The sequence below is a fragment of the Stegostoma tigrinum genome, chromosome 29, assembly GCF_030684315.1.
Source record: "Stegostoma tigrinum isolate sSteTig4 chromosome 29, sSteTig4.hap1, whole genome shotgun sequence".
Taxonomy (NCBI): domain Eukaryota; kingdom Metazoa; phylum Chordata; class Chondrichthyes; order Orectolobiformes; family Stegostomatidae; genus Stegostoma; species Stegostoma tigrinum.
The window spans coordinates 42370118-42425956 of NC_081382.1; the positions used below are offsets into that span (position 1 = coordinate 42370118).

General features: G+C 43.0%; 2 protein-coding genes across 6 annotated transcripts; one reads left to right on the top strand and one right to left on the bottom strand.

The window, feature by feature from the left end:
• Nucleotides 1-384: 384 nt before the first annotated feature.
• Nucleotides 385-25297, top strand: spout1 (SPOUT domain containing methyltransferase 1). Of its 2 annotated transcripts, none has more exons than XM_048559155.2 (12): nt 385-451; nt 4248-4290; nt 7610-7723; nt 9500-9659; nt 10920-11009; nt 13104-13153; nt 14981-15111; nt 15494-15566; nt 17162-17260; nt 17384-17486; nt 22513-22660; nt 24485-25297. In XM_048559155.2, exons 1-12 carry the CDS (start codon nt 428-430, stop codon nt 24557-24559), a joined length of 1110 nt encoding a protein of 369 aa, XP_048415112.1. In that variant the 5' UTR covers nt 385-427; the 3' UTR covers nt 24560-25297. The 2 variants fall into 2 exon arrangements, with proteins under 2 accessions (XP_048415112.1, XP_048415113.1); XM_048559156.2 differs by having other exon boundaries at nt 425-451; nt 4190-4290.
• On the bottom strand, nt 23681-45933 carry LOC125465528 (bile salt-activated lipase-like). Of its 4 annotated transcripts, none has more exons than XM_048559153.2 (11): nt 45834-45933; nt 44766-44913; nt 39154-39273; nt 37764-37961; nt 36898-37028; nt 35812-35919; nt 34240-34357; nt 32345-32534; nt 30354-30557; nt 29152-29349; nt 23681-23719 (listed from the first exon to the last, which is right to left on the bottom strand). In XM_048559153.2, the coding sequence occupies exons 1-11, from the start codon at nt 45900-45902 to the stop codon at nt 23707-23709; spliced, it is 1497 nt and encodes a 498-aa protein (XP_048415110.1). In that variant the 5' UTR covers nt 45903-45933; the 3' UTR covers nt 23681-23706. The 4 variants fall into 4 exon arrangements, with proteins under 4 accessions (XP_048415110.1, XP_048415108.1, XP_048415109.1 ...); XM_048559151.2 differs by lacking the exons at nt 23681-23719; nt 45834-45933 and adding exons at nt 26322-26607; nt 45177-45238; XM_048559152.2 differs by lacking the exons at nt 23681-23719; nt 45834-45933 and adding exons at nt 26322-26607; nt 45018-45129.
• Between the last annotated feature and the right edge of the window lie 9906 nt (nt 45934-55839).

The following is a 55839-nucleotide window of genomic DNA, read 5'->3' on the forward strand; positions in this document are numbered from 1 at the left end:
GTGGGGGATGTGGGTATTTATAGGGAGATGGGTATTTACTGGGATGTGGGGGATGTGGGTATTTATAGGGAGATGGGTATTTACTGGGATGTGGGTATTTACAGGGAGATGGGTATTTACTGGGACATGGGGATGTGGGTACTTATAGGGATGTGGGTATTTACTGGGATGTGGGGGATGTGGGTATTTATAGGGATGTGGGTATTTACTGGGATGTGGGGGATGTGGGTATTTACTGGGACATAGGGATGTGGGTATTTATAGGGAGATGGGTATTTACTGGGATGCGGGGGAAAGTTGATTTCCAGGGACAGCGCCACCAGCTGGTTCTAATTGTTACAGCGGATGGACCAATAGGAGCGGAGTTTGTGGCTTTTTTTCCAGCGGCCAATGGGAGCCGGCGTTACTACTGAGTCCTGATGCTAAGATGGCGGCGAGGGGGAATCGTCGGGTGAGTGTGGCCTCCGTCCCGGCCCCGGGTGCCAGGCGAGGCCATGCACTTTCTGTCGCGTCCTACTCCGGGGCGGGGATCACCTTGAACCCGCTGTGGGAAAGAGCGCGGTGCCTGTGGGGCCTTTAAGGCAGCATTGAGTCAGCTGTGGTAGATATTTAGTAACTAACCTGGTCAGTGATCTTATTCCACCCTGAAGCCTGGCCGCCTGGCTCAGAGATAGGGGCGTTACCATGCACTACAAGCCCCTCTCTCTCAGCCACATTAAAGACAAGGCCCCTTCAAGGGTTAAACAGAAAAGACTTTCCAGTCGATCTTCAGATGTTGTGACACCCTTCTGTAGTCGGAGGGGTTTGAACCCAGGCCTCCTGGCTCAGAGGTGTGAACACTGCCGCTGACATAACAGCCCTAAGGTAAAGTTGCCATAGTCTTTCTGAACCACAGGGATATTTTCTCCTCTGAGAAAGAGAGAGAGAGGAATGCTTGATGGTATTTTGACCTAATGGTCCCCCTGCCTTAGATGAGGGGAGAGGTTAAGAAGGAGAGTCCTTCCTGCTGACCTCAGCCAGAGCAGGGCTTGAACCCATGGTGTTGGTATCACTCTACATTGCAAACCAGTCATCCAGACAACTGAGTGCTGGGAAAAGTTTCATTTCTGGGAGACCTTCCCTCCACACAGCAGCAGAGAGATGTCCAGTTTGACTGAAAATAGAAAAATGAGAGGCATAGGTTTTTATAGCAGTTGGAATAGCCCCTGAGTTTTTGAGGTTCTGGTTTCAAGTCACACTTCATTACAACACTAAGGGAATGCAGCACTGTTGTTGCGGCTCAATTGTGGATAACACCTTAAGTCTGGAACCTGTTTGCCTGCTTGGGTGGATGGAATATTCTGACTATTTTGAAGAGCAGGGTTTTGTTCTGGCCTGACCAATGTTTATCTCTCAATTAACAGCCCTAAAAGCAAAGTGCTGGAGAATCTCGGCAGGTCTGGTAGCGTCAGTGGAGAAATAAATAACCCTATTCTGTGCGGTACTGAGAGAATGCTGCACTGTTATCTTCTACTTAAGTTGTTAAACAGGATCCTGTTCACTCCTTCCCATGCATGTATAATGTCATTTGTGTGAATTCAGGCACTCCACAACCAACATTACCAGTTTGCTGTTTGCACAGGTCAAGGTCCAACACAAGTTGGCAGTGAATTTTCTTGTGTTGTAACAGTGACTGTACTTCAAAAGCATACTCTGAAACTGGGAAAAATATAAATATAACTTTGTTTCTTTCCTTTGACTTTAAAATATGTTATCCTATTCTTACACTTACTTTTTTTCTTCCTTTCATATAATCACTATTTATTAACCTGGAAAATATTTTTGCATGTATCTGCATATCATTTTTTTTTCCCCCACTCTGATCTCTTGTCCCTACCTGGATATTTATGATTGAGGTCATCCAGTGTGACTTCATCTGCCTCAATTTCCTTGCCCCTCTTTTGCATTCTAACTTGTCTGTCTCTGAACTTGAGCACTCTCTTCAGTTGGCTCTGATCCTAAAATTGTCGTCAAAAATGTTGACAACAGGAGGCTGTTGTAAGCTGGCAACCAACTCCAACTTTGCAGAACCCAAGCACCATCTCTGATACTTTCCACTATCTCCTCACCCCATACCATGCCCCCAGTACCAAATATCAAGCAATCATCTCAATGACTATCATTGATCTTCTCTTGCCTGCAGTTATTGCAGGCTTTGGTTTTACTGTCTTGTTTCCCTTTCTGTCCTCTCTGGCAGCAGTTGTCCATTTTTCCCCAAATTGCCTCCTCTAAATATGTATTTTGTTTCCTTTACTTATTCTGTTACCACTCCCTTTGTCACCGAATCATTCCTGTCCACTTCTCTATTGCAGTCCTTCCTTTTTGATCCCTCTGCTCTTTTGCTGACAATCTATTAAGTTTGTAACTTTTCTGACTTGATGAAAGGCCTTCAATCTGAAGCATTCACATGTCTCTCTTTACAGATACTGCCAGCCAGCCACACATTTCCAGCATTTTCAATTGTGAATATTGTTTATTTTAAACATGTTAGAGACTTGGTTAACAATGTGAATGGCAGGATTCCATCTGAATTCTTATACAGTTAAACCAATTGTTCACTAACACGGTAATAAGTAAATGTGCAGAATTGACTGAGAGGTCATTGAAGCTCTGATGTGGTCACTTTTTTATTGCTGTCAATAACCCTTACAATTGAAGTTTGGCCTTGTGTTATAGAGCGATACAGCACAGAAATAAACCCATCAGTCCAACCATGCCAAACATGATCCCAAACTAAACTGGCTCCACCTGCCTGCTCCTGGCCCATATCCTACAAACCTTTCCTATTTATGTGTCCATCTAAATGTCTTTTAAGTGTTTCAACTGTACCCACATCCACCACTTCCTCAAAGTTTTTATTGCATATGCAAACCACCCTGGATATGAGTTTGCTCGCTGACCTGGAAGGTTCGTTTTCAGACGTTTCGTCACCATTCTAGGTAACATCATCAGTGAGCCTCCGATGAAGCACAAACCTTCCAGCTCAGCGAGCAAACTCACATCCAGAACCTCAACCTGAGCTACAAATCTTCTCAAAACTCGCTAGCAAACCACCCTTTGCGTAAAATATTTGTCTCCTTTGTCTTTTTCAAAATCTCTCTCCTCTCACCTTAAAAATGAGCCCCCTAAGTCTTGAAATCCCCCATCCTAGGGAAAAGACAACTGCCACTAACTCTATCTATACCTCATTATTTTGTAAACTGCTATAAGGTCATCTCTCAACCTCCTATGCTCCAGTCTTTTAAAAAAAAAAGTGCCAGTCGTTCTTGATAGCTGAACCCTTCCATACCCGGCACATCCTGATAAATCTCTTCTGGACCCTGTCCAGCTTCATAATATCCTTCCTATAACTGGGTGACCAGAACTGGACACAGTATTCTGGAACAGGCTTCACCAATGTCCTGTACAACCTCCGCATGACTTCCCCTCTCCTATACTCAAAGGACTCACCAATGAAGGCAAGCCTGCCGAATGCCTTTTTAACTACCGAGTCTGTATGTGACACAAACTTCAAAGAATTGTATCTGCATGCCATGTCCCTCTGTTCTACAACACTGCCTGAGGGTCTACCATTAATTATATAAATCCTACCCTCATTCGTTGTACCTAAATGCAATACCTTGCATTTATCCAGATTGAACTCCCAATCTGCCATTTTTCAGCCCATTAACCCATGTGATCAAGATCTATCTGTACTCTTAGAAAATCTTCCTCCCTATCTATTATGTGCCCAATTTTGGTGTTGTCTGAAAATTTATTAACCATGCCTTCTTTATTTCCTTCCAAATCATTTATATAAATGATAAACAAAAGAAGACCCAGAACCCAATGGAACACCTCTGGTCACAGGCCTACAATCCAAAAAGCAACCCTCCACTATTACTCTGTCTCCTCCTGTTTAAGCCAATAATGAATCCACTTATTTACATATTTAATTTTTTTTGGCTTGGTATTTTTAAGAAAAGTTACTTTTGAGTGCCTTTAATTGTCTATTCACTGCTTTTCTTTAATACAGTATGTGTGACAAATAGTGAAATTTATTCTTTGGAATAAGCTAAAAAATTTACACCTTAAGAATGCACATGTATCCTTCTCTGATACATCATGTAAATTCCGTAAATTGCACTCTTAAATTTCTTTGACGTTTCAGTGTTCAACGTTCATTGTTCAAAGTTGTAAAAGTCACCTGACTTAATCCTCTTTTTAAGGATGGGATGACCAGAACTGACTGGAGGAAATCAAAAGAAGCCAGTGAGTGTTTAATTTTTCTGTTATATTTTACATTCTACTGGTCCTGCCTTCATTCTAGTTTTAACTGATGTTTCCCTCTTGTGTTTTGATTTGCCTATGTCCAGCCATCCACTTGTAGCTGTGAATAGAATGGATTCTGCCATTGATTTCCTGCTGTACAGCAATATACCCCACCTTCCCTTTCTTCATAGGCATTCCCTTGAGACTGAGAGAGAACTTTCTTCCACCCTGGAGCTCAGGATCATGAGATGGCTAACCCTCCTATGTTGGATACACACACCCTGCCACAGATAGGGCAGCTCTGTTTGAAGATGGGTGGGATGTCAGGATTTTCACACATTTTCTCCACTGTTTGCACTTGGCCTCCATTGTGCTCTGATCAGAGATGTTCAAAGTGGTTGGCACTTCCACAGATGCTGCTGCTTCTCCAGTTTGGGCAGTTCTGAGCAACTGATTCCCAAGAGTTTGTGGGAATGTTGCATTTTCTCCCAGAGGTTTTGAATGTGGCCTTGAAGCGTTTCCTCTGCACTCCAATAAATCCCTGACCATGAAGGAGGCCTTAAGAAGAGACCGATTAAATTTTTAGTGTAGAAGTGGGAGACAAAATGTCTGAAGGAACAACCTTTTCAAACTGCTTTTGCACATGTCCTCCTGATGCTGGGTGATGTAGATGAGCAATCCTGTCTGGAAGTTACTGTTTGCGTAATTAGATACAGGGTACGATACAGTTAACTATTAACCAGAAAATATTGGTGGAGTGGACGCTAATTTGTAAAGATGGTGAAGGCGTAATGTCATTGTAGAAAAGCACAATACTACAGATAGAAAGGATCTGAATAAAATAGAGTATGCTAGAAATACTGAGCAGTTAAAAAGAAACAAGAAACGTGTGTAAGGTTTTGGGAAACTGAAATCAGAGAAGGCCCTTGAGGAATATGAAGAAGGCATGAAAGAATTTAAATTAAATTAGGAATTTTGGGGGCGCTAAAAAGGGCAATGAAAAGAAAATCCTGAGGTGTTTTATTTATATTTTAGGAGCAAGAAGGTAGCTGGGGAAAGGATGGGTTCACTCATTTTTGGTTTGATTTATTATTGTCACATACTGAGATACAGTGGAAAGTATCGTTTTTGCATGTTAACCAGACTAATCATATCTTACATAAGTATATCACGGTAATAGAACAGAATGCAGAATATAGTACAATAGCTACAGAGAAGGTGTGGAGAAAGATCAACCCTAATATGAAGGGTCAGTTCATAAATCTGGTAACAGCAGGGAAGAAGCTGTCCTTAAACTGTTGGTGCATGCTTTCAAAGTTTCATATCTTCTGCCTGATGGAAGAGAATATAACTGGGGTGGGAGGGGCTTCTAATGTTGGCTGCCTTCCTGAGGCAGTGGGGAGTATAGATGGAGTCGGTGGGTGGAAGGCTGGTTTTCATGATGGACTGGGCTGTGTTCACAAGGACAAAGGAGGGAATTTACGTGGAGCCAGAGAAAGTGTGTGAGGTACTTTGGTGAGTACAACGCAAAGTACTCACCAAAGAGAAGGGCTTGGATGACAGTAAGATTAGGGAGGGATAAGTTGATACTAAAAAGGAGGCAGTTGTTGGATATCTTGAAAAAACATTTAGTTGGTTCAGTTCCCAATGCTCGAGGGGGGTCTAAGCCAGGATACTGAGAGGGGAAAGGAAGGAGATTGCTGTGTCCTTGATAGAAATCTTTGTACCCTCTTTAACCTCGAGAGATTCCAGAAGACTAGAGAATAGCTGATGGTTTTTTTTTGTTTAAGCATGGCAGCTGGAATAATCTAGGAATTTATAGACTGGTGAGCTTTGCGTTAATGTTTGGGAAATTGGAGAAGATTTCTGAGGGACAGGACTTACTCACATTTGGAACAGAATGGACTTATTAGAGATAGTTAGCATGGCTTTGTGTGGAGGTCGTCTGAAATTTTGATTGAGGTTTTTGAGGAACTAACAAAGATGATGGACGAGGATAGACAGTGGCTGTTGTCTACATGGACTTTTGGTAGAGCTTTCAACAAGATCTCTTATGAAATGCTGGTCCAGGAGATTAAGTTTCATAGGATGTGGTGAGTTGGTAAGTTGAGCAAAAAAATTGACTTGGTCAAAGGAAACCTGGTGGTTGTGGAGGAGTGTTTTCCTGACTGGAGGTCTGTGACCAGTGCTGGGACCTCTGTTGTTTTGTAATACATATAAATGATTTGGATGAAAATGTGGAGGCCCGATTAGTAAGTTCGCGGATGACATGAAAATTGGTGGAATTGTGGATGATGAAGTTTATCAAAGGATACAGCAGGATATAAATTAGTTGGAAAGTTGGGCAGAGAAGTGGCAGATGGAGTTAAATCAAAACAGGTGTGAGCTGATGCATTTGGGAGGTTATGTACAAGAGGAAAGTATACAGAGGGATCTTGGACTGCAAGTCCATAGCTCCCTGAAAATGGCAACAGAAATTGATAAAGACCTTTATCAGTCAGGGTATTGAGTATGAAAGTTGTAAAGTTGTGTTGCAGCTGTATAAAACTTTAGTTAGGCCACTTTTGGAGTATTGTTTGTGTGCAGTTTGGTCGTCATGACACTATAGGATGGATGTGCAGGCTTTGGAGAGGATGCAAGGGAGGTTTACCAGGGTTTTGCCGAGTGTATGACCTAAAAGGGGAGGTTGAAGAAACTTGAATCGTTTTTGCTAATGTTGGAAACTGATGGGCGACCTGGTAGAAGTATATAAAATTATGAGGCATGGATGGGGTGGACAATCAGTCTTTTTCACAGGGTGGAAATGTCAAAAACTAGAGGGCAAAAGTTAAAGGTAAGAGGGGAAAGTTTAAAGGAGATGTTTGAGGCACATTTTGTACACTGGGTGCATAGGTGACTGGAACTGGCTTCTGGGGAAGTGGTAAAAGCAGATACAATAGCAGTGTTTTAAGAGGCATTTAGACAGACATGAACAAGCAGGGAGTAGAGGGTTGCAGATCATGTTCAGTCAGATAGGATTAGTTTAGAATGGCAGCATGGCTGGCATAAACAAGGTGGGCTGAAAGGTCTGTTACTGTTCTGTTCTGTGTTCTCGGACAGGCTCATCTGCATTTTCCATAACCACCTGTTTTTATGTTTTTGGAATTGGTGAAAAAACCATGCAATTTCTCTGCAACTTGAAGCATGTTCCAATAGAATTTATATGCAAACATTGAAAGAGAGACAGACAAGTTCCAACCTTGAATTATATGATGAATTGGACCATGCAGCCAGTGGTGTAAAATGATATGTTAATTCTACTTTCTCTTCTTGCCGCCAGGAAAGCAGAAGATAAAGCAACTGAAAGAATTTAAACTCTTGAAGAAACTTGAGAAACAGAAGGCAGAGGAAGAGGAAGCACAGAGAGTTTTGGAGGAAAAAACAGAGCAGAAAGGTTATTGTGTAAAATGTCACAAAACTGGCTCGTATTTTGCATTATTCTTTCCTTACTAGGTTAGAATTTCTGTTTCTTAGACTATATCCAAGCTGAGTGGGTGGGCAGTGAACCTAAATGTACACACTGCCCAAAGAGATGCCTACATCTTGAGGTTCAGCTCAGAGAGAAATCAGCATGGTTTGGTGTCTCATTTTCCAGTGCTTTCTGCTGCTACAGCATCACTAGTATTTATACGGATAATGTAATCATTAAAGGCCACCATAATGTGGTTTAGAAAGACCATATTTCATAGCGGAAATAGGCCTTTTGGCCTGTAATGTCTGCTGTGCTGTTCAGAGAGATCATAGCTGATCTGATCATCTTCAACTCCCACTATCCTGCCTTCTTCCCAACATTCTTGATTCCCTTACTGATTAAAAATCTGTCTCTCCCTACTTTGGAAAATATTTAATGATCCAGCTTCTTCGGCCATCTGCAACATAGAATTCCACAGATTCATTACCATCTGAGAGAAGAAATTCCTCCTCATCTCTGTTTTATTCTAGAGATTACTACCTCTTGTACTAGACTGTTCCACAGGAAGAAATAACCTTTCTGCACCTACCTGGTCAAGTCCTCTGCGAATATTTGTATGTTTCACTGAAGTCATCCCTCATTCTTCTAAACTCCAATGAGTACAGGTCCAAGCTACCCAGCTCTGTTCATACAACAATCACTCCATAGCAGAGTCAACCGAGTGACCTTCTCTGGACTGTCTCTAATGCTAGTTCATTTCCTTAGGTAAGGGGCCCAAAACTATTCAGTGTTTCAGGTCAAGTTGTTCGTTTTTAAGCTGCTGATTGATGCTGCTTGATGTTTTGAGAAGGCCAGGAACATGTTCTGTCACTTAGTGGGTGGATCTTGTTTTCAGCATAATAACAGAAAATACCTACGGTAGAGACAGTAAGACCCTGTTTCCCTGTCCTTGTCTTTCAAGCAGTTGTTAAAGATTCTTGGCCACTTTGAGAGGTGAGCGAGGACTTCCACTGTTGTCCTGGTTAATTTCCCTTCCTCAGCACCACCACCATGTGGCATGGCTTTCTGCATTGCTGTTCGAAGTGTCTTTGTTTGTGGCAAACCAGTTGCTACCCGTGCTTACTTTACTCAAGTACGCTTTCAAAGTTTAAAAACTGAAAGAACTGCGGGATGCTGAAAACCAACAGAAGTTGCTGGAAAAGCTGAGCAGCTCCGGCAGTACTTGTGAAGAGAAACCAGTAACGTTTCGGGTCCAGTGACCCTTCACAGATGCTGCCAGACCTGCTCAGCTTTTCCAGCAACTTCTGTTTTTGTTGCATTTTCAAAATAATTATCTTTTGAGTGCAAGAGACTCAGAATGCTATATCTTCTCAAAATTACTAGTATCTGCAAGTTTTAATTCTTAGGTTTAGAGTAACATTGATGATATTCACAGTTAGTTATTTGATTGGGCTTTGACCCGTTTCCCAGACAGCATGAGGTACAGGCAGAGCAGTTGTAAGGTACCAGCCTTATTTATGCAGTAGTACTGTATTAATGTGCACCAAAAAAAAATACACAAGTTCAAAAATTATTTTAAAATATTATCTCTAGTCACCTTTCCTTATATTTAAAATAAACTAATATTAGTAACTTAAAGTTTGCACCTTGGTGCCACAGAGGATTGCACAATACCCTAGCTCGCTGACATGAATTGTTAAATGGTTCTGCATGGTGGTCCATTTTGCAAGCACTGATCTCGTTGTTTATCCTTTCCAGGTCGCCAGTATACTGTTAGTGTGGCATTACCAGGGTCAGTACTAGACAATGCCCAATCTCCAGAGCTCAGGACGTACTTAGCTGGTCAGATAGCACGTGCCTGCACTGTGTTCTGTGTGGATGAAATTGTCGTCTTTGGTGAACAGGGAGAAGATGAAAAGTAAGACCATTCACTGGTGTTAGTTACTAGACAAATCTGGCGTTTCCTTTTATCGAATACTTAAGTTTCTTGCAGGACTAAATGTTCCAAAGTTCTGAATTTGACCTGCACTACCTAGATGCTCTGGCGCAGAAGTGAGCTTCAGTTCTGTTTCTAGCAGACTTGGGAGAATGGCGCTGATAGTCCTGGTTGTTTCACCCCTCCTCATATAAACATTAACAAAGAAGAGCAGGAGGCAATTCGGTCCTTCTGCTGTTCCGTTAGCCCTGTACCTCAACTTTGCATCCTGTACCTGTCCTTGACTCAATTCATTCCAAACAAAATTATAACACCATCTCTGTTTTGAAAGATTCAGTTGTCCCAGCTTCCACAGCCTTTTGGAGGAGTGAATTTCTAATTTCTGTGTGTGTAGCACGGATTCAGAGTTTTCGCTGCTGTCCAAGGACAGGAACTTGACAGAGTAATGACTCCCTAAGGCAAAAACAAATCCCAATTTCAAAATGGGAGATTCATAATTTTTGGACACTTTAGACTGGCCCACAGTTGAAACATTGTCATGACATTCAATTTATTGAGTCCTATCAGGATCTTATGTTTCTGTAAGATCACCCTTTGTTCTTTGGTCTTGTATCCATTGAAATTTCAGAGCCCTACTGCATTTATAACACTGACATTTTCATCTCTGGAATCTGCTGAGTGAACCTTCTCCTCACATAGTACCCCAAATATAGTCTCATTAGGCCCTCCAGAACTGCAGCAACGCTCACCTTCTCTTAAACTTAATACCCTTTGAAAGAGTGCTCCTTAAGCCATGAGAAAGAGAAATTAATTTTACTCCTCACTTTAAACTCCTGTACTGGTGGACATTGTGTTTTGTGTCAATTCTATGTAACCCTTTTAATAGTTTAAACAACTCAATCAGACTGTCTATACTTGACAAGGTCCCCTTGGAGTCTCCCACGTGTTGTGGCAATGGGGGTGAGTGAGGAAGAGTTGTCTGGGACAGAGCTTCTGTTGGGATACTTGGCAAAAAGGAATGCCATGGGAGGGATGAATTTACTGGGTAGGTTCCCCTGGACTAAAGATGTTTTAGGTGGGTTGCAATCCAAAACCGCTTCCAAAAATATTGGAAGTTTTCACACCTTTGCCACTGGGAGCCATTTTTAATAATAACTTGCATTTATATAGTGCCTTTACCAAATGATAGTCATTTGGATGGACTGTAGAAACTTGAAATGTGTTTTGTCTGTGTGACTACAGGAGCGTAGAAGGAGAATTTCGAGGAATCGGGAGAAAAGGACATGCCAGTGTGCAGCTCGCACGGATTCTGCAGTACCTTGAATGCCCACAGTGAGTCAGTTTGTAGCCGAAATGAAGCTTTGGTTTTCTTAAAAACCGTCTAGGTCCTCTCGTAGAGTCACAGAGATATACAACACGGAAACAGACCTTTCAATCCAGCACACCCATGCCAACCAGATATCTGATATAAATCTAGTCCATTTTGGCCCATATCTCTCTCAAACCCACCCTATTCATATCCCCATCCAGAAGCTTTTTAAATGTTGTAATTGTACCAGCCTCCCCTTTCTCTGGCAGTCCGTTCCATATACACACCATCCTCTGTGTGAAAAGTTGCCCTTAGGTCCCTTTTGTATCTTTTCCTCTCTCACCTTAAACCTGTAGTTTTGGATTCCCCCCACCCCAGAGAAAAGACCCTGCTTATTTACCCTATCAATGTCCCTTGTGATTTTATGAACCTCTATAACGTCACCATTCAGACTCTTTTTCCAAAAAAAGCCCCAGTCTATTCATCGACTCACTGTAGCTGAAACCCTCCAACCCTGACATCATCCTTGTAAATCTTTCCTGAACCCTTTCTAGTTTCACAACATCCTTTCTATAGAAGGGAGACCAGAATTGCTCGTTACACCCCAAAAATGGCCAAACCAATGTCCTGTTCAGCCACAAATTGACCTCCCAACTCCTATCCTCAGTTCATTAACCAATGAAGGCAAGCATACCTAATACCTTCAGTATCCTATCTACCTGGGACTCCACTTTCAAGGAACTATGAACCTGCAGCCCAAGGTCTCTTTGTTCAGTAACACACCCCAAGACCTCACCATTAAGTGTATAAGCCCTGCCCTGATGTGCCTTTATCTAAATTAAACTCCATCTGCCACTCCTTGACCCATTGGCCCATCTGGTCAAGATCCTGCTGTACTGAGGTGACCTTTGGTGTCCACTACACCTCCATTTTTAGTGTCATCTGCAAACGTACTAACCATACCTCCTGTGTTCACATCCAAATCATTTATATCAATGATGAAAAGCAGTGACCCAGCACAGACCCTTGTGGCACCCAGCTGGTCACAGGCCTCCAGTCTGAAAAGCAGCCCTCTACCACCACCCTGTGTCTTCTCCCTTTTGAGCAAGTTCTGTATCCAAATAGTCATGTTACAAATCTTAGAAGCTGAATCAGGTAGTAACTAATACAGCTGGAGGAGGAGCTATACAGGGATGAGGAGTCTGAAAGGATGTAGAGAGACAGATAGTTAAGAATTAGAATTGATTTTATCAACTCATATACTCAGGTACAGGAGTGCAGTGAAAAGTACAAAGTTGCCATTCTCGGATACCTTCTTGGTTATGCACTTGATTGCAAAACTGAAATCTTTAAAAAAACCCAGCAGAAATAAAGGAAGCAAAGCCAAGAAGTATGAGAACTGTCCAGATATTAGTCTTATTTCCAGGTAGACACCTGGGCCTGGAATCTCAGGAGGAGCTGTGTGTTTGCTGCCACTGATGCTACCGGTATCACAGCTGGGTCCTGTAACATGCTCCAGTAGGGCCCATAACCGGTGCCTCACCAAAGAAAAAGGGAGAAAAAAGAAGGAAAAGCAAAAAGAAAGAAATAAGAGAACAGCAGACTGAACCGAATGAGCCCAGGAGCTTGATGGCAGCACTGCCATTCTGCCATCTAGATCTTTAGGGAATACTAATACTAAAGAAGCATTTCCAGAGCCAGGAGCCCAAACAGCTGCTTGGAGTTGCCTGAAAAGTGTCCAAAGAAATGACTGTCCAAATCCTGTTCTTTATATGGCAATAGGACCATTTTTCTTAGTGGATCCCCCTATTGTAGCACCTTGCTCACTGTCAAAAACCAACCTTTCTTTGCCATTCAGTGAACTTAACATGGGTTCCCATTGGGTAAAACACTGTACTAGGAGTGCACATTTGGAGAATCCAGTCTTATCCCAGTGTTGCTGCTTAGCTTGTGTTGCTGCTAGTTTGATTTACTTGCAAAAAACACAGAACCAGTGGTTTGATTTATATATTTTTAAAAAAAAACCTGAGAGCTGATTTCTAATAAAGATGATCATTTTCTGCATCTCTCTGATTAAGACTCAACTGTAGAGTGATCTTTCCATTGTATGTAACCAGGTACCTAAGGAAATCCTTTTTTCCAAAACACCAGGATCTGCAGTTTGCAGGTAAGCTGGTCTGGAAAAGTAGACGCACAAATAACATGAGACTTGTAGACTTCAAAATATTTATTGTTCTGACTAATGTTCAAAGTGATTATCATAAACAAGGTGATGTGTAATAACATTCTTTAACACAGTGACCTGATGTTATGGGCCAGTGGAGGCAGATGCATTATTAATTTGTAAGAAGGGAATTGGATAAATTCTTGAAGGAAAGGATTTATGGGGCTGTGGAAAACTGGAGAGTGGAGCTAATTGGATAGCTTTCTCAAAGAACCAACACACAAATGGAATGGGTACACCGGCCTTTTTCGGTGCTGCTTAACTTGACCTCAACGGAGCTATTCATAATTGTACTTTAGATGTCAACTGGTTACAAAAATTCAGTGCCGTTTGTTTTGTTCCTCTACCAGCATCTAATGACAGAGTTGGATGTCAGAACTGTGTCTTTCTGCTTAACTGTGAGGTTTACTGTTAAGATGAGTAGCAGTGATCAAGCTGTGCAACTGGAGGGTTTAAGAGGCACAAGTCAGGCCTGTTTCTGATCCAGTATCTCCGTCTGAACTTGGATGCCTTGCTTTACTTGAAGTGAATGGAGATAGTTAAAAGCAATAACAGGCAAGTAGCAATTTAGAATATAGATTGACTTGAGCCCACAGCTGCAGGAATGTAAAGTGAAAGATTAGTTTTCTCTGCTGCTGCTGCTACATCTTCCTGCTGTGAAGATGCTGTGGCTTTAAGAGGTGTATTTTGTCCTGCTTTTGTTTTTGAGAAGTTTTAAGGCAGAGGTGCCAACCAGTCTACCAGAGCCACCAGGGTAATCAACTTGTGAGACTTTGGGTTTTTTGTTTGGTATTGGAACAATAGAAGCAGCATGGATGGGTGTGGCCAGCTCTTGTCCCAGGATTTCTTGTTTTTAGTTTATTTTAGTTTTGAGATTCAGCAGTTGCTGTAGTGGGCTTGGAAAAAATGGAAGGTATTTTTTCCCCTCTCTATTACAGCCGAAAGTTCTGTTCCTAGGTTGCATATGAGACAAAATCTGTTTTTCTGAGTTTGCCTTTTTGCCATAGGGTGTGTTAATGGGATTTTGCTATGTTGGAAAGTTAATTAGTAATAATTACTGTATCAGCTTTGGCTTGCTGTTAGTGTTCTCTCCTCTGAACTAAAACATTGTCAGCTCAATCCTGACACTAGAGTTTGAGCATATAATTCAGGATGATGTTTCATTGTAGGTCTGAGGGAGTGCAGCACCATCGAGGTGTGTCTTTTTAATCAGATACCCCCTCAGGTGGAAGTATAAGATCCCATGACACTGTTCCAAAAGGAATGAAGTTCTACCCATGCTCTGTTTTACGTTCCCTCTGTTATTCCTGCCACCGTGTGGATCTTCAAGGTCTATAATGTGGCAGTGACTTCCGGAATCAGATATTGCTGTGTCTGCACCCAATTGCTGTACTTGGTTCCTCCAAGTGCTGTGGAACATTGGTCAACACAGTGCTCTCAAAGGCACCTTAGTTGGTCTTTTATTGCTTTGCTGTTTGCAAATTGACTTGTCACATTGCCTGTGTAACAACAGAAGTGCTTTGGTACAGTCTGAATACTTCATTAATATGCTCAACATGGAATCTGGAAGAAATCTCCTTATGTCGAGATCGGTCAGACTGTGAGCTTGTTACCACAGGGACTGTTCAGGGCAAACATCATAGATGCATTCTGAGGGGGAGGCTAGAGGAGAGCATGAAGGGCAGAAGGACGTGTTGATTGGGTTAAGATGAAGAGTGTTATGGTGCATAAACCCACTGGGGCGAATGGCCTGTGTTTGTGTTGTTTTAGGCCTCCTGAATCCACTGGACAGTCCACACCACATGAGGATCGATGAGAAATCTGAGTACCGTGAGGGAGTGGTAGTTGAACGGCCCAGTAAACCTCAGAAAGGATCATTTGTAAACTGTGGCATGAGAAAGGTTTGTGCAGAACAATCCAGGCCTGTTACAAAGGCAGGCTTGGAATTTGAATTCTTGAAAATCTTCCAGCAAAAACTTTGTTGCTTGCTTTTTAGTTCTCACCCACGGCATATGCCTATCATGCTGTCAGGGTGTGATTGATAGGAGAGTTGTGTGTGTCCCTGAACTGCATGTAAATCAGTCACAGTTCTATCGTTCTATGAAAGCACATGCTATTATAGATTTATAACAGTATCACTTAGCTCCGTGCGTTCATTGAATGGGCTGTCAAATTTATCCAACTCCATCTATCATACAAATCGCTCTCTTTCATACGTTTTACTAAGTGTAACTCTTCCACCTCCCTCTTGTTACTCACTTCTGTTTTATTATTTGAAATTAGGATGTACAGATTGACCGACAGCTTCAACCTGGTTTGCGGGTTACAGTCCGACTGCACAAGAATGAAAACCCAGGTAAAATAACGAATCAGAATCCATTAGTTCAGTTCCTGGTGAAAATAGTTTCTAAAGTAATGATGGGAAGAGTCTGATTTTTGTGGCATTTGATCTCTATAGGGATCTGCAGTAGCAGAAGAATCACTCTGCCTTTCCCAGACCATTAAATTGTAGTGAGGTGCAAAAAGGAATCACAGAGGAGTCTTAAGTTTTTTTTTGTTTTTTGGGATTTGAGAACGATTTAAGGCCACTATTTGTTTCCTGTACCTAACTGCCTTGGAAAAAATGTGGGTGGATTGCCTCCTTGAACCATTACAACCCTTGGGGTGTAGGTGAGCCAAAGTGATGATCGGAGGGGAGTTTCAGGAATGAAACCGACCGATAAGGAAGGAATGGCAACTCTGGATGATCTGTGTCTTGGAGGAGAACTTGCAGGTGGGTGGTGGTGTTTCCCTATATCTGCTGCCCTTGTCCTTCTGGATGGTAATGGCCACAAGTCTGCAAGGGAATGGATTTTTTTTTAAACATAATGAGAAAGCCAGCATATAATGGAGAGGAGGTTTTTCTACAACAATATGAAAGGTGCTCCAAAGATTCAATCATGAAGAGAGATTACGTGAAGTAAATAAGTCACCTCTGGAATATCGAGGTTGACTCTGGGTTTCTGGGATTTTGAAAGGAGTCGACTAAGATAGAGAAAATTATGTTCTGCTGGTGAGAGGACGGGATAATGGCATATGACCTTACAAGCAGAGAAGGCCATTCAGGAGAGAAATTAGGAAGTACTTTCTCTCCTAAGGCAGTGGGGTAGTTGGGGGAGGCTAGAGGGATGAAATGAAATCCTCCAAAAAGCAGTAGATGCTGGTTCAGTTAATGATTTTAAATCCAAAGTTGATAAATTTTTGCTAGGTAAGGATTTGAAAAGGGTACGAAAGCTCCATGTGGGCAGGAGAGAGTGGTAATGTCGCTAGACTATTAAGTCAGGAGTACAGGCTAATACTGCAGAGGACATGGATTCACATCACAGCATAGCAACTAGGTAACTAATAGAGTATCGTCAATTGTTGGAACACCCTATCTCGCTTCACTACAGCCCTTATGGGAAGGACATCTGCTTTCACACTTGGTCTACATGCCTTATCTATTTGGTTTAACTGCCTCCTGAAATGCCATTTAGCTCAAGGTCACTTAGGGCTATACAACCAATACTGGCCTGCCAGTATTACCCTCTTCCCATGCATGAATAAAGAAAAAGAAGGCAGATGAACAGGATTGATGTACAGTCAGCCATCATCTCTTAAAATAATGGAACCGTCTGGAGGGATAGATTGGCCTCAATCTTATACTAAATCAGTTTACCATTGGCTTATTTTAGATTTGGTGCAAATTGAGACCATTCAGCTCAAATTCAGTTATTTATCTCCCTCTGAGAGAATTTGTTCAGTTTTGATTTCCTGGAAACTGTTAAACTTTTTGAGTTTGCCTGTGGCAGTTGAATAAAATTAGGTTCTGCCAGTAACCTAAAGTGTATCCCTTTGCTTCGCTTCACTACTTCAGCAAAACAGAGTGCTGCTAACGCTGCCCATAATCCTAATAATGTTTTGTCCTTTCAGAAAGTAAAGCATTGAAGGGTACGGTTGTCCCGCCACATGCACCACGGACAGAATCTGGCCTGTACTGGGGTTACACAGTGCGACTTGCTTCATGCCTCAGTGAGTTCCAAATCACCCTCTGGCTGTTGTAGCACGACTTCAATTAAAAGATTAGGGTAAAGTTTAAATGGGCATATTAAAAATCTGTTTTCAAACCTAAACCTCACTGTCTGTGTATTGCAGGTGCTGTGTTCACAGAGTGCCCATTCAAGGATGGCTACGATCTCTCAATTGGCACATCTGAACGAGGGTCAAATGTTGACAATGTTACACTTCCAACATTCAAGTAAGGCTTATCTTCAGTGTCACTTCTCTGAAGATAATTGCTTTATAATCTCAATTACCCCTCAAGCTTTACACACATTCAGTTAGAGATTTTTCAGTGAGCTTCTTGATCACCAGTCATGCCCAAACTAATTACCAGTTACTGAAGAAAGTCACTTTGTGATCATGTTTTTGTTATCATTAAGTTAAACTCAGAACAGAAAACAAACTTTCTCAATTCCATTAGTTGTGCTTTTTCCTTGACTAGATCCCCCATCCCACTGTAGACTGGTGAGCCTTACATCAGTAGTGTCTAAGCTGTTGGAGGGGATTCTGAGACTTAGGATTTACACACATTTGAAGAGGCAAGGACTGATCAGGGACAGTCAGTATGGCTTTGTGTTGGAAATCATATCTCACAAATTTGATTGAGTTTTTTGAGGATGTGTCCAAATGGATAAATGAGGGCTGAGCAGTCGACATTGCCTGCATGGACTTCAGTAAAGCCTTTGACAAGGTTCTGCGTGGTAGACTGGTCAGTAAAGTCAGATCACATGGGAGTCAAGGAGAGCTTGCTAATTGGCTGTAAGATTGGCATGATAGTAGGAGACAGAGGCTGGTGGTGGAGGGATGCTTTTCGATTGGAAGCCTGTAATCGGTGGTGTTCTGCTTAAATCAGTGCTGGGTCCACCAGTTTTTGTCATTTTTACAGATGATTTAGATGACAGTTTAAGAGGCATGGTTAGTAAGGTTGGGGATGACACCAAAATTGGTGCAATAGTTGACAGTGAAGAAAGTTATTTAAAATTACAAAGAGATCTTGACTAATTAGGTCAGTGGGCTGAGGAGTGGCCAGTGGAGTTTAGTTGGTACAAATGCAACGTACTATAAAAGATTTAAAAGATGGTTCGTATGTGGAATGACCTGCCAGAGGAAGTGATAGAATGCAGATAGAATTACATTTAAAAGACGTTTGGACAGGTTCATGAATAGGAAAGGTTTAGGGGGATATGGGCCAAACACAAGCAAGTGTGACTAGTTTTAGTTTGGGAAACTTGGTCAGCATGGACGAGTTGGACCAAAGGGTCTGTTTCCAGGCTGTGTGACTCTATAAACATTCTTTGAGATGTCTTGTCATAAGCATCTTATCAACCCATTCATCTCACTCCTGATGCTTCACATTATTTAGAGGAAAAACCAATTGCTGATATCCGAAACTGACTGAACCTTCCCAATTTGATGCAATAACAATTAAATTTTCTCTCCGTTCCTCAGCCTCTATATTAGACTTGGGTTACTAGCTTCCTCTTTTTAAGACTGCAATTACTTCCAATCCAAAATAAATGCAGTGGCCCAGCTTCCACTATTTTCTGAGGAAAAAGAATTCTGGGCTAACACCCCTGAGTGGAGAGAAAATTATCCTGATCGCTCTTGAAAGCCAGATCTCTTGTGCTTAAAATTGTGTCCCCTAGGACTTTTCTTCCCCACGAGAGAAAACATCCTTTCAGCACTCACTCTGTCAAGCCCTCTCAGAAACTTATAAGTTTCAATAATATCATCCTTCATTCTGCTAAATGAAAATATCTATTAGCCCAACATCCTATTGCCAACCAACAGCAGCAGTATGCTTTGTGCTTTGTTGGTATGGTCCCCACATCCTTAATTATGAGTAATGCTGTTGGAGGTTCATCATTTTATAAAACTGGGTAACCTCCATATTTCAGGAAGATTTCCGTTTCCATTCTAAAACAGTTCCTAGTATTTTGTTTAAACTCCTCACGTAACTACATTGCTTTCAGGGTGGAGATCACAGTCCACCCATTTGGCCTGATGTTTGTAAATCATGGCGTAGTCAAAATATAGAAACTAGCGAGTTTTGAGAAGATTTGCAGCTCAGGTTGAGGTTCTGGATGTGAGTTTGCTCGCTGAGCTGGAAGGTTAGTTTTCAGACATTTCGTCACCATTCTAGGTAACATCATCAGTGAGCCTCCGACGAAGCGCTGGTGTTACGTCCCGCTTTTTGTTTATCTGGTTAGGTTTCCTTGGGTTGGTGATGTCATTTCCTGCATTGGTGATGTCATTTCCTGTTCTTTTTCTCAGGGGATGGTAGATTGGCTCCAAGTCAATGTGTTTGTTGATGGAATTCCGGTTGGAATGCCATGCTTCTAGGAATTCTCGTGCATGTCTCTGTTTGGCTTGTCCTAGGATGGATGTGTTGTCCCAATCAAAGTGGTGTCCTTCCACATCTGTATGTAAGGATACTAGTGATAGTGGGTCATGTCGTTTTGTGGCTAGTTGATGTTCATGTATTCTGGTGGCTAGCTTTTTGCCTGTTTGTCCAATGTAGTGTTTGTCACAGTTCTTGCGAGGTATTTTGTAGATGACGTTGTTGTCTGTATGGGGTCTTTTAAGTTCATTAGCTGCTGTTTTAGTGTGTTGGTGGGTTTGTGGGCTACCCTGATGCCAAGGGGTCCGAGTAGTCTGGCAGTCATTTCGGAAATGTCTTTGATGTAGGGGAGAGTGGTTATGGTTTCTGAGCCCGTTTTGTCTGTTTGTTTGGGTTTGTTGCTGAGAAATCGGCGGACTGTGTTCATTGGGTACCCGTTCTTTTTGAATACGCTGTATAGGTGACTTTCTTCTGCTCTTCGCAGTTCCTCTGTGCTGCAGTGTGTGGTGGCTCGTTGGAATAATGTTCTAATGCAGCTTCGTTTGTGGGTGTTGGGATGGTTGCTCCTCTAGTTCAGTATTTGGTCTCTGTGTTGTTTTCCTGTAGACGCTGGTTTGAAGTTCCCCATTGGCTGTTCGCTCTACTGTGACATCTAGGAATGGCAGTTTGCTTTTGTTTTCCTCCTCTTTTGTGAATGTTATGCCAGTAAGGGTATTATTGATGGTCTTGAAGGTTTCCTCTAATTTGTTTTGTTCAGTGATGACAAAGGTGTCGTCCACATAGCGGACCCAAAGTTTGGGTTGGATGATTGGCAGAGCTGTTTGTTCGAGTCTCTGCATTACTGCCTCTGCTAAGAACCCTGATATCGGAGATCCCATGGGTGTACCGTTCGTTTGTCTGTAGGTTTTGTTATTGAAAGTGAAGTGGATGGTGAGGCATAGGTCCACTAGCTTGATGTTGTCCTTGCTGATGAGGTTGGTGGTGTCTGGTGTATGTGTCTTCTGTTCTTCTAATAGTGTAGTCAGTGTTTCTTTCGCCAGGTTGATGTTGATGGATGTGAACAGGGCTGTTACGTCAAAGGAGACCATTATTTCATCCTCTTCTATCTTGGTGTCTTTGGTGTTCAGGAATTCTTGGGTGGAGTGAATGGAGTGGTGGGAGTCTTCTACTAGGTGTTTTAGGACCAAATACTGAACTACAGGAGCAACCATCCCAACACCCACAAACGAAGCTGCATTAGAACATTATTCCAACGAGCCACCACACGCTGCAGCACAGAGGAACTACGCAGAGCAGAAGAAAATCACCTATACAGCGTATTCAAAAAGAATGGGTACCCTATAAACACAGTCCGCCGACTCCTCAGCAATAAACCCAAACAAACAGACAAAACGGGCTCAGAAACCATAACCACTCTCCCCTACATCAAAGACATTTCCGAAATGACTGCCAGACTACTCGGACCTCTTGGCATCAGGGTAGCCCACAAACCCACCAACACACTAAAACAGCAGCTAATGAACTTAAAAGACCCCATACAGACAACAAATAAAACGAACGTCATCTACAAAATACCTTGCAAGAACTTGTGACAAACACTACATTGGACAAACAGGCAGAAAGCTAGCCACCAGGATACATGAACATCAACTAGCCACAAAACGACATGACCCACTATCACTCGTATCCTTACATACAGATGAGGAAGGACACCACTTTGATTGGGACAACACATCCATCCTAGGACAAGCCAAACAGAGACATGCACGAGAATTCCTAGAAGCATGGCATTCCAACCGGAATTCCATCAACAAACACATTGATATGGAGCCAATCTACCACCCTCTGAGAAAAAGAGCCGGAAATGATATCACCAACGCAGGAAATGACATCACCAACCCAAGGAAACTAAACAGATAAATAGAAAGCGGGACATAACACCAGCGCTTCGTCGGAGGCTCACTGATGTTGTTACCTAGAATGGTGACGAAATGTCTGAAAACTAACCTTCCAGCTCAGCGAGCAAACTCACATCCAAAATATAGAAACATACAAATCACCTGTTCCCACTTTTCCACCATATCCTTTGATCTCATTAGTCCGAAATGCTATATCCAACCCCACCTTGAAATCATACAATGTTTTGGCCTTGACTGCTTTCTGTGATAACAAATTCTGCAGACCCCTTTGAGTGAAGAAATTTCTTACTCTTTTTTTCATCCCTTTTCCAAGCTACAGTGCCTTAAATTTACAATTCTCGTTCTTGTGTCCAAGTTTGTCCATGGTCTCTCCTCCCTACCTTTGCAACCACCCCAGACCTGACAGCCCTCTGAAATTGCTGTGTTCTTTAGTTTTGCCCTTTCGTACCCCCTTGATTTTTGCCATTCCCCTTAGGTGGCTTTGCCTTCGACCATCTCAGTGCCCAATTGTAGTGTTCTCTCCCTAGCCTTCTCTGTCTCCCAAAACTTGAGTGCTCTCTCTTCCTTCTAATGCTCCTTAAAACCTGTTGGTCATCTTCCTAATATCTCTCCTTGTAATTCATTGCAAAATCTTTAGTGAGCAACTTTCCAATGAAACATATTGCGATGTTTGGTAATGTTAAAGGTGTCACATATATGTGATTAACTTTTAGACGGCACCCATTCTAGAATTTCTGTTTCCATTACTTCTCTTCCAATCTTGTGCATAAAGTAAAATTCAATGCCAGCGCAGTGACCTGCTGGTTAATGTTTTCTGTTAAATTGCAGTAACTGTTATAATGTGAGATTTTGAAGGGTTGCTCACTTTCACCATCAGTAATTTAATAACACTGTGTTGTTGCTTCTTCACAGCATGTGCAAAATGAATAAAATGCTGTAACCTTTTTTCCTTCCTGCTTTAGGAATTTGTTGGTGGTGTTTGGTGGTCTTCAAGGACTTGAGGCCAGTGTAGATGTTGATCAAAACCTCAGTTTTACAGATCCCAGTGTCCTTTTTCACCACTATTTGAACACCTGCCCTGGTCAGGGCAGCCGTACCATCCGCACTGAGGTATGTAACAAAGACGATGTCTTGTCCTAAATCCTTGTCCTAAATTAGTACGTAAAAACATGTAAGGAGGTGCAGACCTTCAGATTTGAAGGCCATTGACCCAGCAGCTAAACCAACAACTTTCCCAGTCGCCTTTCCCTTTCTTCAAGCCTTATGTACTCATAAGCACGATGGTCCAGACGTGGCTGTAAAGTAAAATCCAAAAGAACTATGGATGCTGTAAATCAGGAACAAAAACAGAAGTTGCTGGAAAAGCTCAGCAGGTCTGGCAGTGTCAGAACTGGACCTGAAACATTAACTCTGATTTTTACTCCACAGACGTTGTCAGACCTGCTGAACTTTTCCAGCAACTCCTGTGAGTGTATGGTACTTCACAGTACCTATCAACATGACAGTCATATTTGCATTGAGAGATTACTGGCCTTTAATACATTTGGTACAGTTTACTCTTGTATTTTTCTGTGACTTGTAGTGCTTTGGCAATGCCCTGAATCACTGATTAAATTCAAACCTGATCCTTGCATCTTGGTCAGCACACTGCAATAATCATTCATGTAATCCTCTTGTGTTCTTTCTTTCCTCATTATAGATGTGAACAATTATGCAAAAGACAGTACTGTACATTGGGCACTGTTTGACAGTTGCCTCCTGCAGTAATAGGCATTTAGATTTACTAAACACAGAACACCTGGAGAATCTCAGCAGATCTGGCATAGTCTGTGGAGAGAGAAAAACAAAGTTAATGTTTCAAGTCTGTTATAACTGTTGTTCAGTCTGAAGTTTCTCCAGCTTCTGTGTTCAAGATTTCCAGCATCTGCAATATTTTGCCATTTATTTAGGTTTCTTAGGCTGGTGTCTTATTGTCCATTTGGCTGTGTTTGAGGCCTGCGTATCACCGTCAGAATCCCATCTCAAATCTCATGAGAACCCCGTCAAATGGTGACAGGAAAAACTAACTTCATAGAACAGCCACACAGACCTTAAACACAAACTCTGGTATTTATCTTGAATCTGTTGGTGCCTGGGCTGGTCCGGTGCTTCCATGATCAATTTTTGCCCCTGAAATTCAGGTAAATCTGTGAATTTATGGTGTTTAAAAACATTGTGATTTCATAAAAGGTACGATTTTGTTTTCAATAAGAGCCAAAAATGCTGGAGAAACTCAGCCAGTCTGATGGCATCTTTGGAGACAAAGCAGAGTCAATGTTTCGGGTCCTGTGACCTTTCTTCAAAACTAGTATTTACTGAGCTAATTGTACTGATCAGATAATGGACTTTTTAAGAATCTTGATTTAATTTGTTTCATTGATTTTTCAGTTGAAAGAATCTCTGATCCACAGTTGAGCAACTGATTAGGTTGAATCTTACCAATTTTTCTGTAGGAAAGGGCCCATTATTCCCTTCACTCAGACCAGCATCTCTCCTTGGGTCAATATCACCTAAATTTATAATCCAGAAACCTAATTCAAAACTCTAGAGACATGAGATCAAATACCCCCACAGCAGTTAGTGCGTAAAACATCTCAGTTTCAGGTCACCATTACTATCATCAATTGTTACAAAAAACGCATTAGTTCACTCACATCTTTAAGGGAAGGAAATCTGCCATCCTTACTTGGTCTGGACTTTATTTGCTTCTGGACCACAGCGATGTAGTTGAGTTATCAATGGCTGTCTGAAATGACTGCAAAGCAATTAGTGATGGGTAACAAATGTTGGCCTTGCCTGTGGCGCCAACATCTCATGAAAGAATATATTTTAGTAAAAGACTTATTCTTTTGGTGGTTGTGGTTTACAGTGGTTGGTGTTTTTGTCATCTTCCAGGAAGCTATTCTCATTACCCTCTCTGCATTGCGACCAAAGATTGACCTGGCAGTCAGAAATTCTGCTTCAAGTTGAAAGTGTAAATATTTTGCAGTGAGCCACCCCTGCAATCCGCTGATGTTGTGAAGGACCAAGATTCATGTCCCTGGCTGACACCAGAGCCAGATTGCAGATGTCCAACCCTGGTTTGTGATGCAGTGGGAGAGTGCATTTGTTGAGATTCTGCAGTGTATTCCTGCAACATGTGCTTTCCAGCACTGAAACTGTGGTGAAGATTTAATCATAACTTGATTCATCCTCAAGCCATGCATCAATTCGATGAGGACATGGGTAAATGATGGATACTGCTGGCTTCAATCTGACACAAATATCACTTCAGTCATTTTCAGATAGGCCTACATTGACTGGGGTAACACATCAAACATGTTTGCTGATTGCAGCCCGTCTGCGTGTTTGACCGGAACTGTTCCTCGGTACTTTTATTGGTATCACCACAGAATTACAATTCAGGTGCATAGGCTGGTTATTGACTTAAGAATTAAGAGCAGGATTAAGATGCTTGGCCTCTGAAGCCTACACTGCCATCAATAAATTCATGGCTCTGATTAGTCCACATTCCTACCAATAATCTTTCGTTTTCTCTACCTTTAAAAATATTCAAGGACTCTGCTTCCACTACCTTTTTTGAGGAAGAGAGTTCTAACAACTTGCGCCCTTCTGTCAGACAGTAATTCTCTGGATCCCTGGCTTAAATAGGCAACCCCTCATTTTGAAAGATGTGTTATTGATGAATCATGCCATTTATGTGTTGAATAAAGATTTATTTTTAAAACTGTTTGTTAAGTCGTATGTGAAGCTGGTGCACACGTTTTGCAGGCCTTTGTAAGTAACTTAATGATTACGTTCAATGCACTCATTGAGGGTTTTATACAGTAGAATTTAATTTGGGGCGGTTGTGATTATTAATCCTTCAACTCAGAAACTGAGAGTAGCCAATGAAAGTTTGCTACTCTGAAGACTCCCAGCCTTGTTACAGCTAGACATGCTGATCATCTTTAATTTTCATGGATCCTTAGCAGGCACATGTTTCATTTTATGGCACAGATGGCCAGCTGCTGAAACTGACATATTTATTCTGATTTAGAGGCAGTCGCTGAAGTTACAGTTAAGAAATAAAAGCATAAAGAGAATGGGGTCAGGTCCCTGATGTTCGACTTTCAAAGTTCCTGGTTCTAGGTTTAGGAGTTCAGAAGGGGTATCCTATCTCTAGGTGTAAGTATCACTTTAAATTGTGTATACTGAATCCACTTCTATTAATGTCAGCCTTCAGTACAGCCCCTTGTTTTAATGCACACCATGGATCCCTGGAGATTTCAACTGATCCATCAAGAATTTCTTTGGCTGCTTGGTCATTGAGATGAATTTCAGCCTTGGTGGGGGTCATATTGGAGTCTGACTCTAGGCAAAACCAGCAAGACTCCACTTTCGGGGTGTAACATGAGACACTGGTAATGTCACTTGATTACTTGTCCAGAGGCCACAGGTTGAAGTGCCACTGTTACAGCTTGTGGAATTTTCTTTTTTGCCAGACTAAGGTTTGAAAAGGATATTGAACATTCTGTATTGTGGACAGATGTTAGCGTAGTGGTACTTTGACTGGATTAGTAATCCAGAGGCCCAGGCCATGGTTTCAAAGCCTAGCACAACAGCTTGTGCAATTTAGATTTGGCAATAAAATCTTGAATTGGAAGCTAGTCTCTGTAATGGGAACCATGTGAGTACAGTAACGAAAACTCTGATTCTACGTGTATGTTAACACCAATTCCATCATGAAGGCAGTCAACTCAACTCAACCAAACAGGCCAAGGTAAACGTCCACAAGAACAGCACACTTTAAAGGTTTATTTCAGAGTAACATACTGATTAAACCTGTCCGTGCAGGGTTAAGGTGTCACTGCTATATAGCAGTATAGGTCTGGTTCCAGAAGTTGACTGTATCATAGCGAAGCCTTTGCTTTACAGAGCTCATGTCGATGTCCTTGTTAATTTCCAGATATTGGGTGTACAGCGATGTATAAGGGATCCAAGGTGTGGGTACGTCCAAGCCGCCCCTATTAGGATCACTGCAAGAGAAAGCAGAATCAGTCATTGCTGGTTATGCTCTCTTTGAATTGCTGTGTATTTAAACAGCACCTTGTTGCAGCTCCAAAGCACAGATTGTTTTATATGGTTGTGTGGGCAAGTGCACTTACCATTCTGGGAACAGTAAGATGCCACACTTGCTGTTTATGGTGGAAGATGGAGTATTGGATATAGGAATGCCCTTTATTTGGTGGCCAAATGAAGGTACAAATTTTATAACCTTTTTCCAGTGCTTTAGTTGGCATTAAATGTCTGATCTGAAGACAAATCCAAAAGTGCAGCATTCCTTCCATACTGTAATTGACATGTTCACCTGAAGTCGTGCAGCCACAACCTTCTGACTCAAGCTGAAGAAAAAGCAATTTGGACAAACTTGGACCCAAATTAGGAAGGATGGTCTTCTTGGACTGGCCCCCATCAGGCTCTCAATGGCCAGTGACTGGATGCCTAGTGCCTATCCTCACTACTGTCAATGGTGTATCAGACAAGACTTGTAAAACAAGGAATAGAAACAAGAGGACATCATTTTAAAATAAAAATACTCCGTGAGCTGTGAGCATTGTTGGGAATGCCAGCACTTGTTGTCCTTGAAGGTGATAGTGTGCCTCTGTGTTGAAATGGTGTGGACGAGGTAGTGTGGATATGCCAACAGTGTTATTGGGAAAGTTCCAGGTATTTGACCCAGCAACAGGGAAGGAAGCGAAATAGTTCCAAGTCAGGATGATGTGCAATAAAGGGCAGAACTTACAGGGAGCAGTGTTTTCATTCAGCGGCTGCCCTTGTCCATCTCAATTGTAAAGGGTGCAGGTTTGGAAGGTGTTACTAAAGAAGCCTTATTGATGGTACACACATGCCACTGTGATGTGAGCACAACAATCCAAACTACCACTCCCAGTTTAGAAACGGTCTTTCAGATTAGACAGTAAATTGAGGCCCCATCAATGGCCTAAATTTGATGTAAAAGATCCCATGGCTAAGAGCAGGGTTGTTTCCAGCTCTACACCTTGTTATCTCAGATTCTCCAGCGTCTGCAGTTCCTACTATCTCTGATAAAATTTTAACCCCACTGCAAAGCTTCTTCTAAGGAGCTTTCCTGCTCCTCTGCTGCTTGGCCTGCTGTGTTCATCCAGCTCTACACCTTGTTATCTATGTTTCCCTCTGTGTCTTGGACCAATATCCATTAAACACTTTAAGAACATTTGTGCATGCTGAAAGTCACATACGTTCACTCAGCAATGATGTTCTTCATAGACAAATGGAATTTGTCCTTCCAGTGCATCTTTCTGAGTTACGAAGACTGCCAATCTTTGCTGCATTCCCATTGCAATGTACTCAGGTTAGTGCCTACGTGCTAGATGTAACTACTTAAACCTTGGAGCAGGAGTAGGCCATTCTGCCCCATGTGCCTACTTGACCATTCAATACAACCATGGCTGATCTTATCTCGGCCTCAACTTGACTTTTCTGCTTACTCTCTATAATCCTTCAAGCCATTATTAATTAAAATACTGTCTATCTCTTACTTAAGATTACTAGTGTCCTAGAATCCACTGCACTCTAAGATAGTGAATTCTAGATTCATTAGCCTTCGAGAGAAGTAATTCCTCCTCATAACAAAGTGTGGAGCTGGATGAACACAGCAGGCCAAGCAGCATCTTAGGAGCACAAAAGCTGATGTTTCAAGCCTAGACCCAAAACGTCAGCTTTCCTGCTCCTGAGATGCTGCTTGGCCTGCTGTGTTCATCCAGCTCCACACTTTGTTATCTCGGATTCTCCAGCAGCTGCAGTTCTCATTATCTCTGATTCCTCCTCATCCTTGTTTTAGATCTGCTGGCCTTATCCTAAAACTATGATCTCTCCTTCTAGAGATCAGCTTGACAATGAATAGTTCTTGCTTCATCTCTATGCCTACCATAGCCATTGCACCATCTTCTCAGTGTGGATTAAACTAATGTCCTTTTTCATTTATTCATGGGATGTGGGAGTCACTGGCCAGCCCAGAATTTATTGCCCTGAGGGCTAAACAATGAAGAGTCAGCCACATTGCTGTGGATTTGGAGTCATGTGTAGGCCAAGGTAGCAGTTTCTTACCCTAAAGGACATTTGTTTGTCCTGATAATCAACACTGGATTTATGCTCTCAACTGGACCTCTTAATTCCAGAATTAGATTGAATTCAAATGCCACCACCTACCATGACAGAATTTAAACTCAGGTCGCCAGGATATTACCTGGGTTTCTGGATTAATATTCTAGCGATTATACCATTAGGCCATCAGATTCTCTTTCTAAATTTGGTTTCTGTACCTGATCCTGATGAGACTTCAAATGTTCAAATTCTATGTGGCAATTACTCCCAAATCAAAACAATCTGGCCATAGTTTGTATTTGGGATCTTGCTGTGCATAAATTGGCTGCTGCATCTCCCATATTGTAACCTTTAAAAATACTTCACCAGCTGTCAGGTGGTTTGGGATATCCTGAGGCTGAGAACGGAAGGGCTGTTTGTTTATTCTACTTCCTTACCCTGTGTGAGCAAAGTTGGTCCAGTAGGCGATTACATTTCTCGAGACTTCTCTTTCCCTTGGCCGGTACCCAAGCGGAGTGGAGAATGGTTTCCCAAAGACATATTGGAGGTCTTCAGCATGATCAGCTCCCATCCATTTGGGGTATATGGGAGCCCGAGAGGGGTAAGAAAACAGGTAGCTGTACGTCCCAGCTCCCCTGTGAGAAAATGATGATATAAACAAAAAAAAATGCAACATTACAAAGGACTTACATAGAAACAAGCATGCATGGCCCACTTATCTCTGCTGTTGTTTATGCTTCTCATAAGTTTCCTTCCAACTTGATCATCTCAATCCCCCTCCTGTCCCTCTCTCCTTCATCTACTGATTTCGCATTCCCCAGATGAACAACTGATGCGGAGGTTACAAGTTTTTAACCACTCCCATCGCATATTTTCTGATGTAAATTATGGGGATGCATCCAGCAATGGCCAGATGCTTCTTGGACAATGAGGAAAATATTGAAGAGACGGCCCTTGCTTTGTCTGTGCTCTGTATACAGCAACACTGCTAAGGAACTAGAATTCATCAAACTTTGTGTCTTCTGCTGAATGGTCCAGAAGGACCACAGGCAAGACAGGAACAAGCAAGGACCTGCTCTTTAAAAGAATTTAGAGTAACCTAAAAACATTTTTTAAAAAAGTGTGGTGTTACTGGACCAAAGTATTCAGTAGATCATATGGTTGTATAGTGTAAATGTCACCAATCTAGTAATCCAGACACCCTCACTTACATTCTGGGAACATGAGTTTGAATTCCACCACAGCAGATGGTGAAATTTGAATTCAAAGCTAGCCTAATGACAATTGTGTAACCATTGCCAAACGTTGTAAAAACCTATCTGGCTCACTAATGTCTTTGAATGAATGGCATCTGCCATGCTTACCTGATCTGACCTACATGTAACTCCAGACCTACAGCTATGAGGTTGACTCTTAATTGCCCTCTGAAATAGCCCCAGCAAGCCACTCAGTTCAAGTGCAACCTAGGATGGGCAACATCCAATTTTTGCTTGGTTACAGGGACAAAAGCTATGCGTAGATCCTGTGCTCCCTCACAAATGGGGATTATTAGACTGCACCACTTCCTACCAAATGGCTCATAACTTGCTTGGCCACATTAGATGTGATACTGGATGGAAATGCCTATCAGCTGACTTACTGAGCATGTTGATAGTGAAGATCCAGAGCTAGTTGTGTGGGCACCAAGAACAAGACATCTGTCTCCAGGTTCACCACTGTCCTTTTGATGAGCTCTTGACTCGGATCAGCAGGCCAGTCCTTGGTGTAATGTTCATAAGTTAAGTTGGCAGCTTTAACACCTTTGTCAATGGTCAGACCTCGAATAAGATGATACAAGTCGCTCCTGAAAATATCAACAAACGTCCAGGCTCACAAGAATCTTGTACAGGTACTTATCTTCCCAGCCTGTGCAACTAAATTAGTCATTTTCTAGAGTTGTGTTAGCAATCGTAGGAGACGTTTCTATTCAAAAAATCAAAAGTCTGGAACAAGAGCATAATCTTGGAGAAATTCAGCAGTGGACTGGTGGAGAGAGAAACTGAGTTAGTGTTTTGCACCCTGTTGTTTTTATCAAAATATTGTGCATGTGGTCCATGACACCATCTACATCCAACTAGTCAATCCCTCTCTATGTTCTTTGGTTCCAGTAGACGTGTGTAACAAATTTATTTGACTAGTGTTTCAGAACATAATGTCACCCAGGTTAGTGCTTGTTTTCTTTTAAACTAATATTTTAACTGCAGTATTGTTGAAAAGGAAACATGTTGTTGAAGCTTCTTCTTGAAGCAGAACAATTCACAACATCCACCAACGTAAAGGTAAACATTCATATTGTGTGAAAGAAGAATGTTGATTCATTGTCAAGTGGATTCAGATTGGTAAAGGTATTGCTATGGAGAATGCAACAGTTAGGTGATGACTGACAATTAACTGACAGTCTTTAACTTCCACCAATTCGGAATTTTATCCCTGGTTGTTTGTCTCAGGTGAACCACAATCATCAAACTACAATGACATTCCAGACATGGCTCTTACCCCTCCCAAGAGATGCGGTTGTGTTCTCTTTGTTTCTTTACTAGAAACAGCCCAAAGTTGGCAGCTGGAAAGAACCAGGATGTAAATGCATGTTCAAGCTTCACACTATAGCAACTTCTTATAGAGCCAAGAAGAGTTTCCTATTGAAGACAGCTGAGAATATTCTTTTCTGGGTCATTGGTTTGTGGAATTCCCTTCTCTAGAGAATAGTGGAGGCTGGATCATTAAAAATAATTCAGCCTTATAAGTATTCAATCAACAAGGAAGTTGAAGAATACACAGGGTAGACAGGATAGTAAAGTTGAGATTCACAAACTTATCAAATTATGGAGCAGGCTTGAGGGGCCAAATGGTCTATTCTTGTTTCTAATTAATTTGTTTTTATGTTTATATGGCCATTGGACCCCGATGAGTCTATAAAAACAGAAAGAACCATAGATGATGTAAATCAGGAACAAAAACAGGAATTGCTGGAAAAGCTCAGCAGATCTGGCAGCATCTGTGAAGAAAAAGTCAGAGTTGATGTTTTGGGTCCGGTTCTGAGGACGGGTCACTGGACCCGAAACATTAACTCTGATTTTTTCTTCACTGATGCTGCCAGATCTGCTGAGCTTTTCCAGCAACTTCTGTTTTTGTTCCCAATGAGTCTATGGTGGATCTTGGTTGAGAATCCAGCCAACTGAGCTAACCAGCTTCCCAAGGATTCTGGGCTCCTGCAGCAACATGCACATTTCCATGCGTACTGTAGTTTGGAGCTAAGCATGGTGATGGTGTAGGTTTCAATTTCTCTCTGTCACATGGGTGAACAGGAGTCTCTCCCACTCTTACCACCTGCAACTGGCAAATGGTGATAGGATTTAGAAGCAGCTACTCAACCTATTTGGCCATGAGATGAACATAACTTTCCCTGGCCATCAAGTCTTGGAGTGGGACCTGAACCCAGAGCTTCTGGATCAGAGGTATGGACAATACCCACAAGATCTCCCCAACACCTAACCAGTTTGGGAGCATTCTGAGAATTAATTGTTTGTAACAGTATTAATTAACAGTAACAGCATTTGAAAGTAACACAGTTAAAGAAATCAAGTTCCTTACGGATAGGTCTTTCCTAGCCCAGCCTGATTGATTGAAGGAACATCCAAGCCAGCGAAAATATGTCCATCCATATTGTTAACCCCAGCAATGTAACCGACACCAGCAACATTGTGATAGAGCTTCCTTGGTTCATCAGGAAGGAAGTCCCCATCAATGACTGGAGACCATATCAGATAGGACACAAGTGGAGCTGTAAGAGTGGAAAGAAAAGGAATCAATCCATTCTCTCTGTCTTTGGCACAAAATCGTAAAGTGAACACATTCTGCACTTAATGGAGAACTGGTATTTTTCAGACATTGTTTTCAGTCCTTATGACTTGTTTCAAAAAGTGCTACATTGGTTGTCAGAGGAAACCTAATCACATTCTGCCTTAAGATAAGCAAAGCAACACCTCAGAACATTTGAGATAATGGGAACTGCAGATGCTGGAGATTCCAAGATAATAAAATGTGAGGCTGGATGAACACAGCAGGCCAAGCAGCATCTCAGGAGCACAAAAGCTGACGTTTTGGGAAGGGTCTAGGCCCGAAACGTCAGCTTTTGTGCTCCTGAGATGCTGCTTGGCCTGCTGTGTTCATCCAGCCTCACATTTTATTACCTCAGAACATTTTACTGGTCAGTGGAAACAAACTAAAACTGACTGACTAAGCAGGGGGGAAGACAAGCAGGTTGAGGGGATACAGGTCAAAGCAATCTTTTACCTATTGAATAATGAAAATGTGCAACTTGCTATTGTAAGATAGTAAGATAGAGGTGAATAGAATGGATAAACTAGAACATACACAAGTAAGAAAACAGTGGCAACATTGATAGATCGAGAAGTAGTAGATTGAGACAAGGCTTTGTTAAAATGTAAACTGGCAGAGACCAGTTGGGTCACATGTCTTGTTCCTGCTCTGTTAAAGTGTATAAATCAAACTAATCCGAGGGAAATTTGCAGACAATGTTGCCATAACTGGCAACTTCCAGAGGAGTGAGGTAATTCTTCCACTGCAGGAATTCTAAGGGACTGCTCAATTATAATGGGTAGATTGAAACTGGCCAAGAGAAGATCTCATTGAGTGATCAATCTCACTGTTCTTTCCAATCTCTTTAGGCCATGAGGAACCCTCAACATAAGTCATGCTGGGGCCTTTAACATTGCTGGACATGCTAGAATGAGGCCAGTATATTCAGTATATATTTATACTTATCCATTTTATTCACCTCAGTTGTTCCACTATTTCATGATAGTGAGTTGCACATTTTTATTCAGTATATTCACAGTTTATTTTCAAGCAGCTTCTACTTTCAGTCAGTCTTGTTCTCCATTTTAATGACCCAGACTGATTGTGTATAAACAGGCTGTGCACACCGACACAACATTGCTTAGGAGAGATAGTGTGGGACAGTCTGTCTACCTGTTCTGACAGAGACAACTTTTCTTCAAATGTTGGACATGAATCACTTGCCCACATCGGTGGGCTGTCTTGCTTGACTCGAACAAAATGACCTCCACTTGCATTTATGAATTCTAATTTGGTGTCTGGTGAATGCTTCCCTGTCATTTAAAAACACCCTGCCCATCTGTGACTGTCCTAATTGCCTGAGGAGAATGTACACTCTGTGCGGAGTGCTCGGGATCAAGGATCTCTCAGTGGGTGCCAGGTACTTATTGATGACTGAGGCAGGTTAATGAATTGCTTCTACATCTCGGCCTTGGGAGAAACAGCTTCACCACCCAGCCGGCAAAACTCATTTCCACCTCAAACTGTCCTCTTTTATGAATGTGGTGAAAACATTTTGCTTTTAGGATCCAAAGGTTTAAAAGGGAGTGTGTTTCCAAATCATTTTTATGTAAGTATGTTCGAACATTCTGGAACAGAAACATTGACGTTATCCTTATGTATCTTACCTTCCAAGTTGATAAGCTTCAAGGGAATAGCCAGAGTGACAGCTTTGGGGTCAGTGATCTTCAAACAGGCCACCATGATAGCAGGGTCATCTATGGGACAGCCAACCTTCTGAGCAAGCTGGAAAGTATCAGATTGGCCATTAGTGTGTTCAATCAATATCAGTGTCACTCTCATTAGCCTATCGTCATCTCGGGCAATCCATTGCCCTCAACAAACTGACCCACATCCAGCACCATCTATTCAGGCAGAGAATGTAACTCAGAGACAACCTCAGAAGCTGTGGACTCCTGTGAGTTGTTTTCATTTTCAGCACCATTCGTCTGGGGAGGTTGTGCAAGATTTGCGCTTTGTGTGGAGTTGTGGGAATTTCTGTGACGTTGGGCACCCAGTAACAGCACTCATAACCATGACATGCCCCATGGTGTGGGATAAGTTTAGATCTTAGTCTGAGAAGATGAATGGAAACCTTCCCAATTTACAGCACCATCCAAACCCACCGGCCAGTTGGACACCTCTTTTTGTGGGGCCGATTATTGTCAGAAACCATCTGCTGCTTGAAAGGACAGATATACAAGAACAATCCTGGGGTGATTCTCCAGATATCTACCCTCTTTCATTAAGAAGCTCTCAGGATCTGAAACCAGGTCCTTTTCCCCAAGTCCAGTCACATCAAGAGTCTCCCTTAGGAAAACCACAAACACAAGGCCAAGTTTGCCTTCACCATAGCAAACAAATGTGATATTTTATCATTGGATCTGGAGAGGCAAATAGTCAATCAACTTGCATCAATTAACTGTGGATTTAGATTCATATCTGGATCCCTCTGTGCAGCATTGGTTTTGTTATTAAAGAAAGGATGCAAATGCATTGAAAGCATTTCAGAGAAGATTTACTTGGCTATTACCTACAATAGGTGGGTTGTCTTATGAGAAAAAGATGGTCATGCTAGACTTCAAGTTGAGTAAACTTCTCTCTGAACTGCTTCCAAGGCACGTGAAACCCTCGGAGTTTAAAAGAGTAAAAGGCAAGACAGGGTTCTTGGTGGGTTGGATATGGAGACAATGTTTCCTGTTCTTGGGAGAATTTAGAATTAGGGGTCACCCATTTAAGATGGAGATGAGTAAAAACATTTTATCTTAGGGTGGTGAGTCTTTGGACCTCCCTCAGAAGGCAGCAGAAGTGGGTGCCTTCAGCCTTTTTAAGTCGGAGATAGATAAACTCTTGACGAACAAGGACATGAAAAGTTACAGTGGATAGGTGGGAATTAGCGTTCTCCCTAAGCTAACATTTGCAGAGGGCCTGTGCAGGCTGAATGGCATATGGGCACATTGACCTCTTTGTCAGAACTGAGTGACACATACAAACCTCAGAGGTCCATGTAGAAGGAAACTGAATTAGATGGAGTGTAGATGGGAATGTGGAGTAATCAGGTCACCCATGGTCTTACTGAATGACAGAGCAGGCTCAAGGAGCTGAGTGGCCTACTTCTGCTTATTATTTACAGATTTGTATCTACTCAATTCTTAACTACTGACTTATTGAGTGATCTCTGTTTGTGTAACTGGACTAACCTGCTGGGCCCAGTGCATGGGATTTCTCTGAACTGCCCAGCCACAAATCGCTACCCCACTCTGTGAAATAGCTCGCTTTATTAGTCCTTTGTTGTATGGTGTCAAAGTCTGTGAAAGAAAGTAGAAACATCATCAGAAACATATACTTGGTTAAGCACGTAGAATACATTAATTGAAGGTTTTTTTTTAAATCTGGAAGAGAATTTGGAGTTTGTCCTTGCAATGTGCACACAGGATCCAAGTTAAGCCTTTCTGACATAGTACAGGAGCTACAATACAGCTTTAAAGCATTACAGTAGCAATGTGAGATTTCTTGTTTATTGTATTTTCATATCTAAGCCACAAGCTTGTGTTTTCAAGTTTCAATCCAGGATCTGAGTGTAAAAATGTAGGCTGATACAGGGAGCGCTGCCCTGTCAAAGATGCACACCTTTCAAATTAAATGTTAAACCAAGGTCCACAACTGCTGTCTCAAGTGGTTGCAAAAAATCTGATGGGACTATTTGGAAGAAAACCAGGGGAGTTACCCCTGATATCCCGGCTAACGTTTTTCCTTCACTTTACGTAACATTTCTGCAAATTCATACTATTGCTGCCTGTGTAACAGGGTGCTGTGTTTACTACATTATAACTGTGACTACACTTCACATGCATTTCAATAATGGTGAAGGATTCAGAAAGTTGTAAACGGATGATTAAAAATGCAAGTTTTACCTTTCAGTATTTTGGGGGTGTGGGTATCACTGGCTGGTGCTCTTAGAACAGTTAAGAGCCAACCACATTTCCACAGGTCTGGAGTCACACACCTTGGTGAATTAGTTTTCAATCTTAGCTGTGAATGTCATAGCAATTCAACCATGTGAATCATCACAGATCCTATCATTAACTTCAGCCAGGATAATGATGATGTAAAGAGATCCTAACTAATGTTATTTCCCCTCTCTAGCACAGGGTCACTGGACTTAAATTGTAACAATCTCACTGCTACTCCACTTCAGTCAAACTACCAATGGAGACCGCAACTGAATATGTGACCTGCACTAACTTACCGCATCACCCATTCATGTCATTTCATACTCAAGTTACCTGCAAGGAGACACTCGCTCCTCCTGCTGATTCTCCAAAGAGGGTGATATTATCTGGGTCCCCACCAAAGGCTGCGATATTCCTCTTCACCCAACTGATGGCCATGTGCTGGTCCCATAGAGCTTGGTTCCCTGTTTATGACAATAAATGGCATCAATCAATAACACAGCCCACAGAAAGTCCGCATTATTAGATTAGATTCCCTACAGGGTGGAAACAGGCCCTTCGGCCCAACCAGTCCACACTGTCCCTTGAAGCATCCCACCCAGACCCCTATAACCCACACACCCCTGAACACTACAGGAAATTTAGCATGGCCAATCCACCTAGCCTGCACATCTTTGGACTGTGGGAGGAAGCCGGAGCATCCGGAGGGAGCCCATGCAGACACAGGGAGAATGTGCAAACTCCACACAGACAGTCACCTGAGGCTGGAATCGAACCCGGGTCCCTGGCGCTGTGAGGCTGCAGTGCTAACCGCTGAGCCACCGTGCCACCCATGATGGGGAGAGAACCCAGTATGGCATGGAGAATGATATTGCACGGATGCTGTTCTTCACAAAGCAAATGATGGAACAGTGTAAATCAACCAGCAATGTCTGAAGATTCAGAAAGCATGGTATAACCTCTTAATCCCCTGAACTTGCTGGCCAGCCTGCACACTAACAAAGTGCACTTGTTCATCGAAGAATCGAAGATGATATGAGCTGTGGCCGAGCAGGTTTGAAGAGCAAATCAAAAGCAGAATGACAACTATCACCTGTAACTAAGTACCCTTTATTCAGTCACTTCCTGAACAATTTCTATTAATTCATTGTATCAAAACCATTTACTGTCGCCTTCAATCCAGGGAATTGTACACTGACCTGGGGCATTGGTATCCCCCGTGCTCAGGAAGCCCAGTGGGCCAAGCCGATAGTTGAAAGATACAACAATCACTTTCCCACGCGTAGCAATCTCCCGCCCATCATACAGGTAGTTTTTCAGGAAGTTGGCTCCATGTCCTGCTCCCATCAGGAAGCCTCCTCCAAAGATCCAGACCATGACAGGCAGGTTAGTGGACACTAGGGAGGGCAGGAAGGAGACCATCATTTATTCATTGTCAGCAAAATACCTCAGGTGCCAGAAAGCTGAAATAAAAACAGAACAGGCTGGAGATGCTCAGCATCTGTGGAGACAGAAACAGAGTTACCCTTTCAAGATGATGACCTCTTATCAGTCAAAACATCATCAATCTGAAACATCAACTCTGTTTCACTCCCCACAAATCTTCCCAGTCACGCTGTGTGTTTCCTGCGCTTTCAGTTTTACTTTTAGTTATTCATTAAATCGGAATGATCAGATTAAAACCAATGTAACAACAGACAATTAAAAACATTTAGATTACAAGCACTGGTGTTTGCAAATAAACTCAAAGGTTGAAATTATTTGCACTCTGAAAATCTTTTCACTGACTTTTATGTTCATTAGGATGAGAAATATTAGTGGCACACAGTCTTACATAAGCCTCTATCAATATCATATACTCTCAGGATAAGTAGAACATGGGGTTAGATACAGAGTAAGTCCCTCTGTACATAGTCCCCATCAAATGGATAGGGACAGGTTGGGGTTATACACAGAGTAAAGCTTCCCCTACGCTGCCTGCCCTCTGCCAACCAATTAAAAACTCCCAGGACAGGTACAGCATAGGGTTAGATACAGAGTAAAGCCCTTCTACTACTGAACCCATCAAACACTCCTTGGACTACAGGATTAGACATAAACTAGAAGTTGAATAGGGGTTGTGACACAGTAGCTTCAGAATCTTCAGAATTAAGCTTTTTGTATCAGTGAGACATTTAGGGATTCAGCTGATGAGAGGCCACTAGATACCTAGAAATTGTTGCAAAATACGTACGCTCTTTTCAAATATGGGGGGAGAAATTTGTAATGTGAGAGGAGTAACTGTGGGAGATTTATGACTAGATTAGAGACACAATGTTGCGATGGTGTAGAAGGTCCTTAACTCTTACCATGGAATCCAGTACATGACAATTGATAAGTATCATCCTGAACAGCAGGAACTGTAAAAGGCAACTTATCTTAACAGTGTAATTTGTATTTTCAAGTAAAACATTGAAACAAAGTATGCATTTTTGAAAGGAACAGAAAAAAAACATAGGGAAGCATATTCCTAAAATTGATGCAAGTGGTGACATTACTCAGCTGGGTATGATTTAAAGGTGCATTTTATTTTGGAGTTTTTAATTTTACCTTTGCTGCCATGAGGGACCCAGATGTTCAGGTAGAGACAATCCTCGCTCCCAAAGACTTCCTTTTGTGACAGGGTTGTCTGCAAACATCTGGGTTTAAAATCTTTGGCCTTCAGTACATCTGGTAATGGACATAAGGACCAGGCGTTAGTACAAATAAAAATAGATTTGTATTTATGTAGCACTTTTTAGGAGCCTCAAGACATTTGTAGGCAGTACCTAACTAGCAGACGAAGACTGTACGCAATAGCAGGTTGGATCAAGGAATGCGGGAAAGGTTACAGACGTGAAACACTAACTTTGTTTCCCTCTACATAGTTATTACTACACCTGCTGACTGTCTACACCATTTTCTAGTTTGACTTTGGGTTTATAGAGTTATGTTTATGGTTGGAGCAGGACTGATTTAATTGGGGTGAAAATTGTTGGGCAGGTCAGAATTGAGTCATTGACAAAATTCTTGCTGATAGTAGGGACAGCAGAACTGCCCTTTGAGGGAGAGATTTGTACGACTGGATCTGTATTCACCAGAGTTTAGAAGGAAAAGCGGGGGGATCTGATTGAAACATATAAAATTCTAAGGGGACTGAGACTTGAGGCAGGAGCAGTCTAGAACCAAGGACACAGTCTCAGAGGGATATGGGGTGGACCATTGAGGACTGAGATGAGGAAACATTTCTTCACTCAGAGGGTGGTCAACCTGTGGAATTCTCTCTCCCAGGAGGCTGTGGAGACCAGGCCACTGAATATATTCAAGGAAGAGATAGATTTTCTTTTAGATATTAAAGGCATCAAAGGATTTTGGGGAGAAAGTGGAATGATGGCATTGAGATGGAGGATTAACCTTGATCATATTGAATGGCAGGACAGGATTGAAGGCTACCTTACTACTCCTATGCCTATTTCCTATATTTCACTTAAATACCGTTTACAGGGAGAGACTTTTTTTTCTGATTTACACTTTGTGAAGTATCTTGGGATGCCTTACTCTGTTAAAGATGCAATAGAGATACAAATGATTGTAGATTTATCTTGCTGCTTACCAATCTGCTACAAGGTCAGCTTAGGAAATGTTTTGTTCTTATTTATGTAGGGTTGTTATGAGGTGAAATTCTGGACCAACAGCGTGAAGCTAGACAGAATGTGAACAACTAGAACAGCAATTTGTATTCATTGAGCCCTTTTAGAATATTAAAGTGGTACACCAGAGGACCATTGTCCAGTGAAATCAGACACCAACCCACAGATGATGATGTTAGGGCAGTTGGCTAACAGCTTGGTTGAAGAATATAAGGAGGACAATTAAACCATTCAAAGTTCCGAGCCTATTCTGCCCTTCAGGGCTAATTATTTAACACCATGTTCTTGCAATGTCCCTGTATTCTTTGATGTTTTAATATATCAAGAAATCTATTGATCTTTGTCTTGGGCACACTCAATGACAGAGCCTCCACAGCCCTCTGGGGAAGATAATTCCTGAGATTCACCATCACTGAGTGAAGAAATCCCTCTTTATCTCAGTCCCATATGGCCTACCTATATTGTGAGATTGTTTCCTCTGGTTTCAGACCACTCACCATCTCCAGCCCCACCTCTTCCACAGCCAGGAGAAACATCCTTCCTGCATCTACCCTTCAAGTTCTGTGAGAATTTTTTATGTTTGACTTAGATTACTTCTTTCTAAACTCAAGAGAACAAAGAAGGGCCACTGGCCCAAAATGTTAACTCTGTTACTCTCTCTCTCCAGAGATGCTGCTAGACCAGCTGACTTTCTCCAGCAATTTCTGGTTTTAGTTCTGATTTGCAGCCAAATTTGTGGCACACAAATACCAGGCTATGCCCATCTCCAATAAGAGACAATCTAACCACTGCCTCTTGACAGTCAATGGTGTTCCCATCACTGAATCCTCCACTATCAACATCCTTGGAATTACCATTGACCAAAAGCTCAACTGGACTCACCACATTAACACAGTGGCTACAAGAGCAGGTCAGAAGCCGGGAATACTGTGGTGAGTAACTCACCTCCTGACTCCTCAAAGCCTGTCCACCGTATACAAGGCACAAGTCGGGAGTGTGATGGAATACTCCCCACTTGCCTGGATGGGGGAAGCCCCAACAAAACTCAAGAAACTTGATACCATCCAGGACAAGCAGCCCTCTTGATTGGCACCACATCCACAAGCTTCCACTCCCTCCACCACCGAAGCTCAGTAGCAGCAGTGTGCACTATCTACAAGATGCACTGCAGAAACTCACTATAGACCCTCAGACAGCACCTTCCAAACCCACAACCACTTCCACCCAGAAGAACAAGGGAAGCAGCTTTATGGGAACACACCCTCCAAGTTCCTCTCCAAGCCACACACCATCCTGACTTGGAAATATATCGCCGTTCCTTCACTTTTGCTGGGTCAAAATCCTGGAATTCCCTCCCTAATGGCATTGTGGGTCAACCCACAGCAGGAGGACTGTTCAAGAAGGCAGCTCACCCCCACCTTCTCAAGGGGCAACTAGGGACTGTCATGAAACTTGCTGGGCCAGCCAGTGACATCCATGTCCCACAAGGGATTAAAATAAAATCCACAATTCTTTGAGATAATGGGAACTGCAGATGCTGGAGATTCCAAGATAATAAAATGTGAGGCTGGATGAACACAGCAGGCCAAGCAGCATCTCAGGAGCACAAAAGCTGACGTTTCGGGCCTAGACCCTTCATCAGAGAGGGGGATGGGGGGAGGGAACTGGAATAAATAGGGAGAGAGGGGGAGGCGGACCGGAGATGGAGAGTAAAGAAGATAGGTGGAGAGGGTGTAGGTGGGGAGGTAGGGAGGGGATAGGTCAGTCCAGGGAAGACGGACAGGTCAAGGAGGTGGGATGAGGTTAGTAGGTAGCTGGGGGTGCGGCTTGGGGTGGGAGGAAGGGATGGGTGAGAGGAAGAACCGGTTAGGGAGGCAGAGACAGGTTGGACTGGTTTTGGGATGCAGTGGGTGGGGGGGAAGAGCTCTTCCCCCCCACCCACTGCATCCCAAAACCAGTCCAACCTGTCTCTGCCTCCCTAACCGGTTCTTCCTCTCACCCATCCCTTCCTCCCACCCCAAGCCGCACCCCCAGCTACCTACTAACCTCATCCCACCTCCTTGACCTGTCCGTCTTCCCTGGACTGACCTATCCCCTCCCTACCTCCCCACCTACACCCTCTCCACCTATCTTCTTTACTCTCCATCTCCGGTCCGCCTCCCCCTCTCTCCCTATTTATTCCAGTTCCCTCCCCCCATCCCCCTCTCTGATGAAGGGTCTAGGCCCGAAACGTCAGCTTTTGTGCTCCTGAGATGCTGCTTGGCCTGCTGTGTTCATCCAGCCTCACATTTTATTATCTTGGAAACTCCACAATTCTTTGGTTTATTTTTGTTCAAGAGAACAAAGGCCCAGTCTATTTAATTTTTCCCCGTAGGACAATCCCAGGAATTAATCTGTCGAACCTTCATTGCACTCCCTCTGTGGCAGGTATAGCTCTCTAGAGGTAGGGAGACCAAAGCTGCATACAATTCTCCTGCTATAGAACATGGAACATAGAAGAGTACAGCACAGTACAGGCCCTTCGGCCCACCATGTTGTGCCGTGGAATAATCCTAACCCAAAAATAAAATAACCTAACCTACATTCCCCTCAATTCACTGCTGTCCATGTGCATGTCCAGCAGTTGCTTAGATGTCACTAATGACTCTGCTTCCACGACTACCACTGGCAAACTATTCCATGCGCTCACAACTCTCTGGGTGAAGAACCTCCCTCTGACATCTCCTCTTTTCCCTTCCTCCTAACACCTTAAAACTATGACCCCTCGTGGCAGTCAATCCTGTCCTGGGGAAAAGTCTCTGGCTATCGCCTCTATCCATGCCTCTCATTACCTTGTACACCTCGATCAGGTCACTTCTCTTCCTCCTTCTCTCCAGAGAGAAAAATCTGAGCTCAGTCAACTTCTCCTCGTAAGACAAGCCCTCCAGTCCAGGCAGCATCCTGGTAAACCTCCTTTGCACCCTCTCCAAAGCCTCCACATCTTTCCTATAATAGGGCGTCCAGAACTGGACACAATATTCCAAGTGTGGTCTCACCAGGGTTTTGTAGAGCTATGGTCTCACCCAGTCTCTATATGAACGCAGTAAGACATCTTTGCTCTGAAACTCAATTCCCTTTGTAATAATGGGAGTAAATTTGTAACATTGCCAAGAAGTAGGTTTTAAGGGACATCTTAAAAGAAGAAAATATTGAGTAGTTTAGGGAGATATTTACAAAGCTGAGGGCCAGGGAAGAGGCAAGTTTAGCTGTTAGTTGTGGAGTAATTAAAATCAGCGCTTAGTGAAAACAAACTTAGATGGATGCAGAAATTGTGGAAGCATTTGGTCAAGAAAAATATGTAAAACTGAGGACAAAGGGTGTGAAACTAGGGACCAAGCAAATGAATCTCTCAGAAAGCCAATAGCAGACCTTATAAACTAGACGGCCGTGCTGTAAACTTCATTGATCCTCTCATCGTGTTATTGACAGGTCATCGCTGATTTAGCTCCTCCCTGAGTCTAACCTAAGATCGGCCAAATAGTTTGGCTCTTTTCCCTTTCATTTCTCGCTCACAGACAGCTCTTTGAGTTCTGCAGGTGGGCTTGGTTAAACAATCTTCACCCCCCACACCTGGTCCTCCAGCACAGATTGCTGCACTGAAATCTGAGGCAGCGGGCTCTTGCATGCTCTCGGCTGATGGAGATCTGCTTCACTTGGTAGCAAGTTGGGTCTCGAGACTGGGTCCAGTCAGCTCCGCAAGGCTCCATCAGTGCACTGGGTCAATGTGCATCGTGCATGTTTTGCTACATTGTCAGAGAGAACATGCATCTAAGTAGTACTTTTCACAACCTCGGAACAAACCAAAGCACATAACAGCCAGTTAATTACTTTTGAAGAGTAAACTCTGCGGTAGTGTAGGTAACAAAATGTATCCCAGATAACAGGAGCATATTCTGTGATCTTTTGCAAAACATTGATTCAAGTATGCACCCGAGGACAGATGAGCCCAGATGTTTAAACATCTCATCCAAAGATGGCACCTATTACAATTCCTCAAAACTGTACCAAGACAGTCAGTGTAGATTCTGGTGGGGGTACTTTACTGAACTTTGTGTTTGGGTCTCTAGGGTGGGGCTTGGACTGAGTGAGAGTTCTGCCAAGATGAGTTACAAGTCAGTTAGAGACAGTAGGATCTGCAGATGCTGGAGAATCTGAGATAACAAGGTGTGGAGCTGGATGAACACAGCAGGCCAAGCAGCATCTCAGGAACAGGAAAACTGATGTTTCAGGCTAGACCCTTTTCTGAAGAAGGGTTTAGGCCTGAAACATCAAGCTTTCCTGCTCCTTTGATGCTGCTCGGCCTGCTGTGCCCATCCAGCTCCACACCTTGTCATCTTACAAGCCAGTCAGTTGGGTTTAAAAGCATTCAGGGGAATTCTGGTTTTCTAAGTTCCCTGGCCTGTACTCAGCAACTGCCTTCCCTGCTACAATCAGAATATTATCCATCTGTTTTTTTTTCACATGAAGTAAAAGGCGAACAAGGAAATGAGTTACCAGTCCATCCGGGATGAGGTGCAGCTTTTACAAATCGCTCCGGTTTTGCAGCAAAAGGAATCCCTTTAAAAATATCCACTGAGGCGAAAAACCCATCCCTTTTATTGATTCCTTCCACACGGCCACCTTCAGTTTCCACTACCCCCAGCTATAGGGAAGGAGACAAAGCAAGAGTTAATCAGTGAAGAGAGGGAAAGAGAATATCAATGAAGGAGAGATTTAACCAGACAGGAACAACATGGCATTTCATACAGAGGAAAGCTCCCAGCACACTGTCCCCATCAAACACTCCCAGGACAGGGACAGCACAGGGTTAGATATGGAGTAAAGCTCCCTCTATACCATCCCATCAGACACTCCGAGGACAGGTACAGCATGTGTCTGTGCTGGGTGTTTCCTGGAGAAACTTACCCCATGCCGCTCACCTGCCTTTGTCTCTATTGTTCTGTGCATTTTCATATTATCCAATTCTATTGTTAATTCCCTCATTAAAAGTGCCTCGACCACATTGCCACGCAGTGCGTTCCAGCTTCTAATCACCTGAAAAATGCCTTTCTCCTCATGTCACCATTATTTATTTCGCCAATCTCTTTAAATCTGTTTTCTCAGTTCCTTAACCCTCTGTGAACAGTTTCTCTCTCTTAACTCTCTCCAGACATCTCATGATTTTGAACTCATCTCTGATATCTCTTCTCAGTCTTCCCTTTGAGGAGAACAATCTCCAATTTGTCTTCATAATGGGATTTTCTTATACTCTGAACCATTCGTATGATCCATAGGAAAGCTGCCTCTAATGTGTCTGAACATGATGGAACACACAGTGGCGGTGAGGCCATGGAAAATTTCCAACTACTCACTGTGCCTTCCCGTAATGCGGATTTGTGCTGACCCCAGGTCATGTGGATTTATAATTAGACTGAAGCTTCCCCACACTCTTGACAATATAGTTACCGGACGAGTTTCATCCATTGCTCTGAGTTGAAACTAAAGTCAATTCAGGGAAAGGACAATGTACCAACTGATCTACCCCCAAAATCACTGAATAGTGGAGAGTGTGCCATATCTCACCGTGGCTCTTGCTGTGGCACCGAGGAAACAGCTGCTGAGCACAAGGCACAGGAACGGCCAGCTAGCCATCTTGAACTCCAAACTCACTACGATCCAAGCCGCCCACATATATATCTATAACTGGCAGCTAAACTCCACTAAGGTTGGTCTGTTTATTTAATTGACAGGCATATCTTAATGAGTTATTATTTAACATGGGAAGACAGTTCTTTCATCAGAAGGTGAGGCTGGCTTCTTCCAAGGTCACCTCAACAACGCGTGGCCAACAAACTGATGTTCGGTAAACAGCATGCTCCCTTTAGGAACATGTTTCAAACAGTTTGCTTCCCCCCCCCAGTGATTTTGTCCAGGAAGCAATGAAACTTGTAGAAAATTATCACATTATCTGTGTATCTAATCTGAGTGGCTATGTAATGGTAATGTCAAAATGCAAACAAGCAAATATTTTAGTTTTCTTAGAGGCACAATGAGGAGATCTTACGATGCTGGATAACAAAGTGTGAAGCTGGATGAACACAGCAGGCCAAGCAGCATCTCAGGAGCACAAAAGCTGATGTTTCGGGCCTAGACCCTTCATCAGAAAAGATCTTATGATGCTGTGGGTTGGATACAAGTCTTTCAGCCAGAAGCTCAGGGTTCAAGTCACACTCCTGGTTTCAATGTTCAATGAAGATGCACTAAAAGCAATCAGGAAGAGTGGGATAAATCAGGAAAAAAAACAGAGGTTGCTGGAAAAGCTCAGCAGGTCTGGCAGCACCTGTGAAGGTGAAAACAGAGTGGGATAAATTCCTGGCCAACCATGTGATGGGATGAAATTAGAACCTCCACCATCATCATCCATAGCTCCAGCTTACAACAGGCATCAAAAGCAGATGTTTCCACAGCTGTTGTGGGCAAGGTGGTTGGTATGGATTAGATGTGTGCCAACAGCACCAATTTTGACCCCCATTCACCTGGGTGAATGTGGGACCAGCCTCCAGAATGTGTCTGTGATGAAGGTTGTGGTGCTGTGGATTAACCTGGACAGAGAACACAAGAGTGATTGTAGCCAAAAAATCAGCACAGACCCAAGTAATACATGGCTGAGGGAGGTCTGACAAATGGTTTTCTGTCAAGACATGTGAGACAGCAAATAGAAAGGCAGAGAGACACCAGAAAAAAATTATTCAAATTGTCTTGTAAGTTAAACATGCAGGAGAGCACTGGGATAAAATGGTGAAGGTAATGTTCTTCCTCAGGTACAAGTTGATTAATACCTAGAATGTTTGCCCAGATTGAAGTGAAACATTGGAATCGATTAGAAACCAAACTTTAACTTTCATGTCAGATTGAACAGCCTGGGCTCATTTCACTGGAATTAAGAGTTGGCCTCATAGTGATCTTTAAAGTTGTGTCAGGGAAGATCACAAAGTGGGTGAGCAGAAATATCATTAGAAAAACTGAAGCCACTGTCTTTCATTCCTCATTTCTGAACCCTCTATTCCAGCCCCCTCCCTGGTCACTGTCTGAGACTGAATCAGATTGTTTATGGCTTTGGGACCCTAGGTGGACCAGAACTGAGCTTCTAACTCCATGCATTCTGTATCTAGCTCTGCCTTTATAACATTGCCAGTCTCTTCCCTTCTGCTGAAACCCTCCTCCACACTTTTGTTACCTCTAGATCTAACTATTCCAATGTTCACCTTGTCAATCTACCATTCATTCTCCCTCTTCAAAATTGAAATTTCTCCCTGGCGCTCAGATTTGTGTAAGCACGAGTGGGAGGTATCTCTACTGGAAGTGGATGGTTAGTTTTCTTTTTTTTAATTTTAAAGGTTATTTGATTCAGCAGTTTAGGAATTTAGCTATTTAAAGTATTTCAACAGATAAGTTGTAATATTCTAATGATTTATTCTGAAAAGCACATTCTTGCTGTACCCAATACTGGCTTTAACACTGATTTCCATGGGAAATCATGATTCACTTAAAGTTGTGATTTTCATGAATGCACCCACAACTTTAAATGAGGACCTTCTGGTACATTGAGAATTGCAACAGTATAGTGATACCTTCATGTGCTCATCAGGCCATACAGGGCATAGATAAGACTGCATCAACAGAACTGTGTAAAGTACTATTCACTATAGTTACAGGATGCTGCTAATGTGTTGGAAGCATTTCAGAGATTTACTAGATTACTATCTGGAATGAGTGGATTGCGTTATGATTAAAGGCTAGGCAGACTAGGCTTATGTTCTGTGGAGCGTAGAAGAGTCAGAGATGGTTTAATTGAAACATAAAATATCCTAACAGGACTTGACTGGATGAATATGGAAAGGATGTTCCCCCAATGTGAGAATCTAGGATTGGTGGAGGGTAGGGGGGGAGGTCTTGGTTTAAAAATAAGGGTTATCCATTTAAGACAGAAATGGGGATTTGTTTTTCCCCAAGAGGATTCAGAGTCTTTGGAATTCCCTTCCTGAAAAGGCAGTGGATGCAGATTCTTCAAATATTTTTAAGGCAGAGCATGCTTGAAGGCCCGAGTGGCCTGCGCTTGTTCCTTGTTCGTATGTAGGCTGTATCAGAATCCATAATAGTAATGGTAATGGTTTGATCAGGCTAAAATTATAGAATCCGTCGGTGCAGATAGAGGGTGTGTGGCCAATTGAGTTTGCACTGACCCTCTGAAGAGAATCCCATCCAGACCCACACCCTCACCCTCACCCCATCCCTGTAACCCCACATTGACCTAGCCTGCAAATTCCTGCACACTACAAGGCAATTTAACCTGGCCATTCAACTTAACATGCACATCTCTAGACTGTGGGAGGAAACAAGCACTTAGCAGGAACCCACAAAAACACAAGGGGAACATGCAAACTCCACACAGTCACACAACGGTGAAATTAAACATGGGTCCCTGGCAGTAGTGCTAACCACTGTACCACCCTGTCTAAGTGGCTAACATTAAAAAAAATTAATCTAACAGGAATCATCGTCTAACTCCAGGAAATAGTAATGTCAGTGATTTAATGTGGGAGTCGGGTTTGTTAAGTCATTTCCCACGACCTGGCTCCATTGTCCCCAACATTCGTCACCCCAAGAGTAGCAGCTTCCTCAGATCCCCACATGTCGTCTCTAGCTGTGACCACTGGACAGTGATCAGGGTCGTGTGGCATTTTTCTGTCCCTCCCCAGGATCACGGAGCTTTTTGTTGCTCCCCAAAACAGATCAGGAAACTGGGCACATGAATCACCATCACCTAGTCATGGGGACTTGTGGAGGTGCCACACGGGATGCTGCTAAATAAGAGCCCATGGAGTCAGGGGCTAGGTACTGGCATAGATAGAGGATTGACTGACTGGCACAAGGCAGAGAGTGGGCATGAAGGGGTTTTTTTCAGGATGGCAATCAATGACTAGTGGAGTTCCGCTAGGTTCACAAAGGGTCTGGGGAATCCTAGTTCAGGATTCTCTCCAGGTTAACATGTGGGTTCATTTAGCAGTTAGGAAAGTATATCACTGTTAGCATTCATTTTGAGAGGGCTAGAAATGAAAACAAAGATGTACTGCTAAGCCTCTGGTCAGAGCACATTTGAACTATTGCGAGCCACTTGGGACCTTGCATTTGATTTGATTTATTTATTGTCACATGTATCTTGTTACAAATTACTGTGAAAAGCGTTGTATAGTGGCGCCACTCTCTGATGCCACCTTAACACATGGAAAAGGAAACCAAAACATAGAATATAAAGGCAGAGAAATGGTGGCCAGGCACAAAGCCCTTCACCACATGGCCAACAGCAGAATGAAAGTCACCAGCCATCTCGCCTGACCAGCATCGAAAGAAGGATGTGTTGGCCTTGGAGGGGGTCCAGAGGAGGTTCACAAGAATTATCCAGGGATGAAGGGCTTGTCATTTGAGGAGCAGTTGAGGACGCTGGGTCTGTACTCAGAATTTAAAAGGATAAACTTGTGGCATTCAGAGAGACATGTAGAGTGGCATGTAGAGAAGATTTTTCTGCCAGTTGGAGAGACCAGGAGCCGAGGGCACAGCCTCAGAGCAAAGGGACGACCATTTAGAACTGAGGAGGTAAAAACCGAAAGAGCTGAGGATGCCATAAATCAGGGACAAAAACGAAGTTGCTGGGGATAGCTCAGCAGGTCTGGCAGCATCTGCGAAGGAAGAAGGAAACCCTGAGGAAGGGTCAGCGGACCTGAAATATTAACTCTGTTTTTTTCCCCCTCACAGATGCTGGGCTTTTCCAGCAACTTTGTTTTTGTTAAAACTAAGGAGGAATTTCTTCAGCCAGAGAGTGGTGAATCTGTGGAACTTATTGTCACAGGATGAGGTCAAGTCATTGAGGGTATTTAAGACAGAGATAATAGGTTCTTGATTAGCAAGTGGGTCAAGGGTTACAGGGAAACGGCAGGAGAATGTGGTTGAGAAATGTACCAGCCATGACTGAATGGCAGATTAGACTAGATGGGCTGAATGGCCTAATTTGCTCCTTTATCTTATGGATTTATACAGAAAATGACTAAACACATCTTAATGCCTCACTCACAAGGAAGTGCAAACCCGCTGAATCAGACTTTCTTTGTTCACCCATGGGGCAGCTGCCTCTCTTCAGCACTGCTCATCTCCAGACCCTCTGTTCAACTTGAACTTCTGGCATTAGATCAAAATGGGAGGAAGATAAAAGTCAGGGAAGTTCAGGCACAGGGATGGGTTAAGGGATACATTAAAATTAATCTTGCAAAGCTCAAAGATACAACAAACCCATTAACTCACTGACATTATAGCAAAATGATGTTTAAGTAGGCAGCTTTAAATGAGATCTTGCTGCATAAGGGGCCCAGTTAACTGCTGGCTTCAAAGATGGCAAATTCATCAGGCTTTCCACTGCAAATTACAACTCAAAGGTATGCCTTGCTAAAGCACACACAAGACCCAGTGAAAGAGCTAGAAGATTGGAAGTGAATGAGTTGTAATTTGGGATACACTGAAGAAGAAAAACCACATTACATCTTCCACCAGTTATTTGATACATTGAACAGTCAGGGAATGTTACCTTTTCAGGTTTAGCTCATCATGCGATTCTGTCTGGCATGTTTTGTGTCATGCCTGTACTTTGTAGAGGTGATTTCTAAAAGATATTGTTGACTGCACCTTTAGACTTACCATACACCATCACAATTACCAAAGAGTTGGTGGTGAGTTCAGAACCTGTGTTGTTCCACTATTTGCTGACGGATTCAGTATAGTAAGCAGGAGAAGTGTCTTCTTTACAACTTTCATTGGGAAATGCTGAACAGGCAACTGCTATTATCTCTAGGAAAGGGAGTTCAAGGTGTTGGCACATAGAGATCTTTAAAATTATGAAATGAAGTTGATAAGAGCAGATATTCAAATGTTTTCGTTTGACAGGAAGCCAAAACCAGGGGCTGTAACTCTGAAGCAAAACAAAAAATGTTGAATAAGCTGCCAGCATTTATGAGGAGAAAGCCAGAGTTAATGTTTAAGAGTCCAATATGAGTTCTTTAGAACTCCAGAACTCAGCATTTTGTTCTTTTGATTTCAGATTTCCACCATCTGCAGTATTTCACTTTTATTTTAGGTCATAAGTTTAAGTTGGTTTCAAATATATCCAATGGGGAATTCAGGAAGAACCTTTTCACCCAGAGTATGGGAGAAGGTGCTCCACTCTTACAAATGGAGTTTTTTTTAAAAGATTCATTCATGGAGCATGGACAACACTGGCTAGGCCAACATTTATTCCCTAGCCCTAGTTGCCTTTGAGAAGATGGTGGTCCCTGCGCTGTGGGTTGGCTCATAATGCCCTTAGGGAAGGAATTCCAGGATTTTGACCCAGTATCACTGAAGCAACAATACATTTCTGGGTCAGGACGGTGAATGGCTTGGACGGGAACCTGCAGGGGGTGGCATTCCCATGTATCTGCTGCTCTTGCCCTTCTAGATGGAAGTGGTTATGGGTTTTGAAGGTGCTTTCTAAGGATCTTGAGATGAATAGTGCGAAAACATTAAGAAGAAGCTGGATAAATAAATGAGGGAGAAAGGAACACAAGGGTATACTGATAGTATGAGACAAAGTATTTGCAAGGAGAGTCCATAAGACATAGGAGTGGAAGTAAGGCCATTTGGCCCATCAAGTCCACTCCGCCATTTAAATCATGGCTGATGTCATGTGGAGCAGAAACTAAAATAAACCAAGATAACAAAGTGTGGAGCTGGATGAACACAGCAGGCCAAGCAGCATCTCAGGAGCACAAAAGCTGATGTTTTGGGCCTAGACCCTTCATCAGAGAGCCTCTCTGCTCCTGAGATGCTGCTTGGCCTGCTGTGTTCATCCAGCTCCACACTTTGTTATCTTGGATTCTCCAGCATCTGCAGTTCCCATTATCTCTGATACAACTGAAATAAAACATTTGGACCAAGTGGCCAATTTCTGTGCAATTTAGAAAGCCTTGTTTAAGGCTACAAGATGTGCCCAAAGTGGCCACTGGCCTTTATGTGGATGAAAGCAGTTATTTGCTGTCAGCAAACCTCAGGGCCAGAGTGCAGTCTGTGCTGTCCTGGGAGTGAATTGTCAGAGCAGCCAGTAACAAGCCAGACTACTACCCCCCATGAAACAGAAGAAGATGAAACAATGGCACATTGGAGCAAGTGCTTTGAAAAAGTCTGACTGCCTCGACTCAGAGTAGAGGCTATTTAAATAAACACATACATACAAACCAGGAACAAGCCATTCAGAGGTAACAAGGTGTACAGCTGGATGAACACAGCAGGCCAAGCAGCATCAGAGGAGCAGGAAAGCTGATGTTTCGGGCCTAGAGTCTAGGCCCGAAACATCAGCCTTTTTGCTCCTCTGATGCTGCTTGTCCCGCTGTGTTCATCCAGCTGTACACTTTGTTATCTCGGATTCTCCAGCATCTGCAGTTCCTACTATCTCTGAAACAAGCCATTCAGAGCCTCCTTGTTATTCAGTAAGATCGGAGCTGATCTGATAACTCTACATTCCCTACCTCTCCGGATAACCTTTCAGCCCCTTGTTTAACAAGAAACACTCTACTTTTGCCTTAAAAATATTCAAGGATGTAAGATATTGGCTGCTGTCCCACTGGAAGTAGCCAGCATTATTTAATCCCATGAATGCTTGCTATAGGTGAAGAATATGTGCAGCACATGTGGGGACAAAACAGTTTTGTTCAACTGGAATTTGTTTTCAATAAGCAATTAACTGATAACAAGCACTTTGCTTTCTCTGTTTAAATACAATGTTTCCAACGGATGGTAGATCATCAAATGTTCTTGATGGAATCTATAATTTTGAGAATGCTGAACATGAGTATTGTCTAACAACAGCAATCACCACTAGTTGAGGTGTTCAACCTGTCTCCCAGGTCATGGTAAGGTTAAAGATATCACAAGACATGCCCAAGAATGTAAACAAAGTTGCTGGAAAAACTCAACAGGTCTGGCAGCATCTGTGGAGGAGAAAACAGAGTTAACGTTTTGGGTCCGATGACCCTTCCTCAGATGCTGCCAGACCTGCTGAGCTTTTCCAGCAACTTTGTTTTTGTTCCTGATTTACAGCGTCCGCAGTTCTTTTGGTTTTTATGTCCAAGAATATTCAAGCTATTCCTGATGCCTTGGGTGAGGACATAAAAATTAACCAGCATCACCAGGCACCGATTAAAAGCAAAAAAACCCCAGAAATTGCTGGAAAAGCTGAGCAGGTCCAGCAGCATCTGTGGAAAGAAATCAGTGTTAATGTTTCGGGTTCAGTGACCCTTCCTCAGAGCTCATGGTAGCTAGGAAAAGAACGGTTTTTATACAGAAGTTGTGGCGGGGGGGAGGAGTAAACTGGAGATAGAAACCAAAGAGAGAACATAGTTTAACAAAGGATTTGGATAAAGACAGATACTAAAGGTGACTATTAGTAGCTGACAATAGGTGGCAGCCCACGTGATGACAAGGCCTGGTGTGTGGGGGTGGGGGAGTATGCTGATTAAAGCACTTACTTGTGATGTTTAGGAAAACATGATGTGTCTAATGGCTTAATTGCATTTCTTTACACAACAGAGGCAGCACTTAGAAAGCATTTTTAAAATTCATTTGTGGGACATGAGCTAGCATTTATTGCCTAGATGCCATTGAGAAGGTGAATTAACAAGGTGTAGAGCTGGATAAACGCAGCAGGCCAAGCGGACGAATTGCAGGAAATGTGGGAGACACAGTGGTGGGCGTTCTTGACCACTGAGGTGGGGGGGTGGGAAGTTGCAGTCCTTGAAAAACGAGGACATCTGAGATGTGATCAGAGCCTCTGATGAAGGGTCTAGGCCCAAAACGTCAGCTTTTGTGCTCCGGAGATGCTGCTTGGCCTGCTGTGTTCATCCAGCTCCACACTTTGTTACCTTACATCTGAGATGTGAAATGTCTCATCCTGGGAGCAGATGCGGCAGAGGCGAAGGAATTGGGAATAGGGGATAGCATTTTTGCAGGGAGGTGGGTGGGAGGAAGTGTGTTCAAGGTAACCGTGGGAGTCGGTGGGCTTGAAATGTATATCGGTTTCTAGGTGGTTGCCACTTATTCCCAATTCTTTTGCCTCTGCCGCATCTGGTCCCAGGATGAGGCATTCCACTCATGAACATATCAGATGTCCTCATTTCTCAAGGTCCGCAACTTTCCGCCCCTCAGTGATCGAGAACGCCCTCGACATGTCTCTCGCATTTCCCGCAACTCATCCCTCACGCCCCTTCCCTGCAATAACAACTAAAACAGAATCCCCCTCGTCCTCACTTACCACCTCACCAACCTCCGGATCCAATGCATCATCCTCCGACATTCCACCATCTGCAATCTGACCCCACCACCAAAGACATTTTTCCCTCCCCACCCTTACCTGCTTTCAGGAGGGACAATTCTCCCTTGACCACTCCACACTCCCCTCCAGCCTCACCACACCTGGCACTTCCCCCTGCAATCGCAAGAAGCGTTACACCTGTCCCCTCACCCTCTTCACCTGCACATCTGCTAATGTGGTATACTACATCCACTGTACCCATTGTGGCTTCCTCTACATTAGGGAGACCAAGCAGAGGCTTGGGGACCGCTTTGCAGAACACCTCCGCTCGGTTCGCAATAAACAACTACACCTCCCAGTCCTGAACCATTTCAACTGCCCCTCCCTTCTTCAGACGACATGTCCACCCTGGGCCTCCTGCAGTGCCACAATGATGCCACCCGAAGTTTGCAGGAACAGCAACTCATATTCTGCTTCCGAACCCTGCAGCCCTATGGCATCAATGTGGATTTCACAAGCTTCAAAATCTCCCCTCTCCCTTCTGCATCCCAAAACCAGCCCAGCTCGTTCCCACCTCCCTAACCTGTCCTTCCTCCCACCTATCCCCTGCCCCACCCCATCTCCTACCTACTAACCTCATCCTGCCCCCTTGACCTGTCCGCCCTCCCCGGACTGACCTATCCCCTCCCTACCTACACTCACCTCTACTGGCTCCATCCCCCCGTCTTTGACCTGTTTGTCTCCTCTCCATCTTCTTTCCACCTCCCCCTCTCCCTATTTACTTCAGAACCTCCTTCCCCTCCCCCATTTCTGAAGAAGGGTCTAGGCCCGAAACTTCAGCCTTCCTGCTCCTAAGATGCTGCTTGGCCTGCTGTGTTCATCCGGTTCTACACCCTGTTATCTCAGATTCTCCAGCATCTGCAGTTCCTACCAGCCCTTGAGAAGGTGGGGGTGAGTTGTCTTCTTGAACTGCTGCAGTCCACCTGCCGTGGGTTGACCCACAACGCCCGCAGGGAGGGAATTTCAGGATTGTGGCCCAGTGCAACTGAAAGAATGGCGATATGTTTCCGAGTCAGGATGGTGAATGGCTTGGAGGGGAACTTGCAGGGGATGGTGTTCCCATTGGCTTTGAAGTGCTTTGTTACGTGTGCCAACTTCAAAAAAATCTACCAATGCAGTAACAATGGGGCGAATGGCCTT

Bases quoted from the DNA above. Each gene is read 5' to 3' on its own strand.
- spout1 (XM_048559155.2), top strand. From the start codon at position 428: ATGGCGGCGAGGGGGAATCGTCGG. The intron at 17,261-17,383 runs GTGAGTTCCAAA...TGTGTATTGCAG, and splicing joins GCGACTTGCTTCATGCCTCA to GTGCTGTGTTCACAGAGTGC. The intron at 22,661-24,484 runs GTATGTAACAAA...GTCATCTTCCAG, and splicing joins GCCGTACCATCCGCACTGAG to GAAGCTATTCTCATTACCCT.
- LOC125465528 (XM_048559150.2), bottom strand. From the start codon at position 45,902: ATGGCTAGCTGGCCGTTCCTGTGCCTTGTGCTCAGCAGCTGTTTCCTC. The intron at 44,914-45,833 runs GTGAGATATGGC...CCTTCCCTATAG, and splicing joins GTGCCACAGCAAGAGCCACG to CTGGGGGTAGTGGAAACTGA. The intron at 26,608-29,151 runs GTAAGGAAGTAG...TTTCTCTTGCAG, and splicing joins ACCAACTTTGCTCACACAGG to TGATCCTAATAGGGGCGGCT.